Source organism: Pinus tabuliformis, chromosome 4_1 (genome assembly GCF_031772625.1).
Source record: "Pinus tabuliformis cultivar Carrire ecotype Pingquan chromosome 4_1, CPIR1, whole genome shotgun sequence".
Taxonomy (NCBI): Eukaryota; Viridiplantae; Streptophyta; class Pinopsida; order Pinales; family Pinaceae; genus Pinus; species Pinus tabuliformis.
The window spans coordinates 643,580,124-643,652,212 of record NC_142303.1 but is presented as its reverse complement, the minus strand read 5'-3'; the positions used below and the strand labels follow the sequence as shown (position 1 = coordinate 643,652,212).

General features: G+C 32.1%; 1 pseudogene; it reads left to right on the top strand.

The window, feature by feature from the left end:
* LOC149177694 (glutathione S-transferase DHAR3, chloroplastic pseudogene) overlaps positions 1–222 on the top strand; it is a 1,070-nt pseudogene extending 848 nt beyond the window's left edge.
* The last annotated feature ends 71,867 nt before the right edge of the window (positions 223–72,089 follow it).

Here is a 72,089-nt window from a genome sequence, read left to right as displayed (position 1 = left end):
GGAGCTAAGTTGAAGACATTGGTGCATAGGTTTTTGCATATGAATCCTAAAGGAAAAGTTCCTGTCATCAAGATTGATTATAAGTGGATTCCAGACTCGGATGTTATAACCCAAATATTAGAGGAAAAGTACCCGGAACCACCTTTGGCAACCCCACCTGAGAAGGAAACTGTGTATGTATTCTCAACTCTTTTCAATGTTACATTTTTCCATAATCTATGAGTTAATGTTGGAATTATGGATCTATTACTTTAGAAGTGAAAATGATGTCACAAATCAATTAGAAAACAACCCAAAAAATCTATGCACTATTTTTTGCTCCATAAAACAACCCAGAAATCTGCATCCATACACCAAAATATGGTTCCAGATTCCATATCTACAGATAGAGTATTATTGTGTGTAAGATCACTATAACATGATCAATATAACAACCAAGAAATGGAGCAATTCGGCTCTAATGATTTTTCTACACAACATTTATTGGGGAGGGCCAACCACTGAGTCATTTCATATAACTGTTGTGTATTAATTTCTCCCAAGTTTGCTAAAAATGCATCCGCTCTCTCCATTTTTGCACTTGCTACTGTTTTTCTCACTGGCTACTCCTTTGGGATACTTGCATGTTATAAGATGTATTGTCATCTGTGATAGACTAATTAATTTCTCCCAAATGCTCCTTGAACTCCGAGTCTGCAATTTGTCTACTTTTTTACTTTATCCCTCATTTGTGATACATTGATTAATTGCTATAAATTGCTCCTTGAATTTTTGATCGGCAATTTCTCAATATTTTTTGGCAGCAAAACCAACTCTTTATGCAACTCGAAGTCGGATATTCATATGATATATGGCTATAATTCACTCTGACATTCTCTTTATCCAACTGTTATTGACATAGAGATTCATGGTGCTCACTGCCCATACTTATAAACTATCTATTGGTTGTTGCATGAATTACTACCATCAAGATTTCCTCACCTTGGTTGCTTTCACAATGCCTTTCCACATAATTTTTCTGTTCGGAGGCACGCATAGAGTGTGAGAAACTCTTCATCTATTATTCTTCAATAGCCATTTCAAATATTAACAACAACCTCTATTATTCCTCAATAACCATTTCAAATTTTAATAGTTGGCTGCTAAGGATAGCTGATTCCAAAGAAAGACTCATTCTTCTCCATAACATTCATTTAGGATGCCTAAAATCTGAGTCCTTTCATATACACCCTTCTGTATTAATGTCTCCTTAATTTCCTGAAAACATTTCTACTTCATTTGGGTTTGTAACTACTACTGTTGTTCCCACCATATGCTATTTTTGGATATTTGTAGCTTTGAAGATGCATCTTCCTATACAGATTTATTAATTGCTGAAAAGTGATCCTTAAAATTCTTGATTGGGAAATTTGTCATCATGTTTTTCCTTCAGTGTGGTTAAAGGATTTATCCTTTAGCATACCCATATCGTTTATGTTACTTGAAGGTATATATCTTATGATATATCTCTAATTCACTCTTCCATGAATTTTTTTCCAACATACGTTGCAAGAACACACAACATAGTGGGAGTGTCATTTACAAAAAGACCTCATAAGTAGAGTGTCATAGGAGCATCTATTTTATATTTATGTGTATATTTATATTATATTGCATTTGCATTGAGAAGAGGCATGTAGAATGCTAAACTAGTTACCCGAGGGCAACCACCTTAAAGCCATCACTTGTATGCATAAGATCACAGTACATAAAACTGAATAGTTATACACCACTAAAATTTAAATTTGTAAATATATATGGCATACATATTTACAAATGCATTCCTCATATTATTTTAACAATTTAAAAAATCTGTCGACCTGTCTTTGCACCTTTTGGGGCAATTTCCCGTAGACCAGATTGGTGATACTCGACACTACCAACACTCCAGGGGAAAGAAAACCACAAACCCTTTTGAATGAAGATTGATTCTACTCAACCTCTCTTCATTGAATTCGTTTTCTCATGCTTCCCAACTCATTATTGTAATAAGCAATGGAATTTGTGGGAGAGTTCTCTCTATGATTTACTACGATAGCCAAAGTACCATCCAGTTGAGTAGTTTGGTGGGAAGGATGACATTTATTATGTTTTGAACCAACTTTCCCCTTCTCTATTTGATGTTTCCCAGCTCAATCACCACTTGATCTCACGTCATCTGGCTAGGTGGAATACTTCACTTCTCTCTCCCCTATGACCTCATTTAGTGAAAATCCCATATGATTGTTGAGTATTAATGTTGATTGAGATTTTTCAAGTTTTAGTAAGAGATTCTACTCACTCTTCTAATAAGAGATTTCAAATACCTCCCATCCCATTGCAGAGAAAAATAGGTGATGTACTTTCATTTTAAAAAGGTTTGAAACTTACCTAGTATTTTCACTAGTATTCACAACATTTTTGGGCTTTGTTTGGGAACAAATAGTGCTACCAACCAAAAATAGAGATGGTATCATCATTAAAATTATGTTTATATTAAAGAGTATATTGATTTTGTTTTTGAGCCATTTTTATATTGAGAGTTTAATAAGTTTGTAGAATTTTAATTTATTTCAATTACTAATTATTATAAAGATGGTAGAGGTTTTTATTATAAAAAAATTAAAATGACTCTACTATTTCATTTGCAAGTGCTCCGGGGAATCAGGCATGGCAAGGCACATGATAATGAAGAAATACTAAGAGTGTACACATTTCTATTTCAGGTACGCACTACATTTATTTTATTTTATTTCAGTAAGTGGCTCTCTTGGAAATGTTTGAGCAATGGTATAAAACTTGCCTAATAGGAATTTATTATTTTATTATTAACGAGAAGAAGGATGGGTGTTTTGGTGTGCCTCCAAGAAATGATTAATTACCCAGAAAAAAGCTACTGGTAGAGACTTCTCTACAACTTTAGCTTGCTATGAAGTTGATCATAATAGTTCACTACCCAAATTAGATTCATTGGATATGAAGCTTCATGGAGAACTATATCACCACCAATTTGGATACCAATTGTAGTAATTCTCAGGCTGCAAATAGGAGACGGAGCCAACTTGAATTGTGAAAGCCAATAGTGGAGAAGATAATTATGCAGGTCACCAATTGATTTAGAATTGGCCTATATTGTGTTGCCAGGACCTGTGTCAATTTTTCATCTTTTGCAAAACCTTCATGAAGACAAAATTTCGAATCAATTGTAAATTCAGATTCATATAAATTATTATAATTCTTTGTTATCAAGGAAGCCAATTCCAATTATACAAGGGTATTGAAATTGTGGTTTAACAACTGTATATGAATTTAATTTCCACCATTTAATGTGATTGAAGCTTTGAATTTCTATGTTAGAGAGTAAACCCTCCTCTAGGATGGAGAAATCTAGAACATTTCTTTTCTGACTCATAATATGTCTTAAAATGAAGTTCTAACTGAGGATCCTGCACTTTCAAATGACGTGAATGCATTTTTAGAAAATATAAGTGTGTTGCCTTATTATTTTCAATGTTGCTTTCGAGAATTGTTTTTTCATTTAGATTTAAAATTACTTTGCTGTTAGCCTTAAAAATAATGGATTTTTTTTTTTTTTTTTTATTCTGTTGGTATCCATAAACAATAAAGATTTAAGGTAATTAAAATCACTATTTTGGATCTTTGAATGTTGAAACTACTTTGAAAGAACATTCAAAATGATTTTATTTATTTTTTTAAATATGTTTTTATATTGTCTCTAGAGAGACAATAGTTTGAATTACGGACATATAGTCTCTATGGAGACAATATGTTTTTAATATCAACTATTGTCAATAAGAAGGCAAAAATTTAATTGTCTCTAAAGATATAAAAATGAAATTGTCTCTACAAAGACAAATCAAATTGTCTCTAGAGAGACAAATGAAATTGTCTCTTAATAGACAATAATTCTTGTCTTTATAGAGACAATAATAATATGTGTTCTATATTGTCTTTATAAAGACAAATTTTTGAGACATTATATTTTCAGACAACTGCTTTAAGACAACATTTAAGATAATAGACAAGTTTCTTTTTGTCTTAAGTTAAGAAAATTGACTCAAATATTATCTTAAATATTGTCTTAAAACCCCCCTACATGTAGTAGTGAAGAAATGGGCTTGAGAACCTGGGTTGGGCCCTAACTCAAGGATACTCAGGTCACCTATAAGAAATCAAATTGAAAAGAAAAGAGTGCTTTTAATTAATCTTGAAAAGTGTTCATACATGAAACATCACAAATTGAAATGATGGGAAAGAGCCTTTCTTTGATGATGACTATATTGATCTATAGTTTTGAATCCCTCATGGGATGATAAGGCCCCTTATTTATACAAAACGTTCTTGAGGGGAAGTCTCCTTGAAGGGACGACTGCATTCTTGAGGGGGAGCCTCCTCGAAGGGAGGACTACTTCCCTCCAAAATCCCTAGAAATGTGGATATGCCTCCTTGGAGTCTTCACAACCACATTGAGGTAGTGAATGTACTTCCCTCCAAAATCCCTAGAAATGTGGATATGCCTCCTTGGAGTCTTCACAACCACACTGAGGTAGTGAATGTCCTTGAGCTAGCCAATTTTTGGTTAACATGTAGAAGGAAACAAGCCCCATAATCTTCTCCTTTTGGACTCCTATATGATTTGAATAAGATATCGTAAATATCATGCACATTTAATACATTAGGAACACAAGATATAATAATTATCTCTTAACCCTCCTAAGAACACATTAAAATTGAAAAACACATAATCAAGTGCAAAAGGAAAGGCTAAACATTCCAAAGGATGGTGAGAAGGGCCTTAAATAATATCTATTTTGGAGGCCTCTCAACAAACTTACATTATAACAATATTTTTTACCATGGATATTCACTGCCACTTTCAATATTAACTTGTAAATAGTAATTCTTATAATACCATAGAACAATATCATGAATTATAAACACATAATCAAGTGCAAAAGGAAAGGCTAAACATGCCAAAGGATGGTGAGAAGGGCCTTAAATAATATCTATTTTGGAGGCCTCTCAACAAACTTACATTATAACAATATTTTTTACCATGGATATTCACTGCCACTTTCAATATTAACTTGTAAATATTAATTCTTATAATACCATAGAACAATATCATGGATTATCAATACCACATACCCAAAAACCATAACTAATTTCAGAATAAATATATTGTATAAGTATTTTATTTTAATTTTATTTTATAAGATTATTTTTAATTCAATATAAAATAAAAAAATATTATAATTAATTTTTAGCTATGTCTAAACGATTTATCACACTAAAATATATAACATATAAATAGTATCTATAAACTGAAATTTGTTTTAATGTAACCATATCAAAATTTAATTAATAAGCATATTAAAAAATAATACTTACAATAAACTTACAATATAAGATGTGGAGTTTTATCCAAGCAAGCAATTAAATAGAGTAAAGATGAAAAAAATGATAAGGTCAAAAAAATATCACCATCATATATCTAAATTATATTAAAATAATTTAAACGTTTCATGGTGAAAATTTTATTTATTTTTCTTACTATTAAATTTATGAATGTAATTTCTCCGTCAAAATCTTGAATGGATACCAAGCACATAAACCTACATTTAGAAATAATTTATTTTTATAATATTTTTATGTGAGCCTAATATGGAAGAGATGTTGTAATGTCCCATTATGTTATAAAAATAAAATTTAAATATAACAATTTTAATTATAAATTAAAACATTTTGACTCGATCAAATTAGATAAAAAATAAATAATTGAAAAAATATTTAAAATAAATAATAATTATATTTAATAATTATTAACATGCCCCGATACATTTTAGATATGGATTTATGAAGTTCCAAGAATGGTCAAATCTCTCTAGGTGAAAACATTTCCTCATATTTTTTCACTTAATTAATTTGGCTAGGGAAAATAATAATTAACTCTCCACATCACTATAAATAAACTTAATTGAAATTTTGCAAACTTTACAATTTAAAAGGAAATAAAGTCTTGAGGTAAACTTGACTCGGTCAAGCTCTAGGTATATAAGAACCCACAGTTTTCCCATTGTATTTAAGTGGAATATAACTAATTTAAAGAAAAAAATATTCCAAGGTAAATTGGTTGTGCCGATAGACGTCTTCATCCAAGTATGGTAGTGATGTTGTAATGTAATGTTTAACATTTTAACTCATTCAAATGACATAAAAATTAAATTAAATTAAATAAAAATACTATTGTAACGTAAATATTTTAACTCAGTCAAAATAAAAAAAATAACCCTATAAATATAAAATAATAATAAAAAAAGGGCCCATGGTATTTAGAACCCATGGTATTCACCCATGGTATTAGTGCGCAATGTAGCCTATTTAAAGGGAGAGAGTAAGCCACCCTAGATCCATCTTAACTTGGGATCTACCAAGTGCCTAGAGGGATCAAATCACACAAACCTCTTTTACAGTGAGAAGAGATTTGATCTCTGGTAGATAGGGAGTTAAGACGGATCTAGGTTGGTCCTATGATCAAAATATGAGCAATGGTTTCTTTACACACTAATGTTTCTTTATATTTCATGGAAAATTGTTCTCCTCATGATCAAGGGGTATAAGCAATAATGTCTTTACATACCACTACTTCTCTATGTTTGTGATTACAACTGTCTACATTTTAAGGTTTCATTTTCTCATTCATGCTCCATTCACTTTGTTATTTTCTTCAGTGCACTATAATATATATTAGTATTTGGTTTTCATTCATTAATAATTTAAAAAAAATAATAAGATTAAATGAATGAAAACCAAATACTAATATATATTATAAAATTATTATGATAAAATCTAATTCTTTTCTCCTAAATTATTGAATAGAATTAAATTATTGTGAAATTTGTTTTTAATAAATAAAGAAAGAAGATTTGATTTCAAGAGAACGTTCTTCATCTTCTACACTATCTAACAAATATGAAAATCATTTCAAATATTTTAAGTTTCAAACTAAAAAATCAATAAATTAAATTTAAATATTATTTATTTTGTCAAATATTCAAGGCCATTGGAATTGAATGGTTTCATTTAGTTTTAAGTGTGTGACAGAAATTGATACCTTTCTCCTTGTTTCCACAGCTGAGGTTGTTTTACCCTGGGCAATATACTTACCTTGGCTTTATACTTTCTAGAATTGTAAGTTTTTCAATTTGATATTTTCATTAACTATTTTGTATGTCTAAGAATTCAATGCCACTAGTACTGAAAATTCAACCTACAAACAAGTATAATTGCTTAATTTATATAGAGTATTGTTTAAGCTATATTAACTTTATATTATTTAAAAACTAGCACAATTATATTAATAAATGTGATTGATATAAATATTAGTAAATAGAAAATGTAAACAAAATCACAAACTTACAGTAAATCAATTTTATGTAAAAATAATGACAAAATTACCTTAATTGTCTGTTAAAAACATATGAGATTCTAGTTAAAAATTAATAACGGTTTTGTTGTCAGTCCCTCACTAATCATAGAAACATTCTAAAACCAAACTGCATGAAATCAAATGCATTGTAACATAATTAGTCTTCCCAATTTAGGTTACCATTGTAATTTTATTGTCTTAAATTGCCTCTCCCTCCACCTTCTGAGCTCATTCAAATGTTTGGCTCAATTCCTCATAGCGAGGAATATGTGTCGGGATGTTGTTGCCGCATGAAAACACTAGATTAGATCCCTACTGTATCATTGGGTTACCACCAAATATAATATTTTCCCATTCAACAGAGGTTCCAGTAACAATATTCCAACGGGAATAATATTGCAACAGGTTCAATTAAGCCAAGAATATTACATCATGACGCATGGTGAGTTCTGATCTGGTTCATCGAACACCCACGACTGAATATTACACTATGAGTCATGGTGAGTTCCGATCTGGTTCATCGAACAACCACCATAAAAACATAATGTTGGAAGACATAATGTTGCTCTTCCATGTAGAAGGAAATTTCTGCTTCATTGAAGAGTGGGGATTGTGGAACAACATACGGTGTTGGATCTTCATGGCTCTTGAAGTAGCTGCCATCTTCTGTCTCTTCCTCGAATAGGCCAGCCATGAAATCATGCTCTTGTTAGGACAAAGAGCAAATTTTCAGCAGCTCTTTCATCTCTCTCTTTGATGAAAGACCTTCCTCACCGCCATCTTCTTGTTCATCATCTAACGAGCCTGCCAAGAATTCAAGATGTTCTTCGGACAAGGAGGGAGTTTCTGGTAGCTCTTCCATATCGCTAACATTCCCTTCGAGAAACTCTTTCATCTCTTTCCACATCAAACCATTATCGGATTCCCCAAAATGGTGAAATTATATCTGAAACTATCTCTGAAATTATCTTAGAAATTATTATCTATCAAATTACCTCAGAGATAATTTCTCCTTGTTTAAGGAAACTGAGAATTATTTTGACGCAGAGAGTGAGATGAAAGAGCTTCCCAAACATAATCCTAGCAAGATGGAAGAGCGGCCAGAAATTCCAACTTTTCCAGAATAAGATTTTGAGTTGCTAGTTGGAGGATGAGGAAGATGGCCGCCAGGATGCTCTTCCATTGGACAGCGAGATGAAAGAGTTGCAGAAGAGAATGTTGGAGAGTGAGGAAGCTCCAACATCGTCTGCTATTACACAATCGCCACTCTTCAATGAAGCTGAAATTTCCTTACACAATAGAAAAAAATAGAAAAAATATTAATTTTTAAAATATTATTGAATAATTAGTGCAACTAACATTATAAGATATATTATAGTGCAAGAATTTTTTTTTCCCGTAAGAAAAATCGTAATTTTATTCATGATTGATAAAATTACATTTTGTAGATGCTTGAAAGCATATGCATATGGCTGTTCCTGTAATGACAGGCAACAAACAGAAATAAAACACATAGGGGCAAAACTGTTCCTGTAAAGACAGGAATACAACAAAGAATAATAGAATAAGTTTTGTCTACAAGCCTATATTTTCCTTCCTTTTTTCTTCTCTACTTTATGCCAGACTCCAGCGTTGGGAGTGGGGACGGTTAAGGCAAGTTGGTTTTCCTCTGTGTACACTGGTTGTTCTTTATCCGAGTCTGATCCTTCAGAGCTATGTGCTCGTTTGGCTCCGCTTATTTCCAGCTGTAATTCTTGCTGCCGTACCAAGCTATTTGACTCCAAATTGGGCTCTTCGATGTTCTCCTCCATCGTTTTTTCCTGTCTTCTCTGTGCGTCTGTGGGTTCCGTGTTCAGGGCTTCCTCCTCCAGTGGTTCGGTGTGCTGCCAACCTTTTGGTTTTCTCTGTTGTTTCTTGTTGCCTTTAGGCTCCCTACTAGACAATGGACATGCATTTTGAAGGTGCCCTGTCTGCAAGCAGCTGCGACATCTAAATGCCGTGTTCTCATAATCAAGTTGTTGCAACCACAGTGAATTATTAAAATTTAATGTGATGTGATGTGGAATTCCTTGACTTAGATCCACCTCTACACATATTCTGGAATATGTGAAGATGCCTTGGTTAACTCTCTCCTCATCTATTTTAAGATGTTTTCCTAAGGAGTTCCCAATGGCTGTTAATGCTTTTCGATGCCAGAAATGCAGTGGGAGGTTATGTAGCCTTACCCAAACTGGCATCGTCGAAACTACCATGGTATTGGCATCAAAGTCCGGGAACGAGGAGGTGATAAAGAGACCAGCATTGCCCCGAAACCAAGGCCCCTGATTGATGATATTGTCTCTTTCCAGTTCTGTGCTAAATGTGACTATGAAGAACCCTTTAGGGCATAGATATATTTCACATTTGGATGTCCATGAAGTGAAAACCCATTGATGCAGTGCATCAGCTTTGGGCCAATAACCATTAAATCTGCATATAACAACATTGTGAATTAAATCTGTGTATAGATCTGTTACCTCTGGCATTGCTACAGTAAGCACAGATGATTCTGGCCTCTGTTCCACAATGTAGGGCCCTGGAATCTCTGATGTGGGTGTTGGTCTGTGTTGTAGTGGTTCCTTTCCTTTGACTGCATCACGGAAAGAGCCTGTATTCTTTGAGCTAGTTCCCTGGCATCCGCCTCGAAGTCTCAGATTAAGGATGATGGTTGAATCTTTAGCTATTCCATAGTGCTGGAGAGTGTGTTGGTCCTGCATGCAGAGTCCTGAAAATAAAAGATTTTGGTATGTTGTCGGAGTGCCCAGTTTTATCTGGATCTGCTTTTTTAATTCCAGAACACCCATCCCTTCCTTGATTTGTATACAGTAGTGTTTTCCTTCTACCGATCTGATAAATATTTATTTCAGATCCGCCGAATCAGCCTTAACCAAACCCTGATTTATCTGTTTGAGCTCCGGATCTGGCGGATCGATGGTGGTTCTAGGGTTTGAATGCCTACCCTCCTCACTAATGAGCTTTCTTTCTTTTTCCAGATGCGGCCGTAGTGGATCCAGATGCATCCGTGATAGATCTGGTGCACCTGCGGTCACTAACAGCCAGATCACTGCTTCCTTGCCTTTGTGCTCACTTGATAGCTCAAAATCAAATTGATTATCTGTTTTGGTTAGCAGATCTGGGCGATGGTAGTCTGCAGCGACCTTGCCCTGCCCTGTTGAATGAAAAGCACACTGCGCATTGAATGGGAAACCCTTGTGCAGGCAAAGGGGGCTCGTCCGAAACCTGGAGAATGATTGAGTTGCCGCCAAGGGCCGATCCGCCGTGGAGGGGAGCCAGATCCATGGCAATGAAAACGATTCGGCTGATCTGGAGCGTGGTATCGTGCTGATACTCCCTGCGTTTGCTGCGTCTTCGGTGATGTGCTTTGTGTCGGCGGCGCTGAGGAAAGCATTTGCCCTAGCCATCGTGATCGCCCACCAAAAGTTGTATTATTAGAACATTATTTTCTATTATAGTGCAAGAATTATTTAAAATTAAAATAATATAAATAAATGTACTTATTGGTTTTTTTTATTTTATATTTCATTCTTTTGATAATAACAATTTGTGAAATGTTAAGCAAATTTAATATTTTAAAAGTTTGATTTTTTTTCAATTAATATATAATATAGTAAATTACCAAAAGCTTGCTTTATTTAAATTTTATAATTTTTTTTTTAAATTGAAAATGTAAAATCTTACATGGTAAGATAATAGTTATTTTACGATAGAGATAATTTTTTTAAACTCAGGTCTATTTTAACTTTGGAATTATCAATTCGTGAGAGGGATCAAATATTTCAAGATGAGAGCCTATCATTGAATGCAATACTTGAGAAAAGGTCTATACCTCAATGGATTTTATTCCTCTTACCTTTTGGTAGATCTAGAGTTAAGATGGATATATACTATTTTTGAACACAGTAATAAAATATTTCAACCAGATATTCTTTTTCACTTGTCTTGTACAATTTATAAATTACTTTTGCTATAGGGGAAAGATGTTGCCAGTTAGGGTATTCTTGCACTAGTTCGAGCCAATGGAATCCATAAGACAGACTTGTGGGTTCTTTGGATGGACCTGTGTAGTCTTTGTGCCTTTAGAGCTTGTCAGGTCACTATCAAGCAATTGTCAATCAATTGTTCTCAGAGTGGCAAACTGACTCAAGGGAGAAGTATACATCATTATCATTCTCATTAGTTGAGAGGAGTGGTATTTCTCCTTTACGAATCCCATGACTGTCTAACCAATTAAGTATATCTAACTCTCTGAAACTTAGGATTCCCCTCAGTATCTAACCTTACTTAAATAAATATATCTAACTCTCTCGAAATCTTAGTATTTCAATAATTACTAAAAGAAGTGTACTTTATTCAAAAGTCTAACTCCCTTTAACTCTTAGTATTTAGGTAATTACTAAAAGAAGTGTAATTTCTTCAAAAGAAATTAAGAGCTACATAAATGGAAGTGAATAGATTGGTAATTCTATAAATATTTATTATAAAAGGAAAGGATTATTTCCCAAAACAATCTTGACTTCTAAGTGTTAAGGAACAAGAATTCTTTAGAAGGTCTTTTTGAGGAAATTCCAGAACTATTATGGAATATTTATTGAATCAAAATTGTTATTTAGTATCCCTACGGTTTATAGTTGAAAGAAAGAAAGAAAAAATAATAACATAAAGTTATGGAAAAATTTTCCTAAAACTTGGGTTAGTTCATGGGCTGAGCCAACATATCCAGATCACTTCCTACATCACCAAACAATTGCTAGAACTTTCGTAGAAAGACAAATTCTCTTAATAACATGAGACAATTTTCTACAAGATTTTTTTACAAAAGTGTGCACAAATATACAACCTTTACCACACTAACTCAAAGAAAAATAATATTGTTGCAATAGAGTAACTTAAACTTTATACTGAAAACACATCCTATATCATAAGCTAATGCATATAAATATCGAATTTATTTTGGACATCCTATATCATAAGCTAATGCATATAAATATCGAATTTATTTTGGACACTAAGGAAATCTTTGCCAACAATTACATAGCTAGTACAACCACATTAAAAATATTAATGTGTTTGATATAACCAAAGACTTCATTAATATAAGAAAAAAGTATTGCAACATGATCAATTAAGATGGATCCATGCTAATTTTGAACACACTAGTAAAATATTTTAACTAGATATTTTTTTCACTTGTCTTGTGCAATTTATAAATTATTTGTGTTCTCTCTCTCTCGATATATATATATATATATATATATATATATATATATATATATATATATATACACAACTTTTGTTATTGATACTTTAAAAAAAAGTATTGCAACATGATGAATTAAGATGGATCCATGCTAGTTTTGAACGCACTAGTAAAATATTTTAACTAGATATTTTTTTTCACTTGTCTTGTGCAATTTATAAATTATATATGTGCTCTCTCTCTCTCTCTCTCTCTCTATATATATATATATATATATATGCATATAAATATCGAATTTATTTTGGACATCCTATATCATAAGCTAATGCATATAAATATCAAATTTATTTTGGACACTAAGGAAATCTTTGCCAACAATTACATAGCTAGTACAACCACATTAAAAATATTAATGTGTTTGATATAACCAAAGACTTCATTAATATAAGAAAAAAGTATTGCAACATGATCAATTAAGATGGATACATGCTAATTTTGAACACACTAGTAAAATATTTTAACTAGATATTTTTTTCACTTGTCTTTTGCAATTTATAAATTATTTGTGCTCTCTCTCTCTCTCTCTCGATATATATATATATATATATATCTCTATATATATATATATATATATATATATATATATATACACAACTTTTGTTATTGATACTTTAAAAAAAAGTATTGCAACATGATGAATTAAGATGGATCCATGCTAGTTTTGAACGCACTAGTAAAATATTTTAACTAGATATTTTTTTTCACTTGTCTTGTGCAATTTATAAATTATATATGTGCTCTCTCTCTCTCTCTCTATATATATATATATATATATATATATTTATAAATTATATATGTGCTCTCTCTCTCTCTCTCTCTCTCTCTCTATATATATATATATATATATATATATATATATATATATACAACTTTTGTTATTGATACCTTAAAAAAAAGTTATATGCCAACTCTATTTAAATAGGAATGGAATTACAAGTTTCTATGGTCCATTGATTTAGAAAGAAACCATTAGTTAGTGGTACGTTGAAGGAATTGGTATTAGTTAGACTTGGTAGTCGGTTACATGAGGTCCAAGTGAGGAGAATAAAGTTGTAATTTTGTGAACATGAGGACATTGTTGAAGGAAATACATTGCTAGTTATGGTATTCTTGTACTTTTTGGAGGTAGTTAAATTCCTAAGACAAACTTGTGAGACTTGTAAGTATGTGAGTTCATTGGATGGACTTGTGTAGTCTTGATGTCTTTGAATATACCTTGTTAGGTCATTGTCAAGCAATTGTTCTTGAAAAACTGATGGACATGATTTCCATTCTCATTGATCAGGAGGGGTGGTCTTTCTCCTTAAGGAATCCCTACTATCTAACCTTATTCATATAAATATATCTAACTCTCCAGAACTCTTAGTATTTATGTAACTAATAAAAGGAAGTGTACATTCTTCAAAGAAATTACTAGTGACATAAATGGAAGTGAATGGAATAGTAATTATACCAAACAATGATTTACTATAAAAATGATAAGTAACTTAACTTGTAGTTTGACTACATGGAATATATTTTTCTATTTTATTGAAGAGTGAAAGATTCATAATTATTTATGATGCATGTATATAAGGAAATGATTTTGTCTCCTGTAGAGTGAAGGTTTCTATGAATTTTTATAAGAAAACTTACTCTAACTTACCGTATTAAAAATCTAATTAAGTAGGTTAGTTCGAGGTCCACTAGTTAATTATAGCCCACCATTATGGAATATTTATTGAACCAAAATTGTTATTTAGTTTCCATAGGGTTTATAGTTGAAAGAAAGAAAAAAAAATAGTAACCGAAACTTTTTGGCAAACCCTCCGTAAGACTTAGGTTACTGATTGTGCCAAGCCCACATAGCCAAATCAATTCCTACATCACCAAATAGTTACTATAAAGTTTGTTAATAATACAAGACCATGTATGTCTAACTCAAAGAAGAATAATATTGTTGCAATAGAGTAACTTAAACTTTATAATAAAAACACATCTTATATAATAAGCTAATAGATATAAATTTAGAATTGATGTTAGACTGTAAGGAAATTTTTTCCGACAATCACATAACTAGTACAACCACATTAAAAATATTAATGTGGTTGATATAGCCAAAGGCTTCATAAATATAACAAAAAAAAGTATTGCAACATAAAGAATTCCTTACCAATGCACACATTTACCTTATTTACCATGTATAAAAACGTTATGGGTCAACTTTAACTTGGGAAAAAAAAGGAATTACACATTTTATTGTAAAATGGATCATTTTTCTAAATGAAATTTGCTTATATAAAAATGAATATTATAAATAATAATGAGGAACTTATTAAAATTGATATAATCTCAAATCCCTCGGAAATTGGTGCTCGAAGAGCCAAATGTCACGAATCTAATCTTTTGAATTAATTAAAAGACAATGAAGCCTCACATAATTTGTAATAGACATCAATTGTTGATAAGAATTAAGACTAAGAATATGTTGAGTATATTCCCTTGAGAATCAATATAGGCCATCAATTAAAAGAGAAAAATAAAAAGTCAATAGTTCTTCATCCACCTTTAGTTGAAATAAGAAGACTATTTGGACAAAATTCAGGGATTGAGCTAATTGGAGAGTTATCCGAATATGGATTATATTATAAATATGCATTAAAACTAGAATTTAATTACTAAAAGATTATTTGATAACTTAGAATTTTTTTATTTGTGGAACTACTATTTAAAGTAATTAAGATCGAACAATAATTATAAAGTGTTTCATACTTGTAATATTTGGCTATCGAGACTTCTTTCCCTATGTGATGAACATAGAAAATATATATACATGGCCATATAACAAATGATATGTGCCACTTTGTACTATTTTGGGCCATTTATCTGATATGTTAGATGATTAAAAAAATTTCCACCCTTCGATCATCATTGGTGGTGGAGAATGCAATTGTTGTGCTACAAATCCATTATAGTAACTACCTATGTAATTCTAAGTAAAAAGCTGGGTAGGGATGTCATCACTAGCTTAGTTAGGCATTGTGAGTCTCCCCATCATAATCTCATTCGTAGTTATGGCTTGTCCAGTGAGGGCTCTCTTCCTGTTCCACTGGTTCTGATTTTTCCCATATCTAGGGCATGCCCGAGGAGGGCTCTCTTCTTGTTCCACTATTTCCATTTTTTCCTAGCCCCTTCTTTTCCAATGGTGAATTGTGGTGGTGTAGGAACTACTGCAGTACCCACAATACCCACAATGAAGATTGATATGTTGTGTATAAAATTGTGGATTTTGGAAAAGCTATGCATTTGGGCTTGAAGCTCTGTTGAAACTAGACTTATTGTTGTCCATGGCTCCGATGTGTAAAGAAAGGTGCCTTGATTGGTCTAAAGAAGGGTTCAAATTGCTTGAAAAATTCACCACTATAGGCAGGATTTGTGATCTAGTATCTACACCTCCCAGCGAAGGGCTCGCCATTTGTGACATAAATGAGGGAGGTTGAAAAGCCCGCATCTATTATCAGAAAATGAGGCAGAAGAACGAAGGGTCCAAAGGGGTATTAAACAAAGAATGAAGGAATTTACTCTCAAGAAGACCAATAAAGAATGATAATGGCAAGAATAGTCAACAAAGAACATTTAGCAAATTCCCACAGAACCAGCCAAAAGTTACAACTTACTCTAAGAATAGACAATTAGAGGGACATTACAACTTACTCTAAGAATAAACATCTAGAGGGATTCAGTAAACCTGTAAATGAGCAACAACCAAAATAGCCCCTATAGTGTTAGGGATCTGGAGAATCCAATCATTATAAAAATTACCCATACAGTGCTAGAACAGAACAACTTTCTAATATGCAAGAGGCCACCACAATTGGAGACATAGCAAGAAGCATGCCCCAAATTAACGTTTCTCTGGATGATCATCAAGCAAAATACCAGTCTGCCATGATCGAATGTGAGAGTAGGATTGCTAATAAACCTGTTTCTATTTTGTTTGATCTAGGTGCTAGCTTAAGCTATGTAAGTCTTAAATTGGTAGAGAAATGCCAGCTGCAAAGCAACAAATTGAAGAAACATTGGTTAGTCCAACTAGGAAAAGGGAAGAAGAGGAGAGTATATGTGAAAATAGAATGTTGTCCTATAATAGTTTTAGGACAACCAATCCATGTGGACCTTAATATATTCCATTTAGGCTCCTATGGTCTACTAATAGGGATGGATTGGCTGTAAGGGCGCTAATCCCTAGTTGACTATAAAAAAAAATCTATAAGTTATCTCATGGAATCGGGACAAAGAAGAGAAATATAAGGGATCATGAAAAACATCAAGTTATGTCCTATTTCCATGAATCACTTGGGAAGATGTATCAGGAAAGGTTGTCAGATTTGTGCCATTCAGGTAGGATATACTAATTCAAAAAGTAAAATGACCTCCCGAGAAGATATTCCTGTAAGAGAGGACTTCAAGGATGTATTTTCTGAATCCACCCCCAGTTTACCACCTAAGCGTGACATTGATTTCACCATTGAATTGATAACGGGAGCAGCCCCTCTTTGAAAATATACTTATTGTATGAGTGTTCCTAAACTGGCTAAACTTAAAATGCAGCTCCAAGAACTACTAGATAAAGGATACATATTCCCGAGTGTATCCCCTTATGGAACCCCTATGTTGTTTGCGCAAAAGAAGGATGTAACCTTGAGATTACGTATTGATTATCGTCAATTAAATAAACTGACTATCAAAAATAAATATCCCTTACCACGTATTGATGATACTTTTGACCAAGTGTAGGGAGAAAGTGTATTCTCAAAAATTGACCTGAGGTTCGGCTACCACCAGATAAGGATAAAGGAGTAGGACATTTACAAAAATACATTTCGCACTCATTATGACCACTACAAGTTCGTAGTATTGGCTTTTGGCATTACTAATGCTCTAGCTACCTTTATGAGTCTGACGCATGGTATTTTTTTAGCCCTATTTAGATAAATTTGTGTTGATTTTCATTGATGATATAGTGATGGTTTCTAAGAACTAGGAGGAGAATGAAAAGCACTTGAAAATAGTATCGCAGATTTTGAGGGATAACCAGCTATAAGCTAAGTATAGCAAGTGTGACATTTTCAAAAATCAGATATAGTACCTAGGTCATGTGATTTTAGCCAAAGGACTAGCGTTGGATCTAAAAAAGATCAAGACTATTACGGAACGGACCACCCCGAAGAATGTGGCAGACATTAGATCGTTTTCAGGCCTAGCTCACTACTACCGCCGATTCATTAAAGGTTTTTCAAAAATATCCTTTCATGTGAATTCTTCACAAAAAAAGGGGCATACCTTCCGATGGATAGTGGAATGCCAACAAAGTTTTGAGCAGTTAAAACAATTACTTACTACTACCCTGTCCCAAAGTAGCAGATCTAGAAATGTCATTTGTTGTCTCCACAGATACAAGCAAGGAGGGTGTCAGCGGGGTACTAACTCATGAAGCGAAAGTCATAGGCTATAAAACACGCAAATTAAAAGAATATGAACAACGATATTCTTCTTATGATCTCGAATTGCAATAGAGTGAGTTAAATTTTATAATTCAAACACATCCTATATAATAAGCTAATATATATAAATATCGAATTTATGTTAGATGGTAAGGAAATCTTTGCCAATAATTACATAATTAGTATAACCACATTAAAAATATTAATTTTGTTGACATAACGAAAGGTTTCATTAATATAAAAAAATAAGGTATTGCAACAAAAAATCATTATGACACATAATTTTTTACGAATTAAAACATTTATCTTATTAACCATGTGTAAAAAGGTTACAGATCAACTTTAAATTGGAATAAAAGAGGAATTACACATTCTATTACAAAATGAACCATTTTTCTAAATAAAATTTTCTTATATATAAATGAATATTATAAATAATAAGGAGGAACTTTAAGTGAATAACTTATTAGAATTCGAATAATCTGAAATTCCTAGGAAATTGGTGGATGGGGAGCCACCTTGCACAAATATAATTTTTAAAATTTATTAAAAGTAATGGACCATTTTACTATATACAATTTTCTTATATATAAAAATGATTGAAAGAATAATGAGGAACTTATTAGAATTGGAATAATCTCAAAAATTTTATCATCGTGATTTAAAAATAAAAGATTTCTTTTTGCTAATATATTTAATTTATTTTCTTATACTATAAAATTATTATGATAAAATCTAACTCATTTTTTTAATTAATTAATAAAACTAAATTATTATAAATTTTCATTTCTTAAATAAATTAATTGATAGGATTTGATTTCGATAGAACATTTTTCATTAATACCCTATTTAATAGATAATATGAAAAGTATTTCAAATCTTTTCAAATTTAAGAAAAACAATAAATCAAGTTTAAATATTATTTATTTTGCCACATGTTCACCGGGATTAGAATTTAATTGTTTCATTTAGTTTTAGGCATGTGAGAGTAATTGATACCTTATAGCACTTCAAAAACATGTGTTTAGCCCCCTTCAAAAACATGTGTTTAGCCCCCTTCGTTTCATTGGTTTGATATGCAGGTTGAATGAGCAATTTAATGTGCCATGAATTCAATCTTAATCAATGTCTATCCACCACTGGGGTTGTTTTACTCTCCATAATAAACTTATATTGGATTTATGTTTTTCGAAGTTGTGAGTTTTTTTGGAGTTGCTGTGAATTCAATATTATCATCCATCACCGGGGTTGCTTGTTTTACCATCCATAACAAGTTTATATTGGATTTATGTTTTTTGAAGTTGTCAGTTTTTTTGGAATTGCCATGAATTCAATACTATTGGTTAACAGGTTTAAGAAATCAATGAAATCAATGGTCATCACTACTAAAAATTCAACACACAAATAAGTATAGGTGTTTAATTTATATACAATATTGTCTAAGCTAGTCTTTATACTATATTATTTTAAAACTATGGCTCTGTTATCCCAAGATCTGTTCCAAATGTGGGAGCCTTTGATGAGTCCCGTCATTCTAATGCAATCCCTTTCCTACCAATTGCCTACATATTTCTGTTTCGAAATTTTGGCCCAAGGGAAATCCGATTCTTTTATCCATCTCCACCATAGCTTTGCCCCCAAGACTTTGTTTAGGGTTTCATGGTCATCGAATCCCAAACCTCCATGTATCTTTCACTTACATATTTCATCCCAGGCTACCAAAGCCCATTTCTTCTTCTTTTCCCTCTTGCCCTAAAGAAAATATCTTTGGATATTTCTGATGCGTTACATTACTCCTTTAGAAACAGGAAGGACTGAGAGCATGAATATGGGAATAGTTTGAAGGAAATCTTTTGTAAGTACTAGCTGTCTTGCTATATTCAAAGACCTGATAGTCCATTCCCTGATTTTGTCCTGATGTTTATCAGTGATCGGTTCCCAAACTGCCTTGCTCGGATGTTTGTCTGTTAGAGGTACTCCAAAATATATGGAGGGTAGTGTATCTATTTGGAAGCCTAGAATTCTGGTGAGGTTTCTCTGAATAGCAATGTCAATATTAAAAAAGAAAATCTTAGATTTTCTTAGGCTTACCACTGTCCCTACTACCATAGCAAAGTTGTTTAGTATTTGTTTGAAGGCATAAGCTTCCTTAACTGTGGATGTGCCCCGCAGCATGGCGTCATCCACAAATTGTTGATGGGTTATGGCATCCCCATTTAAAGTTAGTTTAAGTCCCTGGGTCTTGCCCTATCATTTGGCATGTTTAATCACATTGCGTAGCCCTCCATCATGAGAATAAATAGGAAGGGTGAGAGTCAACCTCCCTGTTTGAGTCCTTTCAAGGGTGTAAAGGTCTTTGATGGTGAAACATTTAGCAGGATTGAAAAACTTGGAGTGGTTACAATGGACACTACCCATTTCATCCAGTTATGGTCAAATCCATATGCTCTTAGTACTTCCTTGGTGTAAGCCCAACTCAGTTTATCATAAGCCTTTTCTAGGTCGAGGTGAATGATCATACTTGCTTGTCTATTTCTCTTAAGTGATTGGACCACCTCATGTGCCTGAATGATGTTGTTTAGAATTTGTCTACCTTCCACATATCTTGTTTGCTCCTCAGACACAAGAGTTGGGAGCAAGGGTTTAAGCATGTTCGCAATTACTTTTGGAATAATTTTATAGACCACATTGCATAATGCTATGGGTCTAAATCTATTTGGAGTGATTGCATTCTCCTGCTTTGGGATCAAGGCTATGGAAGAGGTGTTGAGCACTTTCAGGACAATTTTGTTCTTCCTTGAGTCCTCCACCACATCAAGGATGGCATGCTTGACTATTTCCCAACATCCTTTAAAAAAGTCAATGCTGAAACCATCTGAACCTCCAGAATTCCCATTTTGCATTTCTCTGATGACTTTGTTGATTTCCTCTTCACTCACTAGCCTGTTAAGATTATAGTTGTCTTCTCTTGTCACTAACTTAGGAATGTTCTTTGAGAAGTCCTTGATAAATTGAGATCTGTCTATGAGAGGTTACTTGGCTATGCTTAGGAAACGTTGAACCAAAACTCTTTCTATTTCTTGGTGTCGGGTGAGCCGATTTATGAAAGTATATTTGATTTTTAAAATCCTGTTTTGCGATCTATGATCCATGGTAGATTTGTTAAAAAACCTTGTATTTCTATCTCCTTCTTTTAGCCATTCAACCCTCAATTTATGTTTCCAGAAAACCTCCTCTTGCTTGCAAAAGCCTTCCCATTCTCATTGAACACAATCTGCCTACTCCTTACTTTCCACTGTGAAGCCCTCTATAATAGTGGTTTGGTTTATGTCGTGTAGTCTCTATTACACTTCTTTTTTGGCTTCAAATATGTTACCAAATTAATTCTTATTCCAATCTTTAAGCCTCTGTTTAACATGTTTCAATCTTTTTTGCAGAAGGAACATGTTAGTGCCCTGGGCATGTGTATTTTCTATCCACCATCTTTCAATATTGTTGATGAAGTTAGGATGACTAAGCCAAATTTTTCCAAATTTTTCCAAACCTGAATGGTCTATTTCTTGGAGTTCCTATAAAGGACGCTTCAGGTTGAATAGGCCAATGGTCTAAGCCTCCAAAAGGAAGTATCGTAGAAACTAGGTTATGGCCAGAGAGGATGAGGTCCTCTGAGATAATGAATCTATCAAGTTTAGAGGCTACTTGACTTACTCCTGCCCTTTTATTATTCTAGGTAAAATTGCCATTACTTGTCTCTGTATCCACTAGTTTCATTTTGTGTATGAAATTTTGAAATGCTATGGAATTTCTACCTAGTAATCTGGTTCCCCCTTTTTTCCCCGATAGAGATTTGATCATATTGAAGTCCCCTCCCAGAATCAAGGGGATACCTGGATGTCTTGTTTTTAACTCTTCCAAAGAAGTTAGAAGTCTGAGTTTATCGTCTGGCTTTTGTGGGCCATAGAAATTTGTGAGTAAATAAACTTCCTTGTCCCCCAAAGGTTGTATAATCATTGATAAATAGTTCCTCGATGTTTCTGCATCTAGGATGCCAAGCTTCTGAGGATTCTAGAGTGTGAGAATCCCTCCTGCTACTTTGTCTTCTTTAATTTGTAGATATTCATATTTGATTAGCCATTTTCTATGGATCTCTCTTATTTTTTCTACTGAACAATTTGTTTCCTACATGAAAATCATATCTAGTTTTTCTTCTTTCATTCTATTGCTTAGATTTCTTTGCTTCCTTTTACTTCCTAGACCTCTAATGTTCCATGTTGTAAGCTTCATTAGGAAATATTTGTAAAGGAAAAAATATTTACGTATTTCTTCTTACCTGAATCTATCACGTGTTTTCCACACTCTATAAGTAGTTCATTTTTTTTTTTCCTACCTGGGTTCCTTGGAGCTAGTCCTGATGTTGCCGTCATTGTTTTCACCCCTTCATTCTCTTGACTGTCATGGTTTATTTTAAAACCCGAACCTTTTGTCCAAGTTCTACATAGGAATAACTATTGCACTCTATTGAACTCCTCTTGAGGTAGCGAATCCATTCCTTTGGTAGTTCCTTGCTCCATGAACCTTTCCAGATCGAGATGCTCCCTATCCAGAATATCTTGTAGTTCATGATCCTCTGTTCTCACCTCGCTCAGGGTCATCTCTTGGTCCTTATTGAGTTCCATAGTGTTCGGCAGATCCTCCCTTTTTTGGTTGTTTTCAGGCATTTCCTCCATGCTTTCTTCCTTTTCCTTCTCTTCTAGGATTTCCTCTAATGTCTGTTTCACTTTACCATGATCCTCTTCTTCTTCTAATACCTTGAACCTGTTCTGACTTAATTTCTTTTCCTCGTTGATTATTTTTTGGTATTTTCTCCCTCCTTTACCTCTGCTTCCGGCTTTGTTGTAGCTTTCATTTTCTTTCCCTATTGTTGCTTTAGCTATGCTTTCCATTTTGTTTACAGGGCAGTCTCTGAATAGATGCTCATGTTTATGACATTTACAGCATCTGAATGGAACATGCTCATAGTCTATTGCTTGCACCCATTCTTCATTAAAAACTTAAAGAATTATTTCATCTGGTAGAGCTCGAGAGAGGTCCATCTCTACACATATATGGGCAAAGGAGGTATACTTTCTCGCATTGTGACCTTTGATATTTAACAAAATGCCCTAGTTTATTTGCTATTTCCTTTAATGCTTCTGGCTGCCAATAATCTAGAGGTAGGGAATAGAACCTTACCCAAACTGGGACTGAATTAAACATCTCATACTTTAGGACAAAATTCATCACCCAATTTCACATATAAAGGCCTACAACAACATAGAAGTATGGTGCTCCTTCGAACACCCTGTCTTTATCCTTTATGTTTGTAAAAACAACAGTGAAGAGACCCTTGGATCCAAGGAGCAGGTCAATATCCCCCTTAGGTTTCCAATGATTCTTTATCCAAACATGTAAAGCCTTCTCTGTTGGCCATAACCCCATGAACTTATAGATGACTCCATAAGTCGCCATGTGTTCCCCCTGTGCCTATAACACCGGGTCACTTAACAATACTCGGGGTGTGATGGTTGCCCTTGGCTTACATGGTCAAGACTGATTTCTTGTGTTAGCATTCTGATTTCCTCCTATTTTCTTCTCCCATTTTCTTCTCCCTTCTTGCTTCTTCCTACGAATCTTCCTTCCCCTTTGAACTTCTATTTTCCTGTTTCCTTCCTCCTAGAACTCCGTCTTTAGTCCCCAGCGGTTTGTTGAATCTATTAGATACTGCTTGAAAGTAGGAAGAAGTGGAACTCCCCCCTTCTCGCCCTTCCAATGTGCCCAAGACTCTACTTTTACTGCAAACCCTAGTTCTCCTATGTTTGGCCTTTTTTCCACTTCACATTGCTATTCGATTTACCTATATGCAATTTTCTTATATATAAATGATTGAAATAATAATGAGAAACTTATTAAAATTGAAATAATCTCAACATTTTTATCATCATAATTTAAAAGTTTTTTTTTTTAATTATTAATTTATTTTCTTATACTATAAAATTATTATCATAAAATCTAACTCTTTTTTTTAATTACTAAATAAAATTAAATTATTATAAATTTTATTTTTTTAATAAATTAATTCGATAGGATTTGATTTCAATAAAACATTTTTCATTTAATACACTATTTAATAGATAATATGAAAAGTATTTCAAAACTTTTCAAATTAAAAAAAAAAACAATAAATTAAGTTTAAATATTATTTATTTTGTCACATGTTCACCGGATTAGAATTGAATTGTTTCATTTAGTTTTAGGCGTGTGAGAGTAATTGATACCTTATAGCACTTCAACAACATGCGTTTAACCCCCTTCGTTTCGTTGGTTTGATATGCAGGTTGAATGAGCGATTTAATGTGCCATGAATTCAATCTTAATCAATGTCTATCCACCACCGGGGTTGTTTTACTCTCCACCATAAACTTATATTGGATTTATATTTTTCGAAATTGTTAGTTTTTTAGGAGTTGCCATGAATTCAATATTATTGTTGAACAGCTTTAAGAAATCATTGGTCACCCGTATTGAAAATTCAACATACAAATAAGTATACGTGTTTAATTTATATAGGATATTGTTTAAGTTAGTATTCACTCTATATTATTTTAAAATTCGCGCAATTATTTAATAAATGTGATTGATATAAATGGTAGTAAACAGAAAAAATAAACAATGTCACAACTTTTAAGTAAATCAATTCTATGTAAAAATAATTATAAAATTAAGGTAATCTCTGTTAAAAAAACTAGATTCTATTTTAAAAATCCTAAAATGCTATCTTTTAGCATAATATAGGTTCACTTTGGAATTAGCTGATGAATAAGTAGTACGCAACTCAATTAACAAATAATATGATACTGTAAGTTAGTTGGTATAATCTATAAGTATGAAAATTAAGCAGGTTACATACATTGAAATGGAAAGAGTATAGGGATCTACAAACTGTGAGCTTGAATGCTTAATTATATTTGATTTTGATATTGAATGGTTAATTATATTTGATTGTGATATAAATTGATTAATTAATTTATAGTAATTAATAAATAATTTTTTTAAATAAGTAAAAAGAAATAATATTTATTTTTCAAAACATTATTCAATAATTAATAATTAATATAACTAACATTTTATTAGATATATTATATATATTATAGTGTAAAATTTATTTTAAATTAAAATAATATAAATAATAGTTATTGTTTTAACAATTTGTGAAATGGTAAGCAACTTTGATATTTTAAAAGTTTATTTTTTTCACAAATAATATATAATAAAAATACAAAATTAATTATATTATTTATTAAATTACTAAAACATTGTGTAATTTAAATTTATTTTTAAATAACTGGATTTATGACTATATAGAGGGATCAACTATTTCGAGATGCAAACCTTTCTTTGAATAAAAAAACTTGGAAAAGTTTATTTGATTCCTCTTAGGTTTTGGTAGATGTAGAGTTACCATGGATAAAATATTTTAACTAGATATTTTTTTTACTTGTCTTGTGCAATTTGTAAATTTTTTTTGTGCGCTCTATATATATATAAAACTTTTGTTATCGATACCTTTAAAAAAATTATATGTCATCTCTATTTTAAATAGGAAAGGAATACAAATTTCTATGGTACATTGATTCAGAAATAAACTATTAGTCCGTGGTACGTTGAAGACTTACATGAGGTCCAAGTGAGGAGAATAATGTTGTGAGTTTTTGAACATGCAGTAGGTCTTCATTGAAGGAAATACGTTGCCAATTATGGTGTTTTTGTACTTTTGTAGCTAGTTAAATTCTTAAGAAAGACTCGTATTATTATACTTTTTGGAGCTAACTAAATTCTTAAGACAGACTTGTGAGTATGTAAGTTCTTTGGACTGACTTGTGTACACTTTTGAGTATGTGATTTCTTTGGATGGACTTGTGCAGTCATGATGTCTAGTTAAATTCCTAGGACAAACTTGTGAGTATGTGAGTTCTTTTGATGGACTTGTGTAGTTTTGATGGCTTTGAACATACCTGATTAGGTCATTGTCAAGAAATTGTTCTCCTAATGACAAACAGATAGACATGATTTCCATTTTCATTGCTTGGGAGAAGTGGTCTTTCTCCTTAAGGAATCCCTACTATCTAACCTTATTCATATAAGTATATCTAACTGTCCAAAACTCTTAGTATTTATGTAATGACTAAAGGAAGTGTACTTTATTCAAAATAAATTAGTAGCTAGATAAATGTAAGTGAATGAAATAGTAACGGTACTAAACCATGATTTACTATAAAAATCATATGTAACTTAGCTTGTGATTCCACGCCATGGAATAACTTCTCCTATTTTCTTGAATACTGAAAGCTTCTGTAAATATTTATGATATATGTATATAAGGAAAGGATTTTTTCTCCCTTATACAGAAGGTTTCTTGACGCAAGTTACCCCGCCAAACCCAGAATCTCTACTCTGTTATGCATACAAAAATGCATTTCCTGTTTCATCATTTCAACAAAGTCCACTCACTGGCAAATTCAAGCTTTAATTTTACAAATATAACAATGGTTACAAAAACCATTAGCCTTCCCATTTCATCTGCCTTCTAATTGTAATTAAAATCACACTTCACATTGATAATCCAATAAAATTACCCGCCTGGCAATTCATAATAATATGAGAGCTTATCTCTATTAAATTCAAACACCCAGATTTCATATGCGCTCTTCACTGTTTATCACCAATCACAAGTAACATTTGTCTCATGGTAACCATTCCATTTAATAAATATGCTACAGGTTTTAATGCAATTGGGCTTACCTCATAAACACCATGCAATTCAATAATTCCGTTCTCTATGCCATTAAACCGTCATCGAAGCTAATTTCGATTTCATGAAACCATTTTCCCGTTGTACCCATTATGCACTAATTATTCAAATCCGGCATTTAGCTGTTAACTCACCCATTTTCCTTTGGCTCTACAGCCGCTTCAACTCACTATGCACCTCTGACATTTCAATTCAGTCAAACTGCTCTTCGTTCTTCGATCATTCAATTGATAAATACCAGTCTGCAACTTTCATTTATAGCAATCACAACGTTCAGATTTATAGATCAGTAAAACAAACATAAATTCTTACAGATTGGTCTTAATATCAATGCTACTGGTTGTGTCCTTTTTTTAAAAACCGTTCAATTCCCATGCCAGTGATTTCAGAACCTCGACCTCTATATATAAAAAAAAGTGTCTTCAATTTCTTGCTGAACTTCAACATTCACAATCTCTGCGTAGTCACCTTTCACAACGCCTTCATGATACATTCAGATCCAAAACCCAGTTAATATTAAAATCGATTTCATTATACATTTGATTCAAAACTTCAGGCTTTTACACGGTTTCAATCAATCAAGTATCACAGTGTAAGTGAATTCAAAACCGTATTTCATTGATGTTCTTGCGGAGCTGTTTATAACCAGTAGCTGTGGATTGATTTAATCGATGTCAAGCTATCCCAATTGACAGTATTCATTTAATTTAGAAAACAACGTTGTTCATACCTGAATTTTTCATCACACATTAAATTTCCAATGCTGCTCAGAAACTGCTGTTTCTGAAAACCGGAATTGGATTGCTTTGCAGCTAAATTATACAGGCTTTTAAATTGATTTAACCAGAAAATTAACGCTCTTTTCTCACACGGGCATTTTGCACCAAAGTTTGAAAACGCTTCTCTATATCGATTTATCAGTGTTGTACACAAACAAATATTGGATTCCAGCAACATATAATTCAATATATCTTCAAAGTTTAGAGATTAACTTGCTGCATCCCTCACACATCACCAATTCTTGTAAAAATCAGATTCAAGTAATGATTTCTTCAAAGCGAATTTCAATAACGCTTTATGCAATGAATTCCATAAATATGTTCCAGAATTAAAACAAGAATTGTGGTCTTTCAACTAGTGATTACAGAAGTCAATTTACACCCAATTTCTCCTTGTATTGAATCGATCTAAATTGTGATCCATTTACCAAGTCTCACACTTGAAATTAATGCACCATCTCACACAGTCAATCAATCACCAACCAAACTTAATTACACAACCCATAACTTAGAAATGAGATTTAATCTTCAGAAAATAAATTTCTGCATTAATACACATAGCACTTACATAACAATCTGTCTCCTTACTTGGCCTGATTTCCCAATTGTTGGCCCTTTTACAATCTGCCCGAAGGCATCCAAGCAGAAAACCTCTCACTCTCTCACTCCCACTAACTCAATGTATTTTTCTCTTAAAATCCCTTCCTATTTATACAATTTTTAAAAATCTTTTAATTAAATGCTCAATCCCTTCAATTCCTCAACAAACCCCTAAATCTCTCAACATCCCTAAAGGATAGATATTTATCCCTAAAACCCTTCAACTAATTCTAATTATCTTAAGGCTAATTTCTCTCATGTTTCCAGTTGGTTGGAGACATTTACAAATTCTCACAAATAATTAATTAAAAACATAATTAATCACTCAAAACTAATATTAATATTTACATGGAATTTATAAATTCTCAAAAAATATGAGACCCCTATTTCTACTAAAATACAATGATAATATTGTGTTGGATGCTCCTGCATCAGACTCCCCATGTAAGAAATTTTATGACCACCTGGTCATAAGTCTGGATAATTGTTTCCTCCTGGATCCCAAACTTTATTTTGTAATATTTCCTTGCTTGTCAATTGCTTTATTGTTGTTGTTATCTGCTGTTGTCCTCCAAGTTTCCATATTTTGTGCTGTAATGCTCCACTTGCTCTGCCTTCCAAGTCTACTACAATATTTCTTTTCTTGCTTCTCTTTTGTCTTGCTACTGGTGGTCTCTTCCGGGATTCTTTTGTTTCTGATACTTTCAATCTCTTGGTCTAATAAATCTCCTGGCTGTTGATTTCTTGTTGCCTGCTGAGTTAAGACGGTTTGCTCAGTTTTTACTTTCTCTATCTGTACTGTCATTTGCTGACATCTTGCTTCTTTGCTTGTTTCTGTTCTGACTACCACCCGATCATCCATGCCTTCTTGTCTTCTGGAACTGAAAACTTCTTCTCCCTTCATTTGACTTCTTAACTAAGTCAAATATTCTCTAGTACCTATAACAATACCCGCATTCACAAAGCACTTGTTAGAATAAAAATCATAAGGCCTGAGTGCCTTACTTCCCACTGCCAGCACTTCAGTATGCTGATCCCAATCATTCTTGAGACTATCAGTTAGTCTCTCCTCGAAATCATCTTCTTCGAGAACACTTTTGTGTTCTGGAACCTCTTTATTTCCATTCATCTCTCTTTGTATACTCTGAACACTTATCCTTTGTGCTTCTAGTCTCTGCTCTAGAACACTTAACTCATGTAATAAACCTGTCATCTCCTTTGAGAAACTTTTTGTGAAATCTTCAATACTTTCATAAGCTAAGCTTTCTGTTGTCACCATCTCATCATCTGTTACTAGAACATAATTCTCATTCTCAACTCCTGCAATAAACTCAGTTATCTGTCCATCACTTAATAAAAACAATTGATCATCATCATGTATCATCCCTGCATTCATACAGAACTTGTTAGTTTGAAAACTACAAGTTTCAACAACTTTAACTGTCGGTTCATATACCAACTCTTCCCGCTGAATCTCCTTTTCATTCACATGAACTTCCTCCTGTACTGTAACAGTAAAAGCATCACTGCTTTCTTCTTCAGAGTACTTATCTCCTGAAAGACTCCTTTCCACACTTGCGACAACTTCACAATATTGCGCATCCTCCTCAACACCTGTAACCACATCAAAACTATCAACTACAAAAATACAAGAGTACACATTATCCAGCTGGTCTGGATTTACCCAATAACTCAAGAAATCATCAATGATCACCTCCTCTGTTTCATCAATGGAAATCTCCTCTTCCAACTCAGCTATTCTGAGTTCTTCTCATCTCAACTGTACATCCATCATCTGCTCGAGCTTCTTCAGCTCTTCTGTTAACTGCATGTTTATCTGTCGATCTCTTTTCTGCTGTAGTCTCTGCCACTTCACTCTCTTCCTCATCAGCCAACCATGTTTATCTGTCGATCTCTTTTCTGCTGTAGTCTCTGCCACTTCACTCTCTTCCTCATCAGCCAACCATGTCTCTGGCCTTTCATATTCTCCTGCAACAACTCCATCAATAACTCAAGATGAATCGTGATCTCAGCTTTCTCTTTCTCGTACTCCTCATCAGTCAACTGATGTCTTATGCCATTTTCCTTGGCATCTTTCTTCCTCTTCCTACTGTGGCTTTTCTCTGAACCTCTGCTTCCTCCTTTATGACTTTCAGTAGTCATTTCCTTTGCCATGAGTTTCTCACTCATGAGTTGCATCAAGCCTCTGCAACAGTAACCTCTCCTGCTGCCACTTACCTCACCAATCCCTTCCTCCGGATCTGGTCTTTTGGTAATCTCTCGGTCCTCTGCTGGAACCTTTCGAGCATTCTCCACTGCTCTTTCAAGCTTTTCTCATGTGCAACTCTTAAGAACACACTTGTTCTTTTCATTCAACCTCCGTTGAATCTTTAGGTTCTGCCACACACCTAGAATCCTCTATTGGATTCCATCATTGCTCTCAAGCTGTGATCTACTTCTTCCTGCTGAGATTATGCCTGCAACCAAATTGTGTAAATAGTCTTCAAACCAGAGTTAAATATCAACTACACAATCTCACCTTTCAAGATCCTATTGATCTCGCTTCCTTCCTAAACTACACTTTCATACCTGTGCTGCCATCTTCATTAGTTTCACAATCCGACATTCATTCACCACATGCAATTAACTAAATTAAAAAAACTTGAATCCTCTCCCAGGGCCATTCCAGCTCTTCAACAAAACATTTTGTCTTCATTCAGAAAACAAACATTTTTCAATCTCAACAGAGCGAGGCTCTGATACCAAAAATGACGCAGGTTACCCCGCCAAACCCAGAATCTCTACTCTGTTATGCATACAAAAATGCATTTCCTGTTTCATCATTTCAACAAAGTCCATTCACTGGCAAATTCAATCATGCGGAAGCTTTAATTTTACAAATATAACAATGGTTACAAAAAACCATTAGCATTCCCATTTCATCTGCATTCTAATTGTAATTAAAATCACACTTCACATTGATACTCCAATAAAATTACCCACCTGGCAATTCATAATAATATGAGAGCTTATCTCTATTAAATTCAAACACCCAGATTTCATATGCGCTCTTCACTGTTTATCACCAATCACAAGTAACATTTGTCTCATGGTAACCATTCCATTTAATAAATATGCTACAGGTTTTAATGCAATTGGGCTTACCTCATAAACACCATGCAATTCAATAATTCCGTTCTCTATGCCATTAAACCGTCATCGAAGCTAATTTCGATTTCATGAAACCATTTTCCCGTTGTACCCATTATGCACTAATTATTCAAATCCAGCATTTAGCTGTTAACTCACCCATTTTCCTTTGGCTCTACAGCTGCTTCAACTCACTATGCACCTCTGACATTTCAATTCAGTCAAACTGCTCTTCGTTCTTCGATCATTCAATTGATAAATACCAGTCTACAACTTTCATTTATAGCAATCACAACGTTCAGATTTACAGATTAGTAAAACAAAAATAAATGCTTATAGATTGGTCTTAATCTCAATGCTACGGGTTCTGTCCTTTTTTTAAAAACCGTTCAATTCCCATGCCAGTGATTTCAGAACCTCGACCTCTATATAAAAAAAAATAGTGTCTTCAATTTCTTGCTGAACTTCAACATTGACAATCTCTGCGTAGTCACCTTTCACAACACCTTCATGATACATTCAGATCCAAAACCCAATTAATATTAAAATCGATTTCATTATACATTTGATTCAAAACTTTAGGCTTTTACACGGTTTCAATCAAGTATCACAGTGTAAGTGAATTCAAAACCATATTTCATTGATGTTCTTGCTGCGCTGTTTATAACCAGTAGCTGTGGATTGATTTAATCGATCTCAAACTATCCCAATTGACCGTATTCATTTAATTTAGAAAACAACGTTGTTCATACCTGAATTTTTCATCACACATTAAATTTCCAATGCTGCTCAGAAACTGTTGTTTCTCAAAACCGGAATTGGATTGCTTTGAAGCTAAATTATACAGGCTTTTAAATTGATTTAACCCAGAAAATTAACGCTCTTTTCTCACACGGGCATTCTGCACCAAAGTTTGAAAACGCTTCTCTATATCGATTTATCAGTGCTGTACACAAACAAAGATTGGATTCCAGCAACATATAATTCAATATATCTTCAAAGTTCAGAGATTAACTTACTGCATCCCTCAGACATCAACAATTCTTGTAAAAATCAGATTCAGTAATGATTTCTTCAAATAAAATTTCAATAACCATTTATGCAATGAATTCCATAAATATGTTCCAGAATTAAAACAAGAATTGTGCGTCTTTCAACTAGTGATTACAGAAGTCAATTTACACCCAATTTCTCCTTGTATTGAATCGATCTAAATTGTGATCGATTTACCCAGTTTCACACTTGAAATTAATGCACCATCTCACACAGTCAATCAATCACCAACCAAACTTAATTACACAACCCATAACTTAGAAATGAGATTTAATCTTCAGAAAATAAATTTCTGCATTAATACACATAGCACTTACATAACAATTTGTCTCCTTACTTGGCCTGATTTCCCAATTGTTGGCCCTTTTACAATCTGCCCGAAGGCATGCAAGAAAAAAACCTCTCACTCTCTCACTCCCACTAACTCAATGTATTTTTCTCTCGAAATCATACAATTTTTAAAAATATTTTAATTAAATGCTCAATCCCTTCAATTCCTCAACAAATCCCTAAATCTCTCAACATCCCTAAAGGATAGATCTTGATCCCTAAAACCCTTCAACTAATTCTAATTATCTTAAGGCTAATTTCTCTCATGTTTCCAGTTGGTTGGAGACATTTAAAAATTATCACAAATAATTAATTAAAAACATAATTAATCACTCAAAACTAATATTAATATTTACATGGAATTTAAAAATTCTCAAAAAATATAACACCCCTATTTCTACTAAAATACAATGATAATATTGTGTTGGATGCTACTGCATCATTTCTATGAATTTTTATAAGAAAACTTACTCTAGCTTACTGTATTAAAAATCCACTGAAGTAGGTTAGTTCTATGTCTATTAGTTAATTATAGCTAACTATTGTGGAATATTTATTGAACCAAAATTGTTATTTAGTTTCCATAGGGTTTATAGTTGAAAGAAAAAAAAATAGTAACCAAAATGTTATGGCAAACCATGGCTAAGACTTGGGTTACTTCTTGTGCACAGCCCACAAAGCCAATCGGTTCCTACATCACCAAACAATTAGTTTTGTAAAAGGTCAAAGTTTGTTAATAATATAAGATAGGTTTCGTCTAATTCAAAGAAAAATAATATTGTTGTAATAAAGTAACTTAAACTTTATATAAGACAATTTTTGTCTAACTCAAAGAAAAATAATATTGTTGCAATAGATTAACTTAAACTTTATAATAAAAACACATCTAATATCATAAGATAATAGATATAAATATACAATTGATGTTAGACAATAATGAAAGAAAAGGCTTCATAAATATAGCAAAGAAAAAAAATATTGCAAAAAAAATTATTGCAACACTAAGAATTTCTTACCAATGCACACATTTACCTTATTCATGATGTATAAAAATGCTATGGGTCAATGTTAACTTGGGGAAAAAAGAAATGACACATTTTATTGTAAAATGGACCATTTTTCGAAATAAACTTTGCTTATATATAAATGAATGTCATAGAGAATTTTGAGGAACTTATCATGGAGTACCTTGTTTGAATTGGAATAATCTCAAATCCCTAGAAAATTGGTGGGTAGGAAGCCACCTAGTACGAATCTAATTTTTAAAATTTATTAAAAGTAATGGAACATTTTTCTAAATAAATTTTTCTTATATATAAATGAATGTTATAAATAATAATGAGGAACAAAATAAAATTGAAATAATCTCAAATCCCCAGAGAATTGGTGGATGGAGAGCCACAATTCATGAATCTAATTTTTTTAATTATTTAAAAGACTCTGAAACCTAAGAAAATGTGTAATAGACTACAATTGTTTATAAGCATTAATACTAGGAATATGTTCATCATATATAGGCCATCAATTAAAAAATAAGAATAAAAAGTCAATAAACCATCATCCACGTTAAGCTGAAATACAAAGTCTCTTTCGACAAAATTCAGGGCTCTAATTAATTGGAAATTTATATGAATAGGAATTGTATTATAAATATGCATAAAAACTGGAATTTAACGACTAAAGGATAATTTTGTTACTAAGAATATTTTTATATGTAGAACTAATGTAAAAGTAATCAATATCGAACCATAATTATAAATGGTTTCATACGTGTAATATTTGGATATCGAGACTTCTTTCCCTAAATGATGAACACATAAATATGTATACATGGCCATATAAAAAATGATATTTTAATTACATTGTAAGGCATTTCCCTCTAAGGAGAACTCCCGTATTTTCCACTTTGTACTATTTTGGTCCACTGATCTGATATGTTAGATGATTGAAAGCATTTCCACCCTTGGTTCATCATTGGCGGTGGAGAATGCAAATGTTGTGCTAGAAATTCGTTAGAGTAACTACCCATTGTCACTTTGAATAAAAAGGTGGGTAGAGATGTCGTCACTTGCTTGGTTAGTCATTGTGAGTCTCCCCATCATAACCCCATTCATAGCTATGGCTCTCCTAGAGAGGGCACTCTTCCTGTTCCACTCGTTCCAATTTTTCCCGTATCTATGGCTTGCCAGGGGAGGGCTCTCTTCTTGTTCCATTGGTTGCAGTTTTTCCCAACCCCTCCTTTTCCAATGGTGAATTGTGGTGCTGTAGAAACTACTACAGCACCCGCAACACCCATAATGAAGATCAATATGTTGTGGAGAACATTGTGGATTTTGGAAAAGCCATGAATTTAGGCTTGAAGCTCAGTCAAAACTAGTGTTGTTAATGGCCATGGCTTCCATGTGTAAAGAAAGATCCTTGGAATGGTCCAAAGAAGGGTGCCTAGGGCTTTAATAGTTCATCACTATAAATAGGATGTGTGATCTCATATCTACTCCTCCCAGTGAAGGGCTCGCCATGTGTCACATAAATTTGTTAATATTCAAGTCAATTCATGACTTTTAAGAAATTGGACAGTTCTTTCCAGTGATTCCTATCCACAGGCTCAACGATTTGCCCACTGTGTGTGCCGTTCTGTCAGATCTAACCTATGATAGCAATGGCAATGTGGACACTTTCATATCGAGTGATGACGATGGTGGAACCCGTGGCTTGCATCTACATTCTTTCGAGGAAAGGAGCAAGCCATATTATTTGGGAATATTCTTGGGAAATTGTGGCTTACCTTAACATTATTTTGAGGAAATAAGTGAGCCATATTATTTTAGAATGTTCTTGGATGGGGCCTATCAAGAGGTACTTAGTCGAAATCATAATTTTTCTGGCCACGACTTCCATGTGTAAAGAAAGGTTCATGGAAAGGATTGATCCATAGTATTTGGAAATGTTCTTGGGTAGGTCTTATCAAGAGGCACTAGGTGGGCTCCATAACCTTTTGATAATTAGTAACCCTTCTCTCGGTGATATGATAAAAATCAATGTTTCATTTTCACTAAATTTTCAACTGGATTAGGTATGTAAGCGATTTTTTTCATATGCAGAGGGTCAGTTATATCAATAGCAACCATGTTTTGAACATCGTTATGGAACCCAGATTTATAAGGTTAATGGGCATGTTCTTCACTATTCTAATAAAAATACAATCATGATTTTCAATCTCTCATTTTCAAATGTGAATTTCTAACTGAAATGGAGGTACCTAAGTTAATTTAGCAAAGTAATGGAAGTGTTGGTAAAGTTATAGTCATTGGTCTGCTTACATTGTTAAGGGCTCCCGTGTCAGGAAACAATGAAAATCATTTTTCATCCCCTATCCAAATATCTTGAAAATAAATCTTCCTCTTAAGATACTTTTGATGGGAGTCATTGGAAAGCTATCATTCCTCCTTGTGTGAAACTCTCCAGACTCTGAAATGATATTGAAAATTTTCTAATTTATTGGAAGAACAATACCAAGACCTTAATATTAGGTCTCTAGGCTTGATCTGACCATCATATATAGGTGCGGTTGTATATGCCTATTGATAATTTCCCTTATGAGATGGACCTTCATTGAAAATTGTGTATCTAGTAATCCTAATAAATGGAAGCAGTGAAAAGAAAATTCTTGGCCATATATAGTTGAAGGAAACATCAACAAATTCTTCAATCCATACTGGGGACTCCCTCTCTCTATTGAAATTAAGTCGTGAAACTGTGACACACCTCTCGAAGATGGTATACTTGCAACTGAGTGGTGAAGGTATAATACAGTTTTGCGAGGTGGTAAACTTGCATCGTTAGTACATGTAGAGGAGTAATGAAGGTGTGATAGAGCTCTATTAGCGAGTATATTTGCATTTTAATAGATGAAGCTCAGTAATGAAGTTGTCACTACGAGAAAAAAGGTCATTGGTGAGGGTCATGCTTGTGATAGACCTTTAAGGTCCATCACCAATGTTGCATATTATGACGGTCCTTAAAAAAGTGTTGGTATTAGTGTATATAGTGATGGTCCTTTAAGGTTTGTCACCAAATCCATTTTCAATGACACTTTTGCTGAGGGTCGTTAAAGGCCTGTCACTAATTCACTCTTTGGTGACACTTTTGGTGAGGGTCATGAAAGGCCCATCACTGTTTCTCTCTTTAGTGACACTTCTAGTGACGAAATTTTATTTACCCTCACCAATTCTCTTTTTGGTCACTTTTGGAGATGGTATAAAAATTTCCATCATCATTGATCATTCCAATGAATTTTTTATGATGTTATGTACCTATTACTATATTTTTTGTCAAATGATAATGATTTAAGAACATTGTCGTGGCTTCCTTTTCATTATATGTCCAAGGCCATAGTGGTTAGAGTCTTTCAATTTGTTAAGAAGTAATTAATGCGTATCATTTACCTTAATTAATAAGAATATATTTTTTCTATAAGTCAAAACATGGTTCATCTCTATTAGGTTTATTATCTAGCAAATCCCTTGAGATAAAGTTCCACTAGTGTGTGTAGAAACTATATTATTTAATACATATTCAAGGTTTATCAATTTTATTAATGAGAGAGACCTAGCACTCTTCAACACTCATGGCACACCTCAACATGCTTTGGCACACACTAACATTCCTTGGCACCTCGCATGTCTTGGAACTTCTTTGTACCTCGAACATATTTGTGCCTAGAACATATTGCCATGAGTAGGAAACCCAAGCACATGATTTCATGCCCTAGCATAGCATATCACTCCCCTAGCATGTGTTGGCATGCCCTGTAGTCCCTAACATGCCCTAGAACACCTTGGCATAATATTGCATTGACATAAATTAGCACTTGGCACACATTAGCACTTGGCATGTATTAAAACGTATTATTAGTGTGCCTTGCATGCCCCTTTTGAAAAAGATAAAGTCCTAACTTATTAACCCTCTCATGTGTTCATTTCCTTTCATTTTAGCTTGGTTATTCCCTTTTTTTCCTTCAAAATCCTTGACTCATATTGGGATACTCTGGCACCCTGCACATCCTAGTATGTCTTGGCACTATTTGGCACATGTTAGCACACCCTATAAGTACCTAGCACACTATATCACTTCTTAACATGCTTCGATATTCCCTGGCACGTCTTACCAATGCTTAGCATGCCTTGTCACTCCCTCATTGGCATGACAACTAACACTCATTGACACTCCCAAACACACCCTCATATTCATTCGCTTCCATGCATTTTGACCTAATCCTCCCTTGTGTTGTCCTAGTACTCCCTAGCACTCGTCATCATGAATTGGTACTCTCTTGCACAACTTAGAATTATTTAACATGCTTTTCCACTTCATAGCATGCATCACACTCCTGGACACGCATTGACACTTCACATGTGTTAGCACCTGCCAAGTCTTAGCATGTTTGTCATGCATTGAGATGAATTGCTATGCTTCGGCATGGTTTAATATTAAATTTTTTTGACATCAATTATTGGAAAGTAGATGAGAAACAATGGAGGAAGATTTGCCACTTAGAATGCACCGACAATGGGCACTTCACACATATTGGCACCTACTATTGGTGTGCCTAGCATGCCCCTCATGGAAAAGGTAGATTAATGACTTATTAATGCTATTATTTGTTCATGTACTTGTAATTTAGCTTGTTTCTCCCTTTTGTTTCCTTGACAGTCCCCAGCATGCATTGCCACACCCTTTCACATCTTGACATACCTTAGCACTTGGCACATCTTAGCTTGTTTGAGATGTCTTTGCACTATCTGGCACATCTTAGCATGTCGTAGAATTCCCTAACACACCTTGGTAGTCATGCCCTCATAGTTAGCATTACATTTTTCCATGACTTGGTAACCATACATTTCGTAGAACACCTTGGCTCTCCCTAGTTCTCATGGCCTCATAGATAGCCTTACATTTTTTGCAACTTTGGAATCCAACTAATTCATTAAATCAAAACGATGTTGTGCCCAACCCAAAGTCTCGCTTTATCTAAAATTGCTTTGTCCATGCCTTATCACAACCATATCATGTCATCTTGTAAGACCTATTCTAAACTTCTCATAGAACACTTCATCCTCGGGACACCTAGAATTCACTAAGACTCCTTGGAACACACTCTTATTCATTCATTTCCATGTATTTTCACCTAGTTCTCCCTTGTGTTCCCTTGACACTCCCTAACACTCCTCAACATCCACTAACATTGTCTACCATGTGTTATAATGCCTTTTCATTCCTTGGCATGCCCTGGAACTCCTTAGCTATCACACCCTAACAACTACCCTTACTTTTTTTGAGACTTGGAAATCCAACCAAGTCCTGCCTCCAATATAACAAGTTAACCAAGTTATAGCTATAACAACTACACTATGCCTTGTTCAACTAAGCACTACCTATAACACATATTAGGCTACTCATGTCCAATATCAACTCATCCAACTAAACAAGTTAGCAATCCAAGGCTCGCATCCAACCATGGCCATAAAACAACTGAGCAACACCGTTTACATCTTAACATGCCATAAAACCCATCATGTCTAACAATCCCTTAGTACTATGTGGTGTGTGTTAGCATCCCCTACATTTCTTAGCATGCTTTTCACTCCCTAGCGCAGCTTAACACTTCCTAACATGCCCTGGAACTTTATCATGCCTTGGCATTGCCTAGCATATAGCCTTGTCACTCTCTCTGTAGAACATTTGGAACTCACTAACACTACCTATCACAGACTCTTATCTGTTCATTTCCGTACATTTTGAACTAGTTACAATCACTTGTGTTTCTATGGCACCCCCTAACATTCGTTGGCACACATTGACACACCATGGCACCTGACACATCTTGGCATGTTTCCTTGGCACTCTATCATTCCTTGGAACTACTGAAAATATCTTGTGACTCCTTTCTTACCACACCTAGAACTCACTAACACTCCTTGTCGCACACTCTTATTCCTTCATTTCCATGTATTTGAAATTAATGATCCCTTTTGTTTCCTTGGCACTCCATAACACTCCCTAGAATGCATTGGCACACCATAGCACCTGACACATCTTGGCATGTTTCCTTATCCTCTAGCATGCCTTAACACTGCCTGCCATACCTTGCTACTCCCTCAGTACACTTGTAACTCATTGACACTTCCTGTCACAAAATCTTATTTTTTCATTTGCATGCATTAATTTGACCTAGTGCTACCTTGTGTTTTCATGGTACTCCCTAACACTTCCTAGCACATGTTGATACACCCTCACACTAAGAACATCTTGGCTGGATGTTTCCCTAGAAATCTAGCATGACTTAGCGTAGCTTAGCATACCATGTCACCCTCTCCACAACACACTTGGAACTCACTGACACTCCCTATCACACACTCTTATTCATTCATTTCCATGCATTTTGAGCTAGTTCTCCCTTTTGTTTCCCTGACACTCCCTAACACACATTAGCACACCTTAGCGCTTGTCACATCTTCTTAGTCTTCCCTAACATTCTACCATGCTATGGCACTACATAGCATACCTTGTCTCTCCCTCCTTAGCACGCCTAGAACTCGCTAACACTCCATTTCCACGCATTTACAGCTTGTGTTCCCTTGTGTTTCCTTGGCACTTGGCCCTAACACAACCTACCATGAATTCATGCCACACCCTAGCACCTAACACATCTTGGCAGGCGCTAGTAGTTGGCTTGTCTTAGCATGATTAACATGCCTTGGGATTTTCAAACATTTTCTAGTACTACATGGCATTCCCTGTCACACCTTGGCACTACCAAATTGTCATGCCCTCATAGATAGCTTTATGATTTTTGCAACCTGGGAACCCAACCAAGTCATTGGAAAAATAGTCTTGTGCCCAACCGAAAGCCTCCCATTGCCTTAAACTTCTTTAACCAACCCCTTATAATTATAACCATAGGCTTTAGTAATAAAATTCCTATTTTAACCTTGTCCTAACACACTTTGTCCTTGAGACACTTGGAATTCATTAACACACCTTGGCACACACACTTATTTGTTCATTTCCATGTATTTTGACCTATTTCTCCCTTGTGATGCCCTAACACTCCCTAACATTACCCAACATGCATTGGCAATGTTTGACATGTGTTATCATGCCTTTTCATTCCTTGACATGCCCTGACACTCCTTAGCTATAATTCCCTCACAACTACCCTTACTTTTTTTGGGACTTGCGATATCAACCAAGTCTTGCCTTGACTACAACAACTTGACCAAGTTATAGTTACTAAACCTAAAACTTTGCCAAGTTATTCACCTAAGAAATGACTATAACTCATCTTAGGCTACTCATGTATAATTTCAACAATCCAAATTAACAAATTACAAGTTACCATTTCAAGGCTCACATCCAACCCTCGCCATAAACAACTAAGAAAAATAGTTTACATCTTGATATTCCATAACACTTGGCACATCTAACAATCCCATGGCACTATGTGGCACACATTAGCAACCCCTACATCCCTTCGCATGCTTCGGCACTCACTAGCACTCCCTAACATGCATTGGAAATCTGACATGCCTTAGCACTGCCTAGCATATAACCTTGTCTCTCCATCCTTAACACACCTGAAAGTCACTGACCCTCTCGATCACATGTTGATTTTCTTGTAGATTCACAGCTCATGTAATGTACTAAAACAAAATACAAGAAACAATTCTAGTCTTTAAACTATGGAAACCAATAGATTGATGAAAACAATAATGTAGAAGAAGGTGAAACCCCCCTCGGTACCATCATAATGTGAATAATTAATAAGGAATTCTTTTTACATGTATATTATATGGTTAATTTGTTACATGATATCATTTTTTTACCTTATAATTTTTTTGCATCTTTATTCTATTTAATTATTTTCTTAGATCAAACTCTATGACTTAATGATACTAATGGACCGCTTTGGGTGGTTCAAAAGGCCTGAAACAAAGATTTCTTAATGTGATCTATCCAAACTTTTTGTTGTTGAATCAATAAAATATTTATACAATATTTATATTGTAAAATGAGATATAGTTTTTGGGTAAGTGGTATTGATGTACAGTGGTATGGACCCATGGTAGTGTAACAAAGTGTATTTACAAGTTAATAACATCCATGGTAAACTGTTGATGAATATTCATTGTTAAAAAACTTGTTATGCTATAGGTTTATTGTAAGCCTTTTTTTTAATGCGCTTATTAATTAAAGTGTAATATGGTTATAGTAAAATGAATCTTAATTTATAGATACTTTTTACATGTTATAATTTTAATGTGATAGATGGTTTAGATATACCTAAAAAATAATTATAATATTTTTTCTTTTATATCGAATTAAAAAATCTTATAAAATTAAACTAAAACAAAATATTTATAAAATATTTTGATTGTGAAATGGGTTATGGGTTTTGGGCATGTGGTATTGATAATCCATGGTATTGGACCATAGTATTATAAAAAATCCTATCTGCAAGTTAATACTATATATTTTAAAGTGCACTCAATATCCATGGTAAAAAATATTGTTATATATTAAATTTATTTATATGCTTGAAAATAGCTATTATTTAAGGCCCATTTGACCATCCTTTGGCATGTTTATCCTTTCCTTTTGCACTTTATAATGTGTTTTTCAAATTTAATATGTCCTTAGTAGGGTTAATAGATAATTTGTATATCTTGTGTTCTGTTCCTAGTGCAATAAATGTGCAGGATATTGAGGATATCTTATTCAAATGACACAGGAGATGAGAAGGAGAAGATTACGGGGCTTATTCCCTGCTATATGCTAATAAACAATTGGTTGGCTCAAGGACATTCGCTACCTCCCTGTGGTTGTTAAGACTCCAGGAACTATATCCACATTTTTAGGGATTTTGAAGTGAAGTAGTCCTCCCTTCAAAAAGGCTACCCCTTAAGAACATTTTGTATAAATAATGGTACTCCACGAACTAGATCCACAGTTTTTGGGATTTTGGAGGGAAAGAGTCCTCCTTTAATGGGGGCTATCCTTCAAGAACAATTTTAATAAATAAGGGTGTTTAGCGCCCAGTAGGGATTCAAAAATATAAATAAAGATAAACACAATTGTTGAAAGACTCTTTCCCATCATTTTAGTTTATCATGTTACATGTATGTACATTTTAGTTTAACAATGTAAGTATACCAACTACTATAACTTTACCAACACTTTCATTTCTCTGCTAAATTAACTTAGATGCCTCCATTTCAGTTAGCAATTCACATTCTAAAATGAGAGATTAAAAATCAAGATTGTCTTTTTATTAGAACAGTCAGGAGTAGGTCCACTAAATTTCTAAATCTGGGTTACAACCAAATAAAAGGGACTAACCATTCGAAAAATACATAATGGTCTATACAATTAGCACTAAGAAATGACTTTACATCCCAAATAACTTTTGTTTTTTGGTTCAATAATGAAGTTCAAAACATGGTTGTAGTTGCTATATATGACCCTCTGAATGACCCTTTGTAGATGAAAAAAACACTTACATACCTAATCCAGCTAAAATTTTTGGGAAAATGAATGATATATTTTTATCAGCTCATTGAGAGTAGGTATCAAAAATTATGGAGCCCACCTAGTGCCTCTTGATAGCACCCACCCAAGAACATTCCAAAATAGTATGGTTCCATCCTCTCCACGAGCCTTGCTTTACACATGGAAGTCATGGGCAACAAAAATTATGGTTTCGACCCAATGCCTCTTGATAGGCCCTGCCCAAGAACATCTCCAAATAATATGGCTCACTCCTTTCCTTGAAAGAATGTAGAGGCAAGCCATGTATTCCCAAGAACATCCCAAAATAATGTCACTTGCTCCTTTCCTCGAAATAATGCAAAGGCAAGCCACAGGTTCCCAAGAATATTCCCAAATAATATGGCTCACTCCTTTCGTTGAAAGAATGCAGAGACAAGCCATGGGTTCCACCACCATTATCATTGGATATGAAAGTGTCCACCTTGCCATCACTATCATAGGTGAGGTCCGACAGAATGTCACACATAGTAGGCTACTCGTTAACCCTGTGGATATGAATCACTAGAAACAACTGCTCAATTGCTCTGAAGTCACAAATTAACTCGAATATTGACAAATTTAGGTGACACATGGCGATTCCTTCACTGGGAGGAGTAGATATGAGATCACACATCTTGTCTATAGTGGTGAACTGTTTAAGCCGTAGGCACCCTTCTTTGGACCAATCTAGACACCTATCCTTACACATGGAAGCCATGGTCAACAATAACTCTGGTTTCGACCAAGCTTCAAGCCCATATGCATAGATTTCCCAAAATCCACAATATTATTCTATCCTCAAAGTATGAATCTTCATCGTGGTTGTTCTGGGTGATGTTGTAGCTCCTACACCACCACGATTCACCATTGGAAAAGAAGGGACTGGGAAAAAATGGAACTAGTGGAACAGGAAGAGAGCCCTCATTGGGCAAGCCATATCTATGAAGGGGTTTATGATGGGGAGATTTACAATGCCTAACAAAGCCAACAATGAAATCCCTACCCACCTTTTTATTCAGAGCGGCATGGGTAGTTACTATAACGAATTTCTAGCACAACATTTACATTCTACAATGCCAATGATGATCCAAGGGTCAAAATCTTTTTAATCATCAAAAATGTGAGATCAATCGCCCAAAACAGTACAAAGTGTTCTTCACAAAGGGAAACACATTACAAAATTATTAAAATATCATTTGTTATATGGCTATGTATACATATTTTCTATTTTTATCACTTAGGGAAAGAAGTCTCAATATCCAAATATTACATGTATGAAACCCTTTAAAATTATGGTTCGATCTTGATTACTTTTAACAGTAGTTCTACAAATAAAAAAATTATTATTTAGAAAATTATCCTTTAGTCATTAAATTCTAGTTTTGATCCATATTTATAATACAATTCCTATTCATATAACTTTCCAATATCCATGAATTTTGTCAAAAGAGACTTCCCTAAATTCTGTCGAAACAGACTTCTTATTTCAACTTAAGGTGGATGAGGATCTTGACCTTTTATTTTTATTTTTTAATTGATAGCCTATATTGATTCCCAAGGGAATATTCTCAAAGTATTCCTGGTCTTAATGCTTATCAACAACTCTAGTATGTTATAAATTTTGTTAGGTTTCATTGTCTTTTAGTTAATTAAAAAAATTAAATTCGTGACATGTGGCTCCCTGCCCACCAATTTCCTAAGGATTTGAGATTATTCCAATTTTAATAAGTTCCTCATTATTATTTAAAACATTCATTTATATACAAGAAAAATTTATTTTGCAAAATGATCCATTACTTTTAATAAATTTTAAAAATTAGATTCATGCAAGGTGGCTCTGTACCCACCAATTTCCTGGGGATTTGAGATTATTCCAATTCTAACAAGTTCCTCCACGATAAGTTCCTCATTATTCTTTATAACATTCATTTATATATAAGAAAATTTTATTTCGCAAAATGGTCCATTTTACAATAAAATGTGTAATTCTTTCTTTTCCCAAATTAAAGTTGATGAATAACCTTTTAATACATAGTGAATAAGGTAAATGTGTGCATTGGTAAGTAATTCTTATTGTTGCATTAATTTTATATATATATATATATATATATATATATATATATATATATATATATATATATATATATATATATATATATATATATATATATATATATATATATGAAGCCTTTCACTATATCAACCACATTAATAGTTAGTTATGTAATTGTCAACAAATCTTTCCTTACTATCTAACACCAATTCTATAGTTATATCTATTAGCCTATGACATAAGATGTATTTTTATTATAAAGTTTAAGTTACTCTATTGCAACAATATTATATTTCTCTAAATTAGACGAAAATTATCTTATATAGAGGTTAAGTTACTCTAATGCAATAGTAAATGGGGTATCAAGCTAAGTTGGCTTGATTGTGGGGAAAACTCCACAGTTAAGTATGCTTGAGCTACAGGTGATCTAGGATGGGTGGCCTCTCGAGAATTCCGGGAAGTCCTGGTTACCAGGTGCAACCGCCCCAGGAAGTCTTGGTTACTGTGCATTCATTTCACTAGTTTCAATGCCGCTTCTTCACCCCTGTGAGAATCACTCGATGCAATGAGTGCTAAGTTATCTATTCAAAAATCATGAAAAATTAGCCAGTTATGACTACCTCTCCTGGAAATGGTCATACGTGGGTGACTTACTTAAAGCAGTTGAATCCCAAAAATGATAATCAGTTAGCTACGACTACCTCTCATGGAAATCGTCATACATGAATGACTTACATAAAGTAATTGAATCCCAAAAACGATATCTAATATAATGCACTGCTTAAACCCCCATACTTAAAATATTATTTTTCTTCGAGTTAGAAGAAAATTGTCATATGTTATTAACAAACTTTGTTCTTTTATGAAACTTATTGTCATTGTTTGGTTATGTAGCAACTGATTTGGCTATGTCAGCTTGACACAATAACTAACCCAAGCCTTAGGCAGGGTTTTCCATAACTTTACTATTTTTTTTTCTTTCTTTCCACTATAAACCTTATGGAAATTAAATAACAATTTCGGTTCAATAAATATTCCATAATGGTTGGCTATAATTAACTAGTCGACCTGGAACTAACCTACTTCTTTGGATTTCTAGTAGGGTAAGCTAGAGTAAGTTTTCTTATAAAAATTCATAGAAACCTTCATTGTATAATGTAACACCCCTCCCGTAGGATATTCCATATATATATATATATATATATATATATATATATATATATATGAGTGAAAAAGTAAGTATTATTAATCGTTTACATCAAGAAACCGGTGGGAAGTTTAACAAGTACTTTATAACCGCATTGCATTGATTATTCAAAAAAGGAAAAAAAAAAAGATTTGGGGTGAACGATTGGAGGGTAAAGATCATAAAACTTTCAAGAAGTTATGAGCCAGGTATGGAACAATTGATAACTACCATTTAGTAATCGTACTATTAGTTCAAAGGAAAATGAGTGGAGAGCAGGCCTTTGAAAAGGAGACGATATGTCGTAGAATTGGATTCTCATAATTGGACTCTCTTTGGTTTTGGAGGAAGGCACATAATTGGACTCTCTTCGGTTTTAGAGAAAGGGGAAGCATGTTCCATTAGTTTACTCAGTCAAAATGTGCACAAGTAGATTTTTAAGTGCTAATTAAAATATTCCTATTGGAATGAGGTAAATATAGATAAGTAACCTGCAAATATGCATTTATTTACTTGTTTTTGGAAAATATACGTATACATATTATTTAGATTTTATTTCTTGAAAATAAAAGAAGAAATATGAACATTATTGCACATCAAATCGAAGTAAATGTGTAGATTTTATTACTGCCTTTTGTTATTGTTTTGAGCAATTTTTATGAGAGTGTTTTAAAGGTATCTAAAAATTCTAGAGAAAGCTAAGTATACATTTTATTTAGATTCTATTTCTTGAAAAGAAATGATGCAATATGAATTTTTGTACACCCAAAACCTAAGTAAATATGTAGATTTTATTACAAAAATTAGATGTGAATCTTATGTGTTAAAAACTAAGTAGATTTGTCATTTTCTTGAATGGAAGATAATTGAAGATTCTTTTGAAATTGTCCTTACATAAAACTCACACTATTTTTCTTAGCAAAGAAAATATATTACTACATGTAGATAAAGATTGTTATTATATATTCTCCTTAGTAAAGAAAATATATTATTACATGTAGAGAAGGATTGTTATTTGTAACATTAAAAGATAAGTAAACTTTCTTGTCTTTATATAACATTTCATATGCATTCTATTAAGAAAATATAGGATGTATGTATGCTCTTTTCTTAAAAAGGGGATTTCATACTGGTGTATGAAATGCTAAAAAAACAATTTATTTTCTTGGAAGTGAATATAGATTAAAGAGGGTAATTTGTGAAATAATTTCATGAGTGGTGAAAAATAAAAGAGAAAATTAGATTATTTCTCTTGAACAGTGGGATTTATTTTTGAAACATGTACTTTTAATAACTACATGATGTCTCTATATGACATAATTATATGTTGAAGAAAAAAACAATTATATGTTGAAGAAAAGATAAGTAATTATGACCTTTTGGTTAATTAGAAAACTACCTTATGTTTTTATAAGGCATAATTATCCGTTGAATAAAAGATAAGTAACTACAAACTTTTGGTTAATTAGAATAAATAAACCTTGTGGTACTCTTGAAAAGAACACAATGGTTGGTTTTGTGCTAAGTCGTGATAAAATATTCCCATAGCAAATATCATTTATTTGAAATGAACACATATGTAGAAGCATATAAACAATAGTTGGTTACATAAGAATATACCTATTGTGTTAGATCTTTTATAGAGAAACATGTATTCGTGTGCAACAAAGAATAAGTGTTATAGAAAGTGAATTGCAGCAAACGCACTCGCTTTCCTTTTTAAAATACACATATCAGCATGCAATAAATAATGATGAACACATTAGTTTTCTTTAGATAAATTCATGTCTTTTTTCATACAATAGATTTTATAAATAACTCTATCTTGGGAAAGACACTTTTTAAAAAGAAACTTGCATTTTCATGCACAATAATGATGTCTATCATGTTAGCTTTGCCTTAGAATGGAGCATGCATTTTTATCTATTACAGTGATACCTATTGTATTGGAAATATTACTTAGTGACATGCACAAAGAAGAAGCTAAGGGGATAACTCTCCTTGAATAAGTTTTATCTAATTACATGCATGAAAAAGGAGGATAAGTTGGTAGTATCCTTTAAGTTAAATGGATGGTTACAGTGGTTTCCTTTGGATGTGCAAGAATGATCATAGCAACATGGTAATTATTTAGATATGCTTGATAATTATTTGTTTATACATGCACAATGTTGTTAGGAGAAGCATGTTTTGATATTATAATTACATCTCATGTAGGCACATGTATAGATGTTAAAATATTTCTCTTAAACACTAATTAATAATTGATTAATACTTTATCTAATCATGTTATTAAAGCTTGTTTGTGACAAGAATGATAGGAAATGATGAAGATTTGTGCAAAAGACATTACGTTTAACATTCTGGTAAATAAAGAACCAATGGTCCATGCTGATGAGTACAAATTGCAGGTTGGCCCACTGATGGAATAATCATGCTACAAGGATGTAGAGAGTGGTGATATGTGGGTAAATGGTTTCATGATAATTGTAATAGATTTTATCCAAGTATGTGGTATTTTAATGATATTTCATTGTAATCTTTTATAAAAATGTATAAGGGATGGACTCCCTTATAATCCATTGAGTGAGGGGTGAACACCCTCACGAGCATTTAATAATAATATTAAACATTTTCTTGTGTTCACCCTGCCAGGTTTCCAGGGTATATCAGTGTCCGATGTTCAATGACATGATTACTTATTATTTCAGTCATGATGTTGATAATGTCAAGTATGTGATTAATTAATGCGGTTAAAGTAATCATGAAATGGATGCAAGGTTACATCATACAATTTTTGTTAATATAATACAAGAGTGGTTGTTAATGGTCATGCAACTTACTATTCCTCTACTAAAGTTACTTTATGTACTAATGAACATTTTATCTAATGGTTAATGAGGAATATGGAATAGTGATTTAGATAATTACCTTTGTGTAAGTTCTGTAAAAATTTTCTATATCCTTACATTTTCATGTGAGGTTATCGGGTATGTTACAAGGGGACACAATCCTTTCCTTATATACATATATCGGGATGAACCCCAAAGGGAAACTTAGGATAAATGATAGCAAGTGATTGGATTCAAAAAATTTTCATATCGGATCATTAGTTCCGAAGATATAATAATATGGAGAGTACCTGATAAATATTTACAGAATATTTCACTGTTCAAGAAAATAGAAAAAATAAAAAAAATATTCCATGTCGTGGAATCACAAGTTATGTTACTTATCATTTTTATAGTAAATCATTGTTTCATACAATTACTATTCCATTCACTTCCATTATGTAACTAGTAATTTATTTTGAATAAAGTACATTTCCTTTAGTAATTACATAAATAATAAGACTTCTAGAGAGTTAGATATACTTATATATCATTGTTTCATACAATTACTATTCCATTCACATGTAACTAGTTTTTAAGTTGCTTATGATTTTTACAGTAAATTATTGTTTCATACAATTTATATTCCATTCACTTCAATTTATGTAATTAGTAATTTCTTTTGAAGAAAGTACAGTTCCTTTAGTAATTACATAAATACTAAGAGTTTTGGTGAGTTAAATATACTTATATATCAGTGCTTGGTACAACTACTATTCCATTCACTTCCATTTATGTAACTAGTAATTTATTTTGATGAAAGTATACTTTTATTAATTACATAAATACTAGGAGTTTTGGAGAGTTAGATATACATATATGAACAAGGTTAGATAGTAGGGACTCCTTAAGGAGAAATACCACTTCTCCCAACCAATTAGAATGGAAATCATGTCTATTTCTCGCCTTGAGCCAGTTTTCCATTTCGAGAACAATTGCTTGACAATGACCTAACAATGTATGTTCAAAGGCATCAAGACTACACAAGTCCATCCAAAGAACTCACATACTCACAAGTGTGCTTGAGGAATTTAACTAACTCCAAAAAGTACAAGAATACCATAACTGGAAGCGTATTTCTTTCAACAAAGTCCTACTACATGTTTACAAACTTACAACTTTATTCTCCTCTCTTGGACCAGGTACCAAGTGTAACTAGCTACCAAGTCTTCAAGTGTAACTAGGTACCAAGTCTTCAAGGCACCACGGACTAATAGTTTCTTTCAAAATCAGTGGACTATAGAAACTTGTAATTCCTTTCCTATTTAAAATAGAGTTGGCATATAAAGCTTTTAAAATCATCAATGAAAAAGTTATATATAGAGAGAGAGACAAATAAAGCACAAATAATTTATAAATTACACAACACAAGTGAAAAAAATGTCTAGGTAAAATATTTTATTAGTGTGTTCAAAACTAGCATAGATCCATCTTAACTCTAGATCTACCAAAACCTAAGAGGAATCAAATAAACCTTTCCTCAAGTTTTTCATTTAAAGAGAGGTTTGCGTCTTGAAATAGTTAATCCCTCTAAGTACTCATAAATCCAGAATTAAAATGAATCTTTGTTTAAAAAATTATCTCTGTCATAAAATAGCTATTCTCTAACCCTATAATACTTTAGGTTTTAAATCTAAATTTAAGTAAAACAATTTTTTAGTAATTTAATTAATAATATAATTAATTTAATATTTTTATTATATATTAATTGTAAAAAAAGAATTAACCTTTTAAAATATTAAATTTGTTTGACATTTCACAAATTGTTATTATCAAAAAATAAAAAGAAACAATAACTACTTTTATTTATATTATTTTAAATTAAAATTAATTTTACACTATAATATATCTAATAAAATGTTGCTTACATTAATTATTGAATAATATTTTGAAAAAATAATATTATTTCTTTATAATTATTTAAAGAAATTATTAAGTTATTACTATTAATTAAATAATCAATTAATATCACTATCAAATGTAATTAAATATGGAGGCTCACAGTTTCTAAATCCCTATAGTCTTTCCATCTGAATGTACATAACATACATTAATTTTCATGCTTATAGATTATACCAACTAACTTGAAATATGATAATATTTGTTAATTAGTTTATTTATTACTTATTCATCAAATCATTCCAAACCTAACCTATATTATGGTAAAAAATAGCATTTTAGGATTTAAAGATAAAGACGTGAGTGTAATTGAAACCATACTCTTCTTATTACCGTGTCCATTATTTTCATTCTTTTCTTTATATGTATTTCATAATAACGTAAGATATAAATATTTATATCCATTGTGCTTTATTATAAAACATATTTCTCTTTATCTAGTTCCATTGTGTTGATCATTACTAATTTTCCAACCTTTAATAATTAAATTATATAAACAATATTAGTGAAATGGTTCAAATGAGTGTGAAATATTACATCATGAGCCATGGGGACTTTTGATCTGGTTCATCAAACACCCCCGATAAAAACATAGTGGTGTTTGTCTATCTAGGAAGACAATTTCAACTTTATTGAGTGGGGATTGTGGAACAACGAATGGTGACAGAGCTTTGTGGCTCTTGAAGTAGTTGCCATCTTCTTGCTTTTCCTCAAACAAACCAATCAGAAAATCAAGATCTTGTTTAGAAGTAAAGGGAATTTATGACAACTCTTTCATATCTCTCTAATGGAAGCGTGTCATTTCTGATGATTAATATCTACCCCTGTGCTAGGGGTTTCCTTACAGTAGATCTTTTAAAACCCTAAAAGCAGACAGTGCATTCTAGATTTTGGCCCTTCATTTCGGGAAAACTGAGGCCTATTCATGAAACCATGGAACCCATCATTCGATCCCTCAACAACAGTCATAAGCTCAACACCAGTTTGGGTGAGACTGCCAAACCTACTCTTGCTTCTCTCGAATTTCTCCTTGCTAAAAGCCATTGGAAATGAAATTGAGAAATCTTATTGCAGGTGCCTAGAAACAGAGGAATATGCCAGAACCACCTATGCATGCATTTGTGTGGAAATGGACTTTAGCATTAGATTCCTAGCTGAAATAAACCTAACAAGTAAAGACTATGTGTGGAACTAGAAAATCGATTATGATTGTGTCCTCTTCAAATGTCGATCATGCTTTGAGACAGGCCATCTAGCAAAAAAATTTCCAAAAGCCTCTGAGAAAAATTTTGCTACAATGAATCACCACAGATTTGCATGGTGGGAAGGAGCACAAAAAGAACATTACATTGTCATCAAGGAAGAATACTCTCCAGAAAACTTTGAACAAAAAATTGTTTGATGTTATTAAGAGAATTTCCCCTTTTACAAAAATTCCAGAAATTGTTTGGTGATGTAGGAACTAATTTGGCTCTCTTGGTTTTTCCCATAAACTAACCCAAGGTTTGTGAAGGATTTTTCATAACTTTTATGTCACTATTTTTTTCTTTCCTTCAACCATAAACTTTAGGGAAATTAAATAACGATTTTCGTTCAATAAATATTCCATAATGGTTCTAGAATTTCCTCCAACAGACCTTCTCAAGCATTCGTGTTCTTTACCGATTACAAGTCAAGATTGTTCCAGGACAAAATCCTTTCCTCATATACATATATCATAAATATTTACAGAATCTTTTACTAGTTAAGAAAATAGAAAAATATATTCGATGTTTGGAATAACAAGTTAAGTTATAAAAATCCTCATATACATATATCATAAATATTTACAGAATCTTTTACTAGTTAAGAAAATAGAAAAATATATTCGATGTTTGGAATAACAAGTTAAGTTATGATTTTTGTAGTAACTCACTGTTTCGTATAGTTACCAATCCATTCACTTCCATTTATGTAACTCTTCATTTATTTTGAATAAAGTACACTTCCTTTAGTAATTAAAGAAATACTAAGAGTTCAAGAGAGTTAAGAAAATACAATTCTTTTAGTAATTACTGAAATACTAAGAGTTAGATATACTTATTTAAATAATGTTAGACAATTAAGGGATTCTTAAGTTTGAGAGAGTTAGATATACTTATTTAGCTTCCATTTATGTAACTCTTCATTTCTTTTGAAGAAAGTACACTTCCTTTAGTAATTACAAAAATACTAAGAGTTTGAGAGAGTTAAACTTTTGAAGAAAGTACAATTTTTTTAGTAATTAGTGAAATACTAAGAGTTAGATATACTTATTTAAATAATGTTAGAGAGTCAAGGGATTCCAAATTTTGAGAGAGTTAAATTTACTTATTTAAATAAGGTCAGACACTCAGGGGATTCCTTAAGGAGGAATACCGCTCCTCTTAACTAGTGAGAATGATCAAACAAGGTTTGTTCAAAGGCATAAAGACTATACAAGTCCATCCAAAAAACTCACATGCTCCTTATGGATTCCACTACCCAAACTCACAACATCTTTCCTAAAGAAAAAATAAGTTATAAATTCTACAAGACAAGTGAAAACAAATATCTAGTTAAAATATTTCATTAATGTGTTCAAAACTAGGGTAAATCCATCTTAACTCTAGATCTACCAAGAAGTATGAGGAATAAAATCTATTGAGTGAGGAATAAAATCTATTGAGATATAAACCTTTGCTCAAGTTTTTCGTTCAAAAATAGGCTTACATCTTTAAATATTTGATCCCTATGAATAATTAATAAATCCAAAATAAAAATAAATCTGAGTTTAATAAAATTATCTCTATCATAAAATAACTATTACCTTACTATATAATATTTTAAATTAAAAATTAAAAAAAATATAAAATTTAAACAAAACAATTTTTTTAGGAATTTAATAAATGATATAATTAATTATATATTTTTATTACATATTAATTGTAAAAGAAATAAACTTTTAAAATATTAAATTTTCTTAACATTTCACATAATGTTATTATACAAATATAAAGAAAATGAAATATAGAAAGAAGCAATAACGACGTTGATTTATATTATTTTAATTTATAATAATTATATATAAATTTTAATTTAAAATAATTATTGCACTATAATAGTATTTAATAAAATATTAGTTACATTAATTATTATTTATTTTTAATTATTTTATAAAATTATTTAGTTATTACTATTACTTAAATAATTAATTTATGTCACTATAAAATCAAATTAATCAATAAGACTCATAGTTTATAAATCCCAATACTCTTTCTATTTCAATATATAATAATACATTAATTTTCATGCTTATTAATTATACCAACTAAATTGCAGTATCATATTATTTGTTAATTGGCTTATTTATTACTTTTTGATTAAAAACATCAGTGTATTCTCACTCTATATTCTTCTTTATATATATTTCATGATACCAAAATTCTGTCCATTGTGCATTATTATAAAGCAAATTTATCTTTATCTAATTTAATTGTTTTAATCATTAATAATTTTCTAATGTTTACTGATTAAATTAGCAAAATAATATTAGTGGAACACCCAACACATTCAGATGACCTTACAATATTACGGCGTTATCCATGGTGAGTTCTGATTACTAATTAAATTAACAAAATAATGTTAGTGGAACACCCAACACATTCAAATGACCTTACAATATTACGGCGTTATCCATGGTGAGTTCTGATTTGGTTCATCTTGGAAGGAAATTTTACCACAGGGATTATGTAATAGCAGAGGATGTTGGAGATTCCTAGCTTTTGGAGTAGCTGCCATTTACTTGCTCTTCTTTGAACAAGAATTTCCTGGCTGGCTTGTTGGAGGGAGAGAAAGAAAATAGCAATTATTTCAAGAGTTATGAACCTCCAACACCGTCTGTTGTTCCACAATCCCCACTCTTCAATGAAACTGAAATTTCCTTCTCGAACACCGTCGGTTGTTCCACAATCCCCACTGTTCAATGAAGCGGAAATTTCCTTCCTAGTTCCATCTTAACTCTGCATCTAACAAAGATCAAATCTCTTTTCACTCTAAAAGAGCTTTGTGTATCAATATATTTGATCCCTTGAGCTCCTTGGTAGATGTAGAGTTAAGATAGATCTAGGTTGGCTTAATTTCTCCCTTTAAATAGGCTACATTCCACATTAATACTATGGGTCAACACCATGGGTTCTCAAACCATGCACCATTTTCATTTTTAATTATTTTATTTTTATAGGGTTATTTTTATTTTATTTTGACCTAGCTAAAATATTTAGGTTACATTAATATTTTTATTTAATTTCAATGTAATTTGACTTGGTCAAAATGTTAAACATTACAATACACCATCACTACCATACTGAGATGAAGAGGTCTATCGGCATAACCAATTTACCTTGGAGTCTTTTTTCCTTAAGTAAGATATATTCCACTTAAATACAATGGAAAAACGGTGGGTTCTTACATACCTAGAGCTTGACAGATTCAAGTTTACCTGAAGAGATTTATTTCCTTTTAAATTATAAAATTTGCAAAAAAATAAATTAAGTTCATTTACACTGATTCGGAGAAGTAATTATTATTCTTCCTAGACAAATTAAGTTACGTGTGAAACATGAGGAAATGTTTTCACCTAGAGAGCTTTGACCATTTTGGAGGTTCATAAATCCATATTTAAAATGCATCGAGGGATGTTAATAGTTATTAAATATAATTATTTTATTTTATTCTTTCAATTATTTATTTTTTATCTAATTTGATTGAGTCAAAATGTTTTAATTAATAATTAAAATGTTTTCTTTCTTCTTCTTTTTTAATAACATAATGGGACATTACAACATCTCTTCTATAGTAGGCTAACATAAAAATATTATAAAAATAAATAAAAATAAACTATTTCTCAATGTAGGTTTCTGTGATTCATATCGATTCAAGATTTTTTTCGGATAGATTAGATAAAACTAATGGTAAGAAAAATAAATAAAATTTTCACCATGAAACATCTAAATTATTTTAATATAATTTATACATTTGATGGTGATATTTTGTTTACCTTGTCATTTTTTTGCATGTATTAATGAATCTTAATTTATAGATACTATTTATATGTTATATATTTTAGTGTGATAGATGGTTTAGATATATTTTTTCTTTCATATTGAATTAAAAAAAAACTTATAAAATTAAATTAAAATAAAATATTTATAGAATATATTTATTGTGAAATGAGTTATGGATTTTGGGCCTATGGCATTGATAATCGCGAGAGCATAAAACAAAAAATAGATATACACAGAGATTCTCCTCTAGATCCCTAAACAGAGATTACCAGATTGATTTTTCATTATATTCCTTTCCATGTTATAATATATATATATATATATATATATATATATATATATATATATATATATATATATATATATATATATATATATATGTGTGTGTGTGTGTGTGTGTGCCAGAGCATTCATAAACCCCAATCCATTAACCATGGATTAGAACATAATTGTAGTTCCCTTGTCAGGATCTACAAAATACCATGGACAAAAAACCATCATGCCAAAAAGCATGTGTGAAATCGATGCACAAAGCCATAGGTAGGTCCGCCCACCTAATATAGGGTCAATTTTTTCTTCCAGGGAGCTTCTCTGTACCCTGTGCAATGGGACTTATCGCCCCCCCCTCAAACCATTAACAGGGTGGGGGTGTCACCCCCGTGACCCCGTACTACTCCTGACACAATGTGTAGTGGCATCTATCACCCCCCTATAACCCCCCTATAACCCCCCTACCCTTGGGATAGTCATGTAGATAATATAACACACACCCAACATTCTTCCACTTGTTGTTTTTTTTCCACAAGCGGGCCACATGAGGGCTTAGTCATTGGTCTAACCTTGCAATGACCATTGTTTCTCTACACCAAGATAACCTCTCAATGCTCACAAACATTCTCAATGCAGCTACAATATTCTTCAAAGTGTCCACCATTACCAGCAACACCTTTTTATCCTCAACCATATCCCTCACAAAGTGATAATGAACATCAATGTGCTTTGTCTTTAAATGATAAGCAGTGTTCTTTGCCAAGAAAATTTCACTTTGGTTGTCACAGTCTATCCTTAAATCTCTCTATACTAACCGCATACTTGAGTACAATCTTTATAACCAAATTGCTTCCTTGCTTGCATGAGTGGTTTCCATGTATTCTGCGTTTGTAGTTGAAAGTGACACTACATTCTCTCTCTTACTCATCCAACTAACTACACCTACAAATAGGTTAAACACATACCCACTTGTAGATATTCTATAATCTATATTTCCAACCGAGTTGGCATCAACACAAGCACATATTTTCAAAAATTTGTCCAATACTAGTCTTCCTTGGTAGCATAAACCATAATCACTAATACCATGCAAATACTTAATAACCTGCTTCATCTTTGTCCAATGCTCTTTACTTGGTTTTGACATAAACTTGCTTAATACTCCCTCCGCATGTGTAATGTCTGGTCTAGTATAGACCATTTCACACATCAGGCTACTGATTATATTTTCACATGGGACATGTCCTCTTCCTCTTATTGTGTCTTGAGACACTATTCAGTAGATAAATTTACACCTACAAGAATAGGAACCTTGATTGGTTTACTATCCTCCATATTAAACTTCTACAATATTGTCTCAAAATACTTCCTATGGTTTAACCAAAGCTTCCTCTTTGCCTGATCTTATTTAATTTCCATCCCCAAAATATAATTTGCAGTACCAAGATCTTTCATGTCAAATTCAAAGGACAATTGGGCCTTCAAATCCTGGAAAATTTTTCTGTCATTTCCAATGAGCAACATATCATCCACATACAAGATTAGATAAATAACATGGTCACCAATTAATTTAAAATATAAACAATGATTTTCTTTTCTTCTAGTGAAGTCAAGTCCCCATATAAATGTATCAAATTTATGATACCACATCCTTCATGACTATTTTAACCCATACAAAGAATTCTTAAAATTGCATATCAGTTCTCTCTTACCCTTCACCGCAAAGCCTTCAAGTTGCTTCATGTAGATCTTGAGTTCCTAGCTCGCTTGTTCGAGGATGAGAAAGAAGATGGCCGTCATGAAGCTCCATTATGGAATAAATTGACATTGAAGCAATTCCAATCTAAATACTTGATAAACTTGAAATTTTATCATGAGACATAGAATAAAATGACATTGAAGCAATTCCAATATAAATACTCGACACACTTGAAATTTTATCATGAGACATACCAACGATATTGAAGCAATTCCAACCTAAATACTTCACACACTTGAAATTTTATAATGAAACATACCTTGCTCATTGTGAGGAGTTGAGCAAAAGATTTTGAAGAAGATGAAAAAATGGAGGGAGAAAATATTTTGAAAGAGCTGAAAAGGTGGAGGGAGAGACACTGAAAAAGTGGAGTGGGAGACACTTTGAGACAATAAAATTAAGAATTTAAAGACTTCTATGCTTCTAAATTCAGAGGAGGACTTGTGTTTCAATGCATTTGATTTCATGGGTTTGGTTTTAGTGGCTTACAACAAAACTTTTTATGATAAGTTAGTTTCCTTTAATTAGAATTTCATCTCTTTTTAATAGAGATTTATCGTAAATATTGTAACTACTTTTACATAGAATTAATTTACTTAAAAATTTTAACTTTGCTTCTTCTTTTTTTTTGTTTACTACCACTTATATCATTCACATCTATTAATATGAATTTGCTAATTTTAAAATAATATAAGTTGAATACTAACTTAAACAATACTCTATATAAATTAAGCAACTATATTGGTGTGTTGAATTTCAGTACTAGTAATTATTGATTTTTTAGACTTCTTAATAATAGTATTGAATAGTTATATTTTCCAGATCCATCGTATTTTGTTGTTTTATGTATCCACATTTTGAACCATCCTTCGTGGTTCATCATCAGGATTAGATATGTGAAAAAGTCAGAGAATGATGTTTGGTAAATAAAGGATATGATAGGTATGGTAGTGTAAAGAGCTGACACGTTTTGATGAAGACGTGGTTTTAATTAATTTATAATTTAATTAATTTAATTATGAGTTTTGTTTTAATTTAATATATTTTAATTTAATTTAATATAATTTGATATAATTTAATTTAATATAATTTAATTTAATTTTAATTTGATTTAATTATAATTTAATACAGTTAAATTTTAATTTTAATTTTAATTTAATTTAATTTAATTAATTTTAATTTGATTTAATTTGTATTTGTATTTTTAGTTTTAATTTAATTTAATTATTTATTTTATTTTAATACTATAGTTAGGTTAAGTAATGGATTAGACGAATATTAAATGAGTTTAATTTTGCTAATGTTTTTAAGGAGTGATTTAATTTTGATTTAATTTAATCTAATTTGTTGCACTTTAATTTATTTTTAATTATATTTTTTATTAAATTCATTTTAATTAAATTATACTTTATTTAATTTTAATTTAATTTAATTAGTAGTTTAATTTAATTTGATTTTGATACTAGAGTTAGGTTAACTATTGGACTAAATGACAATGAATGAGTTTAATTTTACTAAAGTTTTTAAGAAGTGAAATAGGAGGACCAAGAGGCAAACGGGTCGGGATTGTCTAGGATATGGTGGAATCCCCTGTTAGCGTGGGAATCCTATTATCACTTATTTTCCAACCGTCATCACAGTTTAGGTTATTGGGATGTTTTCCTATTGTGATAGCTTCTCTAAATTTTCTATGGTGCTAATGCTCTATTTTGGCCACAACATAGGAGTTTTCAATGCAAATGTGATGATTGGTTTTACTAGAGTGCTTAACCAAAGCTAGAGTTTTGGAGTGGTTATGTTTGATGTCAGCAACGTGTTCTTGAATCCTAGTTAATATAAACTGGCCGGTTTCACCAATGTAGGCATTGCCACATGAACAAGGGACCAAATAGACCCTTTTGTGGTGTTTAGGATCAATAGGATCTTTACTAATTTCAAATATCTGTTAATTTCTTCAATAGATTTGAAAGTGGTTTTTATGTTGTTCTTTTTTAAGATGTGTGAAATCTTATCAGTGGTGCCTAGAATTTTGGGAAGGAGAACCTTACCAGCATAATCATCCATGTGTTCTTTATTTATGGGATTCTCAACTTTCTTGAAAGCATTGATTCGTTGGTGTATCTTGCATCCATTCTTTTTGAAAACATCCAAGAGGTGGTTCTTTTCCTGCTCAAAATTATCATGATCTGAAATATGTATCGCCCTTGTGGCTAGAGTGTTGAACACCCCATGTTTCTGAGCGAGATGATGGTAAGAGTTAGCATGCAAGTAATGTTCAGCGTGTGTTTTCTTACGATAGATCTGGTGAGATATTGTGTCATCTTATTTTCTTTTGATTAGGATATCAAGAAAGGGAAGACAACCCTTTTCTTCCACATCCATCGTAAATTTCATGGAATTTGATTGGCTGTTAAGGTATTCTAGGAATTTGTTTAATTTTTCTTTTCCATGAGCCAAATGACATAAGTGTCATCAAAAAATCTTTTCCACAGTTTAGGTTTTAAAGGGGAAGACTCAACGGCCTTGATTTCAGAATGTTCCATGAACAAATTAGCAATGATGGGAGAGAGGGGCGATCCCATGGCCACACCACAAGTTTGTTCATATATCTCATCCTTGAAGCTAAAAAAGGTGGATTTTAGACAGATTTCTACCAATTTAGCTATGTTAGGGTCAGTGATTTTGTGAACAACATACATGGCTTCATCTATAGGAATGTTGGTATAGAGAACTTAGTCATCAAAGTTCACTAAGATGTCATCTTAGTCTAGTTTTATATGTTTTATCTCATTAATGAAATGATTGGAATCTTTGACAAAGGAGTTGGTGTTAACCACCAAGGGTTTAGGCTTTTTAGCAAGATATTTAGTGAGATGGTAACTAGGGCCTCCAACCATGTTGACAATGGGTCTAATAGGTATACCCTCTTTGTGAATTTTAGGGGCTCCATATATCCTAGGGGTGTAGGGGTTGGTTTCAATAAGATTCTTGATATTGTGTTCATTGCTCAATTTTACTAAGTTATTGACAACTTCGAAAAAACTCACAACTTCGAAAAAATTAACAACTTCAACAAACATAAATCCAATATAAGTCTATTGTGGAGGGTAAAACAACCTAGGTGGTCAAATATGAGTATATTGTGGAGGGTAAAACAAGCCCGGTGGTGGATGGACATTGATTAAGATTGAATTCATCGTACATTAGATCGCTCTTTCCACCATCGAACCAAGGAAACGAAGGGGGCTAAACACATGTTATTGAAGTGATATGAGTTATCAATTACTCTCACACGCTTAAAACTAAATGAAACAATTCTATTCTAATCCCCATGAACATGTAACAAGTAAATAGTATTTAAATTTAATTTATTGTTTTTCCTTTAAATTAAAAGTCTTTGGAATACTTTTTATATTGTCTATTAGATAGTGTATTAGATGAAGAATGTTTTATTGAAATCAAATCTTGCCTGTTGATTTATTAAAAAAATAAAAAGTTTACAATAATTCAATTCTATTTAATAATTTAAAAAATGAGTTAAATTTTATTATAATAATTTTATAATATAATAAAATAAATTAATAATATTAATAAAAAGTAATACAATTTTTTTATTCCAATTTTAATAAGTTCTCATTATTATTTCAAACAATTGTTTATATAAGAAAATTGTATTTAGCAAAATGGATCATTACTTTTAATAAATTTTAAAAATTAGATTCATGCAAGGTGGCTCCCCACCCACCAATTTCCTAAAGATTTGAGATTATTCGAGTTGTAATAAGTTCTTCCATGATAATTTCTTCATTATTATTTAGAATATTAATTTATATATAACCAAATTTTATTTAGAAAAATAATTTATTTTGCAATAAAATGTGTAATTCCTTTTTTTCCCAATTTAAATTTGATCCATAACCTTCTTACACATGGTTAATAAAGTAAATGCTTTCATTGGTAAAAAATTCTTTATGTCACAATAGTTTTTTGTTTCAATACCTTTTTTGTTATATTGATGAAGCCTTTGATTATATCAACCACATTAATATTTTCAATGTGATTATACTAGTTAATAAATTCAATATTTATATCTATTAACTTATGATATAGGAAGTGTTTGTATTATAATGTTTAAATTACTCTATTGAAACAATATTATTTTTCTTTGAGTTAGTCTGGTAACTACACCTTTGTATACTTCAAAAGAGTTTTTGAAGCACATAAACTTGTATACGTCTAGATAGTTTTTGAAATACGTAAAAAAATATTGTATGAACCGAAAATTTTCTTATGTTATTAACAGAATTTGCCCTTTTACGAAAATTCCAGAAATTGTTTGGTGATGTAGGAACTGATCTGGCTCTGTTGGTTTAGCCCACTGGTTTAGCCCACAAACTAACCCAAGGCTTAGGAAGGGTTTTTTAAAACTTTTTTATGTTACTATTTTTTTTCTTTCCTTCAACTACAAACTTTACGGGAATTGAATAACAATTTTGGTTCAATAAATATTTTATAATGGTTCTAGAATTTTCTCCAGCAGACCTTCTCAAGCATTAGTGTTCTTTACCAATTAGGAAGTCAAGATTAGGAAGTCAAGATTATTTTGGGACAAAACGCTTACCATATATATATATATATATATATCATAAATATTTACATAAATATTTACAGAATCTTTTACTGATTAATAAAATAGAAAAATATATTCTATTTCTTGGAATCACAAGTTAAGTTGTGATTTTTACTTTAACTCACTATTTCTTATAGTTACCAATCCATTCACTTCTATTTATGTAACTTATTATTTCTTTTGAAGAAAGTGCACTTCCTTTAGTAATTACTAAAATAATAAGACTTCCAGAGAGTTAAATTTTTTACGTTTCATATAGGTACCAAACCATTCACTTCCATTTATGTAACTCGTCATTTCTTTTGAGAGAGTTAAACTTTGATCAATCATATATCTATATTTCTTTTGAGAGAGTTAAACTTTGACCAATCATATATCTATATGCCTTCTTTTTTAGTTCTTGGTTCTTGTTAATGAGAAGTCATGCTAGTGATACTTCGAAGGAACTTTTCTTGACAATTACTTTCACCACGAAACTACCACCCTACCAATGAAGTATGATTGTCTTGTTTCCTAATTGATCTTCCCTAATTAATCGAAGTTTTCATATTGATGTTGGGTCTTGTTGGTTAAAATTCATGTTGATCATAATTATAAGGAATTTCTTGATTAATAACCCTAGCGAACAAAAGGATGGAGAATTGTAGTAGTTAAGAACATTGATAAAGAAACTGCAACCAATAAGAAATTTGATGAATGAAATTTAGTCAACAAAAAATATAACCATAGGAACGGTAAGTCATGAAGGAACTTTTAACTATGGAAAAAGAATAAGAAATTAGTTAATATTCTTATTAAATGTATTTCCCATCCCATGGGTCATTTTTTAATGTACTTTCTTAGCCAAAAATTTTTATTATGATAAGATTGAATTGTGCCCAACAAGGAACCATTAACAACATGAACTCTTGTGAACAAGAACTTTAATGAAGAAGCTATGACCAATAAAATCTCTAACAAAGAAACAATGATTAGTCAAAGTCCTCTTATGCTTTCCCGTGTTCAATCATGTATGTTAGAAATTATCACTTCTTCCTAGTTTAGGGAGCATTCCTCACTAGGAACCACACAATTACACTTTAATCAACAATGTTCCTATTTGTTAAGGATTCAAAAAGTTTATAGTTGTTTTTTGGTATCTATACCCTCACTTTTGAATTTGACAACATCCATTCTGTAAACATGGATAAAGGAATTCAATTTGTTCCTTGTATCTTTGTGCTCAAATTCAAAACAAAATTAACTTGTATCTATCTCATCCATCTAGCTTGAGAATTGAACCATTACCAAATTGACTTGTATCTATCTCATCCATCTAGCTTGAGAATTGAACCATTACCAGCTCAAAATTAAAATCAAATTTTCAACCTCTCATGAATTTGACTAGAAATTTCAACCACTACCATGTGAAATGAGTTGCATCATATCATAGTTAAGGCATGTAATGGGTGTTGTCATGTTAAATGGATTCCACCCAAAATAGTGTAACTATGAAATTCTACAACCTTGCATTAAAATGTTTGTTACTAGCATAACTATATGAATTAAATGGCTAGTAAATGGGGATAAACATCAATTCATAACAATCATCAAAACACTTACTTCATCATACATCTCAAGTTGTTAAAATTAAAATAAAAAAAAACATAAAAACTAATTAAATTACAACTTTATTATTGTTATTATTAATGGTTAAAAAAATAATATACAAATTAAATATATATACATTTAAAAAAAACATGTAACAAATTTTTAACCATGGATATTCACCCCCACTTTATCGTGGATATTCTTAATATGTAAGTAGACATTGTTACAATACCATGGGTAAATACATGACTCATGAATACCACATATCCAAAAAAACATAACTTATTTTACTCATTCATATGAAATTTTTTTAGTTAATGAATTTAATTAAAAAGGTGAAAAAAGCTTAATTATAGAAAAAAATCCAGTGTTTGATTTATTTAGATTACTAAAAATAGCCTAATATTACTCAAATTAAGTGTTACTATACATTTTATAATTATACCTAATTTAACCGAATTTAACTAACATGGTCATCAATAATAAACTCAAATTTCATACAAACAAAAATTAAAACCTATCTAAGATTCAATTCTTAAATCCCACACACCTTTAAAAACAATTAAAATTTTCACAGAGAACAATACAAAACGTATAAATTTATGTGAAAATAAGTTAAAATTCTTAATTTGAATGTATATGTCAAAATTGATAAATTATATGGAAATCCTTGAAATAGGAAAGAGTGCAAAATACCTGGTAAGAGATGGATCTCCTAATAGGAATGTCGGTATTTATCGGTGTTCTTGCTATCATTTCTCTATTCTTTTCCCTTCCTTGTGGATGTCATGACCTTTATCTTATCAAGTAGATCAACCCCTTGTAAATATCCCCAAAAGGACATCAATTTCAATTTAAGTATAATGGTTTGCAACGAACTATGAATTAGAAGCAACATGGACTCCACGAATGGTTTATCTTCTAAAGTTGTAGTTTGTGGGGAGAGGGGGAGTTCATTAAATTTGAAATTGATATTAGAGAGAGATGCATTCCTCTTGTGAGAAAGAATGGAGAATACTTTAGTTTGGTGTACTAGCATGGAAACAATCCTTTCTATTCTTACAGTTAATGTTGTCAATACCGTACATGCCAACACTTTTGTTGTAATTCCTTCCCCGAAACTTCAAGAAAATGAGTTCCTTATTCTATATTACCAATGAGGCTGGCATGTAACATTTTTTATTGTTTTCTCTTTAGGCTTCAATGGGTTAGTTCCCTTTATTACGGTACTTTTAGTAGGTAATATTGAGATAAAGTGCTTATTGTTTAATTTTTGTTTCACTGGGTCTCGAGACTTATTATTGAGATAAAGTGCTTACTGTTTAATTTTCTATTTCACTAGGTCTCAAGCAAAACACCCAAAATTTTATTTATTGCAAAGTTTGTAATCATTCCAAGTTACATGAAAAAAATTATTGCAAAGCTATGAAGGACTGCAAACTTATTTAGAATTTACTAAATTGCAGTTGTAAAGGATGTACCCTATTATATATTTTGAAGACTTCAATTCTAAACTGGGGTTTCTCCTCTACAAGGCACGTGGGAAAATTTTCAGTAACGGTCAAATACATTTTGAAATGCTAAATAGGTCCTATAGGATGTTAAATTCAAGGCTTGCTAAGAGTTAGATATACTTATCTAAATAAGGTTAGAGAGTCAGGGGATTCCTAAGTTTGAGAGAGCTAGATATACTTATTTAAATAAGGTTAGACACTCAAAGGATTCCTTAAGGAGAAATACCACTCCTCTCAACTAATGAGAATGATCTAACAAGCTTTGTTGAAAAGCAACATCTTTCCTAAAGCAAAAATAAGTTATAAATTGTACAAGACAAGTGAAAACAAATATCTAGTTAAAATATTTCATTAGTGTGTTCAAAACTAGGGTAGATCCATCTTAACTCTAGATCTACCAAGAAGTAAGAAGAATAAAATGTATTGAGATATAAACCTTTGCTCAAGTTTTTCATTCAAAAATACGCTTGCATCTTGAAATATTCGATCCCTCTGGATAATTAATAAATCCAAAGTCAAAATAAATCTGATTTTAAAAAATTTATCTTTATCATAAAATAATTATTATGTTACTATATAAGATTTTAAATTTTCAATTAAAAGAAATATAAAATTTAAATAAAACAATTATTTTTATTAGTTTAATAAATAATATAATTAATTTATATTTTTATTATACATTAATTATAAGAAAAAAAAACTTTTAAAATATTAAATTTGTTTAACATTTCACATATTGTTATTATCAAAATATAAAGAGAATGAAATATAAAAAGAAGCAATAACAAGATTTATTTATATTATTTTAATTTAAAATAATTCTTGCACTACAATATAGCTAATCAAATATTAGTTACTTTAATTATTAATAATATTTAAAAAAAATAATATTATTTCTTTTTAATTATTTAATAAATTTATTTAGTTAGTACTATTAATTAAATAATTAATTTATATCACTATCAAATATAATTAAACATTAAGACTTACACTTTCTAAATCCCTATACTCTTTCTATGTTAATGTATAATAATACATTAATTTTCATGCTTATTAATTATACCAACTAAAGTATCATGTTATTTGTTAATTGGCTTATTTATTACTTTTTTATTAAAGACCTCGATGTATTCTCCCTCTAACAAAATTCTATCCATTGTGCATTATTAGAAAGCAAATTTATCTTTATCTAATTTTATTGTTTTAATCATTAATAATTTCTAACATTTAATAATTAAATTAAAGAAATAATATTAGTGGAACACGCCCACCATGTTCACATGAGCTTGGAATACTACATCGTGAACCATGGTGAGTTATGATTTGGTTCGTGTAGCACCGCACATCAAAACATATTGGCGCTTTTTCCATCTCTGAAGGAAATTTCAGCTTCGAGATTGTGTAATAGCAGACGACGTGAGGGAGAGAAAGAAGATGGCAGGTACACCAAGAGCCATGAACCTCCAACACTGTCAGCTTTTCCACAATCCCCACTTTTCGTGAAGCTAAAATTTCCTTCCTTACGTGAAAGGGCACCACTACGTATCCTCACTTTTCAATGACGCTGAAATTTCCTTCCTACATGGAGGAGCACCACTATGTTTTTATCGTGCGGGGTTCGACGAACCAGATCAGAACACACTATGCCTCATGATGTAATATTCCACTCTCAAATGAACCGGTTCGAATATTATTCTGGTTCCTCAGAAATGTAGTGGAACCTATGCTAAAAGGGGAAAATATAACATTATATTTGGTAACCCAATGATACAGTGGGACCTAATCTAGTGTAATGATACAGTGGGATCTAATCTAGTGTTTGCATGTGGCAAAAACATCTTGAGACATATTCCTCACTCTGAAAGGGAGAGACAATTAAGACAATAAAATTAAAAAATTTAATCAATACCATGGAGGAAGACCACGGTATAAATTAAAAAAAAAGATTAAATAAATGAGAACCAAATATTAACATATATTACATTGGAGGGAAGAAAATAACAAAATGAATGGAGCATGAATGAGGAAATGAAACTTTAAAATGTAAGATGTTGCAATCACAAACATAGAGAAGTAGTGGCGTGTAAAGACACCATTGCTTATACCCAATGAGCATGAGGAGACAAATTTTCTTTGAAACCTGAGAAAGCAGTAGTGCATAAAGAAATCATTGCCCATATTCAACTGATTATAGGACCAACCTAGATCCATCTTAACTCTGGATCTACCAGAGATCAAATCTCTTTGCACTCTAAAAGAGCTTTGTTGATCAAGAGATTTGATCCCTCGAGGTCCTTGGTAGATCTAGAGTTAAGATAGATCTAGAGTGGCTTAATTTCTCCCTTTAAATAGGCTACATTCCACGTTAATACCATGGGTCAATACCATGGGTTCTCAATACCATGAGCCACTTCCATTTTTAATTATTTTATTTTATAAGGTTATTTTTATTTTTATTTTATTTTGACGGAGTTAAAATATTTACGTTACAATAATATTTTCATTTAATTTAATTTATTTAATTTTAATGTAATTTGACTTAGTTAAAATGTTAAACATTACATTACACCATCACTACCATAAGTAGATGAAGAGGTCTATTGGCACAACAAATTTACCATGGAGTATTTTTTCCTCAAATAAGATATATTCCACTTAAATACAATGGAAAAACCATGGGTTCTTATATACCTAGAGCATGACCGAGTCAAGTTTACACCAAGAGATTTATTTCCTTTTAAATTATAAAATTTGCAAAACAAAATAAACTATGTTTATTTACAATGATTGGGAGAAGTAATTATTATTCTCCCTAGCCAAATTAAGTTAAGTGAGAAACATGAGGAAATGTTTTCGCCCAGAGAGATTTAACCATTTTGGAGGTTCATAAATCCATATTTAAAATGCATCCAAGGATGTTAATAGTTATTAAATATAATTAATAATTATTTTATTATATTCTTTCAATTATTTATTTTTAATCTAATTTTATTGAGTCAAAATGTTTTAATTAATAATTAAAATTGTTAGTTTTTTCTTATAACATAACGAGACATTACAACATCTTTTCCATACAAGGGTAACATAAAAATATTATAAAATAAATAAAAGTAAGCTATTTCTTAATGTAGATTTCTATGATGCATATCAATTCAAGTTTTTTTCCGAATAGATTAGATAAATCTAATAGTAAGAATAATAAATAAAATTTTCACCATAAAACATCTAAATTATTTTAATATAATTTAGACATTTGATGGTGATATTTTATTTTTACCTTATCATTTTTTTGCATCTTATTAACCAATCTTAATTTATAGATACTATTTATATGTTATATATTTTAGTGTGATAGATGGTTTAGATATATCTAAAAAAAGTATAATATTTTTTCTTTCATATTGAATTAAAAAAAAACTTATAAAATTAAATTAAAATAAAATATTTATAGAATATATTTATTGTGAAATGAGTTATGGATTTTGGGCCTATGGTATTGATAATCCATGTTATTGTTCCATGGTATTATAAAAAATACTATTTACAAGTTAATATTGAATGTGGTAGTGAATATCCATGGTAAAAAATATTGTTTGTCGTAAGTTTGTTGATATGCCTCCAATAAGGAGGGTCAAACTAGAGAGAGAAGGAAAGAAGTGCATGATTAGCAAGGGAGTGGGGTAGACTGAGAGATGGTGAATAAAAGGGAGCAAGTTCTATATAGCGAGGACATAATCAACTACACTCGCACCCCTGCCATATGGCCAACATGTTAAAAAGCAAGAAGACCATTTAGAATTAACAATTCCTGTGATTCCCCCAACTACAATAGATGCTTATCATGGATTTTTGTTAGCCCAAAAGCATCATCTGACATCCGGTGAAGCCAAATTAAATATGGATGTATCCCTTGGGTACAAAACACATTGTTTGATCGATCGTGGATAATGATCTAGAGATCTCTTGTACGAGCATTGAAGTCACCTAGGAGGATGAGTTCCCCAACAACTAATTATTGGGTGATGCTCATGTACAAGTCTATAAAGGGGTCCCCATTTGGGCCAATATGGATGGAAAATGGTGAGGAGGTTGGGAGAAAGTAATAGACTGCAATGTAGATGTCCCTCAAACGAGAGACTCTCATGCTAATACAAATCCACATACCTAGAAAACTCACCTTGGACTATTACATATACCATGTTCTGGAGTGAGTGGTTTGCGCCTTTGTTGTTGCTCTCTATAGTCAATGCCTAGAACCCAAAAGAGTAATTATTTACTTTTTTTGATGTTTTAATAGTGTCTTCCTTATGGCACCACTTTCCAAATGTCACCAGACCTGCAACAGAAACCTTCTTGCGATTTTTACAACAGGTATTTCTTGATAGTCTTTCCTAGCAGTGGTTCACCTAGAGTCAATAGAATGTAACTTGAAAGGACCAAACAGTGTCTGTGGATGGTCAACAAGTGTCACTAAGTGCCATAGATGGGTTAACTTGTCTTTCTTTAACACTGATTTTCACTTCCAAAGAGGAAAATTGCTCAAACATGTGATCTAGAATTTATCCAGGACAAAGAATTAAAGGTATTATATACTTATGTGCATGGATGTGCCTATGTTACTTTATGCAATGGATCGATAAGATTGCAAAATACAGAGACACAGACACAGAGGCAGTTAGAGAGAAACATAATAGGAAAACATGTAAGACAACAAGTTTAATAAGGAGTTCACCCAATGGTCCTCACAAGCCCACACTTTGATAGAGACTTCATCATTTCTTCTTTGTCATCAGAACACACCATAGTTACAGTTTTACTACAAAAAGATGATCAAGGATGTGAAAAACCGATAACAATTTTTAGTAAAGCTCTTAGAGATGCATCGTTAAGATATAAAATAATGGAGAAATGAGCTTTTGCATTGGTAAAAGCTCTTAAAGATTTCAAGGTCTATAGTTTATATTCTCATATAATAGCTTATGTTCCTAATGCAATAGACTCAGGATGGAATTGATGGAAAAAGAGGAAAATGGATAGCTACTATCTTAGAATATGATTTAGAGATAAAACCCACTAAGCTAATTAAAGGTCAGGGCTTGGCTAAACTCATGGTAGAAACTAATTGCCAAGCCCTAGACATAAATCTCATTGCAGAGCTGGATAACGAGTAGGAGATGGTGACTCCATAGATCAGCAAGGCCTTTTTAGATTCACCATGGTATTTTGATATTATTTTTGTGTTACAAAACCAGTAGGCTCCTCCAGGGTTGTCCAAAACCAAGAATAGATTTTTGAAAATGAAGTCTTCAAAGTTTTGCATCTTAGATAATTCTTTATTTTGGAAAAATCATGAAGGTATTTTGTTAAATTGTTTATTGAAAGAAGAAGTTGACAAGGTTCTCCAAGAATTTCATGTAGGGGACTGTGGTGGACACCTTTATTGGAAGTCAACTACTAACAAAATTCTTAGATCAGGATTTTATTGCCCAATCTTCTTTGCAGATGTAGAGAAATTTGTAACTTCCTCCCACAAATGCCAAATATTTGAAGGAAAAGGAAAATTATTGGGGTCTTCACTTCATTGGAGAAATTTGTCCACCCTCTTCTGGTCAACATAAA